This window comes from Rosa rugosa, chromosome 3 (assembly GCF_958449725.1).
Source record: "Rosa rugosa chromosome 3, drRosRugo1.1, whole genome shotgun sequence".
Classification (NCBI taxonomy): Eukaryota; Viridiplantae; Streptophyta; class Magnoliopsida; order Rosales; family Rosaceae; genus Rosa; species Rosa rugosa.
Window position 1 is genome coordinate 44,715,764 of NC_084822.1, and position 67,148 is coordinate 44,782,911.

The following is a 67,148-nucleotide window of genomic DNA, read 5'->3' on the forward strand; positions in this document are numbered from 1 at the left end:
CTACATAGCTTTATATCAAATTCTGTTTTTAGATTGCTCTAATTACTATGGGGATTGTGACCAGACTTGTAGTAAATTTATTTGGGGTTCATGACCTAACTTTGATGAATTGTTGTATTTAATTATGGAGTTTTGTTGGACTTTAAGTAATTGAAGTATTATTATTTGTGATTGTGTGATGGTTTGGAATATGGGAGCAGGGTGGCTCCAGGAGTTTACGGTGGGGTTATTAGAAGTGTTTTTGGATTCTTACAGGTTTGGATTGCCTACTTTTAGGAGAGGTTCTGTCGAATTTTTCGGTAAAATCTTCTTTAAAAGTGGGTCCCGCAGGGCCACTTCAGATTTCAGGGTGGAATTTGGGGCTGGCCCTGTCATGTAAAGTATGGCAAATCCATGCTGCAAATAAATTGATATTATTGATGATAGGTGGTAACGTTTCTCTCCCCGTCGGAACTCTTATGACCCCGTCGTCGTGCTTCGATGCGATCGACACGTACCGCAAGTTGCTGAAGCATCCTTTTGATTTCAACCATGTCATTGTTGATGTCACGACCCTCCATTTGGAAACCTCCCCTTCTTCACCCGACCTGAGACATGAAATCCACCAAGCTCTTGCCAAAGCTCTGATACCAAATTGATGGAGAAAAGGTATCGAACACAGACCTCCAACAGTCACTCAACAGACACCAGAAATAAGGAGTAGCAAGTTTGTAAAGTATGGCAAATCCATGCCGCAAATAAGTTGATATTATTCATAAACCATAAGCTATCTGACAACGATTACAATACCCATATTTATAGGGTTCACACTGATTGGATAATAAGTAGATTTAAACTAAATTAGAAAGATAATTAAAAGTAATAATCCTAAATTAGATGCCCTAAAAATGTCTAGACAATAATTATCAACGATTACAAATCTATAATTAAATGACAAATGATGCATTTGATATTGCCACATATGCTCTGCATCATATATATATATATATATATATATACTATTATTAAGAGAATGGAACTTGCTCTCCAAAACTAAATTTTTTTACCAATTTAACCTTTATATATTAAAATACTATGAAATATAATTAATCAGTTGGGATGATATAGTAAATTGTAAAATAAAAAATAAAATATTAAAAAAATTTATTAAAAAAAGCAGAAAATGTAGTAGTTGTACGAAAAGTTTTTGAGTAAAACCCACCACTAGGGTAAAAACTTTTCTCCACCGGACAAAATGATACCCAACTTTAAAAAGTGATCAAAATGATACCTAAATTTTTAAAAGTGATCAAAATGATACCTAAATTTTTAAAAATAAATCAACTTGATACCCAACTTTCAAAAGTGATCAAAATGATACCTAAAGTTTTAAAAACAAATCAATTTGATACCTCGGTTTAATTTTTTGTAACTTTTTGTTAAAATTGATCACGTGTAGTGCAGTATTTTATGGGGTTATAATAATATTTTACACAAAAAACTATTTTTCAATTATTTTTTATTTTACTTTGTTAATTCTCTTCTTCTTCTTCTATCTCTGCCTCTCTCTCTCTTCCCATTTTTCTTTGTTTCTTTAGAAGTTGGGAAACATTCGAACTTTATTTGTTTCTACGATCGATGGTAGAATTGAAATTGAATGGAAGATTTTTTTTTTTTTTTAATTCTATAGAAGAAGAAGATTGGGTTATAGATGATTGATGGCCCTCTAACCACAAATCACTTCAATTTTTGTGCTTGATTTTGCATTTGATTTAACAAAGAAGTTAAAAAAAAAAAGGGCTAAATACTGACTACTACGTAGTTTGGGTCCAAAATCAATTCAGTCCCTAAACTTCTAATTTCATCAAGAACACCCCTGCACTTTCAATTTTGATTGGTCCAATTTGTTAGTCTTCCGACAAATGAGTCATTTAACTTGTTGACGTGTCTCATATATGGCCTATGTTTTATGATGTGGTGTTGAGGTGGCCTACATAGTCAATTTTGGAGTGAGTCCCACTATTAGAAATCTATCAAATAAATAGTTTTTCAACAAATAATCCAACTATAACTTGAACCCATAACAGAATATTAATGAATTTGACCTATTAGATCAAAATTGAAAGTACAGTGGTGTTTTTGATGAAATTAGAAGTCCAGAGACTGAATTGATTTTAGACCTAAACCACAGAGTAGTAACCAGTATTTAGCCCTAAAAAAAATAAACTGAGGTATCAAATTGATTTGTTTTTAAAACTTTAGGTATCATTTTGATCACTTTTGAAAGTTGGGTATCATTTTGTCCGGTGGAGAAAAGTTTTGACCTTAGTGGTGGGTTTTACTCAAAGTTTTTCCACTACCTTTAACTTTTCTCCACAAACATAGTGGGTGGGCCCTGCTAGTATATATATACACTAGCTTTCTTCATACATGCTCCGCATGTATAATTTTTTTTTTTTAAGAAAATGAAAAAATATATTAAATAAAGAGTTAATTACATATAAGTGCATTTTAAGGTGTTATTTTAGCCTCAGGGCCACCCAATATTTTCTTCCTTCATAAGGCCACCAGATACAAAATAGGATTAAATTTTGAACATTAAAAATAAAAGAATTTACAATTCTGCCACTCTCTTAACAGACCCAAGTGTATCGATCTAGGTCGATTTCATTTTCAGAAACGCCTCTCTCTCTCTCTCTCTCTCTCTCTCGCGTCACTAGCGCGCACATTCTCTCGTCGTCGGCGCTCTCGATCTCTCGTAGGCGGGTCACTCTCTCATCGCGGCTGATGGTTTTGAATTGAAAACCACCTTTCGATCTCGACCTCGTCACCGGTGCACGCTCTCTCTCGTCGCAACGACACGACCTTCCATCATGGTCCGGCGTCACTGAGTTGTAAGCCATTCCGATTTTGCTTTCGAGTAGCTTTGTTTGGAGTAGCTTTTCTTCACCATTCCGATTTTTATTTTGATTATGGAGAGTGTTCGATTTTGATTCTGGAGTAGCTTTCTCTTTCGATTTGCTTTGGAGTAGCTTTGTTTGGAGTAACTTTCTCTTTCAATTTCGAGAAGAATTATTTTGTTGATGAATGTAGCTTTCTTTGATTACTGTTGTTGTAGTTGTTGTTTTGATGGTTAGAAGTAGATTCTGTATTGGTTGATAGTAGAAATCTCTCTGGTTGAGAGTAGGTTTTGGGTTGGTTGGCAGTTGCTTTCTCTCTAGTTGACAGTATGTATTTCTCTGGTTGGTAGTAGCTTTTGTTTTCTTTGTCAGTAATTTTCATATTCATTCGCAATAGCTTTTAAACAGATTAGCAGTAACTTTTGTGTTTCTTGGCAGTAACATTCACAATTTATGGTAGTAGATTTTGTGTTGGTTGCTAGTAGGTTTGAAGTCTTTCGCAGTAGCGATTGTTTTGCTTTGAAGTATCTTTTAGAATGTTTGGTAGTATGTTTGATGATGCTTGACAGTAGCTTATCTTTAACAGAAACTTGGCTTACCAGCTTGCATGTTTAGCAAGAGCTTTCTAGTTCTATCTCAATAGCTTTATGGTTCTTTGACAGTAGCTTTACATATCTATTACAATAGCTTCTTGTTATTTGACAGTTGCTTTCCTATTCATTAGATGTAGCTTTGAAATACCTCATTATTGGCTTTTGTTTTCTTTGGTGGTACGTTTTGTATCTTGGCAAGTTGAAGTAGCTTTAGTAGTCTTCCACTGTAGCTTGTTTGATCCTTTATAGTCGTTTTTTTGTTGTTTTTGTAAGTATCTTTTGTAGCCTTCCATGGTAGCTTTCATATTCAATAGTAGCTTTGTTTGTTATCTTTTGCTTTCCTAGTTTTTGAAAGTAGCTTTACTGATCCTTGGCAATAGATTTTTTCTTTTTTCTTATCAGTATCATTCCTAGTCTCTGGGAGCAGTTTTTATGCTGTTTGTTAGTAGCTTTTTTTATTATTGCGAGTAGCATTGCTAATCTCTTGAATAGCTTTTGTGTTTCTTGGTACTAACTTCTTACTCTTTGGGAGTAGCTTTTGTGTTGCTTGGTAATAACTTTTCAAGTTTTCAATAGCTGCTCTCGTGATCCTTGGCAATAGTTTTTGTGTTGCTTGGTACTAGCTTTTGTATCCTGGCAATAACTTTCCGAGTTTTCAATAGTAGCTTTTGTGTTCCTTAACAATAGCTTTTGTGTTGCTTGACAGTAGCTTTTCTAGTTTTTGATAGTAGCTTTTGTGATTATTGTGTTGCTTGATAGTGACAATTCTAATTTGTTGGAGTAGCTTCCATATATAGTCTTTAACAATAACTTCTGTGTTGCTTGACAATAGTATCATGCACTGAGCTATCGTTATTGATAATCCGAAGGTTTGATCAAATGAGTTTGCGATAAATAAAATCAATATACAAGATAAAACTCATAGATCAAAGTTATTGGTCAAAGCAATAGAGTTGCACCATTAACTCCATGGATCATCATAGAGTTAAATAAAAACAAAATAGAGCAAAGCGTGCTGATAACGTGTTATAAAGTAGAGAAAAGATAAAGAGAGAATAGTTGGGAGGAAGTAGAAGTATATCATTCAGTGTCTCATTAGCCTCCTTTATATAGAGGTAGGGTTTACATCAAAGTACATAACTAATGAGTATTTACATGGACATCCACATAGATAATAATATTTACAACACTCCCCCTTGGATGTCCACCAATGAATGATGGTATTAGACGCGCTTATTGTTGCCTCGTTAAAAACCTTGCCAGGTAACAAAAACCCAGTGGGACAAAAATAACTCTGGTCGAAGGACAAAAAGAGCACAACACGCATATGTCCTAGGTAGCATGCTTCTGGATGCTCCCCCTGATGAGAATCTCCCCCTGATTGTTGCAAGCCTCATTTATGTATGCGATAAGCTACATGTACCATGTATAGTAGTTTGATGTGTCTATCACCGAAGTGAGACCACATGTGCTTTGCATATAAGGGCTCATCACAAATTTTCATACCTGCAAAGTTTAAGCAATAGCAACAAAACTAGACGATTTTCAATAAGCCTTACCTCATATGATAAGGTTAGAAACAATCTCATATGCTCAAATTCATACACAAAGTAATAGCTAAACAATATAAAGAAATTGACACATTTAACTTTGTATAGTTTAAAACATTGAAAAATCATCGTGGCATACCTAGCCATACACATCAATATCTTTGTGTATTAATATGTCTCATATAAGCTCTTCAAGAGCTCTAAATAATTCATAACTTTGCGAAAGTTAGAATATGTTGCAACATTATAATCATAATTCGAATTCGATAGTAGTCTCGTCATAGTACTCATTAAGGCAATTTAGATCTCGTTGACTAGAACAAAATGAGTACATATGAGCTAGCTTTAGACTCTTTGATTCCATGAGTAAGCTTCAGGCTCTTTCAACCTTTCATGGACTTGCATTTGAATCATTCATGTATTTGAATCCCTTGAGGATTAGATAAGCAATGCGCTTATAATGACACTTTGCTTTTAGCAATGTGTCTTTAAGATCTTCATAATATACGATGACAAGGTGCCATAAATCTCTCGTCAATATAATAGCTATATGTAACACTGTACTTATAGAAAATTGTCATTCATATAAGAGAAGATATTCATAATCTCAATTCTCTATAAATAGACATTGTGTCATAGTGATTTATCTTCACTTTTGATAAATACCCTTTTGTAACTTGTAGGGTTAAAAATCCAAGTATTTCATCACGTTTCAAATATTCAATTTTATTGGAATTGCCTCTTTCCAATTTGGCTAATAATATACTTTGTCGACATTCATAATGAAACGTGGTATAGCATCAATACAGCCCTTAATGATTTTTGGTAGCTACCAAATGTAAATTATCATCGATGATCAACAATCATAGATCCCACACATTCTTATATGCATGCATTAACTATAATAAGCTTATTGATATTGGGTACCCATGCCACTTCTGGGGCATACATTGTCACTTCTAGGACAATCATCTCTCATAGATGAATTATGTAGAATATGGATCTTTTTACGTATAATCTCATGTCGAGCACTATAGGGCTTGTATGATCTTCCCTTTTTGGGAGTTTAAAACTTTAGACCTGGTGGATATAATCCACACAAATTCACGCCGTTATTCAAATGACAGTAGTCTTTCCTCCCCCTAACGGCGGGAAGACTGTCTTATTTTGACCATGCTCAAAAGATGTGTTCAGAAATCTATCACTTTCTTTGGAGTGAAGATGCTCATTGGTTGGTGGCAAACCCAAACCAAGATTTAGGTCAAAACATGCTTTGTTTATTAGCATCAACCATGTTGATTTATTATTGTATCTCCAAGATATCATTTCCTATTGGCGTACCTACACCCTTTGTATGTATAGCCATATTAGGAGCTGTGATATTGTTTAATGACATTCTCTTCAGGAGAACCATGTCAATTGGATACACTTGCGTCCCACAAATCAAATGGAGTCTACATTGTTTGTATTAATATGGTTGGTCTCAAGGACTTTAACCCAAGCAGATGACTTTGCATTTAGCATATAAATTTGTCACTTTCTTTTATCAAATCACTAGCTTAGATATTTATCAAAATCAAAATGAGACAGTGGATAAATATTTCACACTAATTCATGTCGTTCTTCAGGAACAATCTTTCTCCTCTCCATGGCAAGAGGATAGTCTCATTAAAGTGACAACTCACAAATATGCGGTAAATAAACAATTTGCATGTGAGTAAGATTAATAGTCATCAAAACTTGTAAGTGATTCTACGCAACATGGTAGACAAAAGATGACGTAATCAATCATGCCAAATAGTGTATTTGGTTCAATGAACTTCTGGTTCATAACATTATATGGCTCAATTTACTGTAGAAATTTGACACAGTATATATGAGATAGTAAAAAGTCTTCTCCAACTATATAGAAGGTACTTAATACGTCAATATTTCAAATTTGGTACCATGATAGTAGCTCATTTGGAGCGATAAATCAAGATCTACAACTCTTGATATAAATGTTACCTTACCTTTAGTAAACATCAATTGTGAAATATTGATAATTGCAATGGACCAAATTCATTTTGAACTGCTGGCCAAAATGATGTACTCGATCGAAATTTCGAGTTAAAGACTACAATCCATAAAAAGTAATTTTATCACGTGGAGAACCTCAAGTTATGTGTCACATATAAATGTGTAGTCATAAAGAGGAGGGACTTCAGACCCTCATATAATTGGAGGTCCAAGAAACTTGAGATTTCGATTTTTTTTCATTTATAACAACCTCTTAAGGGACATCAGGTTCCTCGATATATAATCGGATTAAGAAACATTTAGTTTCAATGGGAACTCAAGAGGTTACAATAAATCTGAGGAATAACTTAATAGTGCTTTCAACTTTGCTTATTGCAAGCAAAAGACATTAGGGATGTGTGATAATCTCAATGTTCTTATTAGTCAATGCTTTAATTTGACTAATGCCATTTTGAAAATGGTGTGATAACATCTATCATATAGTGTACCATAGGTGACACACGCCCAATTTAAAATTTCCTCACATGTGTGGATGGTAGGGCAATATTTACATTGACTCCTGATTTCTCTCTTACCATGATCCACTTCTGGTGACATTTCACGGTATAGCCATGTCAATCAACTTGCTTACTTTTAAATTGGTGTCAAAATAATCCCCTCAAAGCTTCAGGTTTGAGGTTGAACCAGATTAAAACTTTATGATAAACTGTCTATATATTCACTCGAGACTTATGGCTCGAGTCTGCACAATTAGAACTTCAGGTTCTAAGGTGGAATGCTTTAAGCATGCATAAAGAAGAATGTATCAATCGACATATGAAAATTTACTCAAAACTTCTAGTTCGAGTTGACATAAAGTCAAATAAAGTATGAATGAAATATATGTGTAATCGAAGCTTCAGGTTCAAATTTTTTTTCTATGAACTGCAAGTTCTAAGATTTCGTAATTTGAACTTCGGGTTCAAATAAATTTGGTGCTCGAAACTTCAGGCTCGAGGTGACTAAAGTGAATCTTCAAGTTCACTTTTAACTAATTTATATTTTATACTCAAAGCTTCGGGTTTGAGTTTTACTGTTAGAACTTCAGGTTCTATTATGAAATTTTGAACTTCTGGTTCAAAAATATTACATTCGAAATTCATATGTTCGAGGTATAGGACTGCTGGTCCATATGAGTAACAAAAAAAATTAATTTGAAAGATAAGTACTGTAATTAAAGTACATAACAAAATAGAAAAATTGCAGGGAAGAAAAATAAATAGATAAACTATGCATTAAAATTAACTATGGAAACTTCTGGTTCCATTAATGAAGAAATTACACAGAAATTCTGGTTTGCTTAACTTCACAAAATGATCATCTTTTTTCTCTCCTCTAATCACACAAGAACATAATTTTATCTTGTGGAGAACATGGCTTCTAGTTTTAGCCAAGTGTTCAAAATTGAACTTCAAAATCACATTGTCATACGGAGGAGGGAACCCCAATACCAAAAAAAAAAAAAATTAAAGGAACTTCAGGCCCTCTGATAATTGGGGATTAAGAAACATTTGAGTTCATATACTTGATTATATAGCTCTTAGGATCTTCTGGCCCTCATAATTGCATAAGTTCTGAAGAGCTTCAATAATTTTCCAATTTACATTTCATGACCCTTGAGGAACTTCAGGCCCCCATATGATTAGAGTTCAAGTAACATGTGATTTCGATCATTCTATAGTTCTGAGGAACTTCTGGCCCTCATTAAGCTTTGAGAAAATTTCATGTTGTAATTTGATTATGTAACTCTCGAGGAACTTCAGGCCCTCTGCAATCGAATCAAGAGACTTCAGGTCTCGATCTATTTTGATTACAAAATTACAACTAGAAATAGGTGTGAGTACACCATTTATCAAATGAAAGAATAAAGTGAATCAAATGGTCAACATAGATAAATACATACCTGAAGTTCTTCCAATTAAAATACTTATATATGCCCAGATCATATATATGCATAGAATTGTGTAACTGGATAAGTTTTTCCCTTAAAATTATACAAACTTGAGTATGCCAAATTGTTATAGCCTACAAGACAATAATTAATCATAGTAATGACATCCTGAGGACTAACAGTGCTATAAAGCCAGTAATTTATATATTGAATAATACAAATCTTATTAATTTGCTGTAAAACAAATTGAAAAACATGACCCAGTGGCCTTTCGTTATGAAAAATTTGGCATAGAAAGAAAGGAAACACATAGGCATGCCAAAATATATGAATGATTATCAAGGTTTAGCAAAATTGTGCAGCATATGAATTCAAAATATAAGAATAAAAAGCAACTGAATAGTCAAAGTAACTTAATAAATGGAGACGACCCATTCCGTCACAAGTCAGAAACCAAGACCCCCATGAATCTTTAACAAACTGATCTAATATTGGTCTCTCAACCATACTGATCAGTTTACTATTTATTAGGGATAGACATCTTGTCTACTATAACGAACCCAGTACACTAATAGAATTGTCCCTTCATACTCAACATCTGTGACATGCTCTAAAAACACAGATTCACATCAGCACATGAACAATTAATCTGATATTAAATTTGAAGGCATAAAACCCATGAAAGCAAGAGTTAGAGATCAGTTTTTAATCATGGACAAAATCGAATATTGTAAAATTATAAAGATACAACAACATTCGTTAAAGCATTGAGAAAGCTTTATATATATAGTCTGCATACCAACAATAATATTAGCAAATAAAAAAAACAATTGTAATGGGCATAATTAAGTATAAGAAACAGTAGCCATCGATGCCCATGATTAATAGCTAGTGATGGTATGTAAAGGAAACATAGGTAATTATGAAAACCTAATGAGGTATGGCGGAACCTTAGTAATCAAGGACGTTTCATTGAACATGAACTCTAACGGGTCATCATGGTATCATGTATATCCAAGCAATTCGATAGACACACATATATAAAAGATCTACGGGTATACTCATATACTAGATAAAGAAGAACATGTAGATGATAAACCCAATAAAACAAATCATATGTATCATGCACTGAGCTATCGTTATTGATAATCCGAAGGTTTGATCAAACGAGTTTGCGATAAATAAAATCAATATACAAGATAAAACTCATAGATCAAAGTTATTGGTCAAAGCAATAGAGTTGCACCATTAACTCCATGGATCATCATAGAGTTAAATAAAAACAAAATAGAGCAAAGCGTGCTGATAACGTGTTATAAAGTAGAGAAAAGATAAAGAGAGAATAGTTGGGAGGAAGTAGAAGTATATCATTCAGTGTCTCATTAGCCTCCTTTATATAGAGGTAGGGTTTACATCAAAGTACATAACTAATGAGTATTTACATGGACATCAACATAGATAATAATATTTACAACATTTCTTAGTTTGACAATAGCTTTAATGGTTAGTTTTTCTCACTGTTTTCACTTATTATGTGGTGTAGGTCTCTTCACAACACATAGCTGCTGCTCAAGAAGAAAAGGTTGCAGAGAGAAATAAGAAGAGCAAACCAACAACGAAAAGAAGCAAAATGGTATAGCTCATTCCTAGTGCTAAAGAAGAACCAGTTGTAGAGAAGGAGTTCAATGGTCAATCAGATCAAATAGCACAAAAGGAAGGCAGTCTAAGACAAGGTTCGTGTATGGCCTGATAAATGGAAAAAATACTCCAAAAAGAGGAAAGAAAGGAACAAGGGGAAAGCAGGGATAATATGGTTTTATTCTTTCTAAGTATTGCCAATAGCTTTTTAAAGTTTAGACAATAGTTTTTTGTAATGTAGACAATACCTTTCTTAAGTATTGGCAGTAGTCTTTAATATTGTTGGTAATAGATATCATGTTGTTGGTTATTGGATACATTTGCAAATGACATTACAATGAATGTTCTATTTCAATTTCAGCCATAAAATGGATAGTGATGTCTATTTTCATTGTTATATTGAGAATGCTATTATCCAGGTTATTGTCAATATTATATCAATTTTAAGTATCAAGAATGATATGATCCAAGTTCATATTGATAAATGATAGTTATGTCGACGTTATATTGTTAATTTTATTGAAGTTATAGTGACAAAGAGTAAGTATTGAGAGTGTTATTGATGTTATATTGTTCATGAGTAACCATACATACAAAAAATGAATGCACGGAAAGACAATGCATAATGTCTTGAAAGTCAATCATTTCAAGATGTAAAGGACAAAGCTAAGATCAAAGTGCTACTACAGAACAAGAAAACTACAACATCCAATATAATTCTCATTATTTGGAAACTGCATTAAACATCATTGAAATTATCACGAAGTTTCATAACAATCTAGAAAGCTATTGCTAATGTTGTAAAATGCTACTACCAACGGTATACAAGAATACTTCAACTGTTGTACTAATATACTCCAACTCTGAAGTGTGCTACTGCCAGTTTTCATATAGTTGCAGTACATGGTTTCTTATTGTGGCGCTCCACCACACCACATCGACACACTTGATAGATCTTGCCTTTCCACTTTCTACAACATACTTCATTCGAACAGATTTTGGCCAACTAAATGACCTCCTGGTCAATGAAGGCTTCACAACAGAAATCAAGCTTAATGGATCCTTATAAACCACAACAAACTGAACTTTTTGCATTATGTCAGTTATCCACAAAAATTCATATCAGTAACATTCTATATGTATATCATGAATAAAACAAAGTGAAACAAAAAATATACTGTGAAACAAAGTGAAACAGAAAATATACTGACAACAGTTCAAAAAACTACGGACATACATGTAAAAAGCTTATATCACAGTTATCTACTGGAATAGTTATAGAAAGGTATTGAACAAAACTACTGATTGTGAAAAGTAAAAGAATTCCGTAAGAACAAATGTATGACAAAATATTTTAATGAAAACTGAAGGCAATAGTGTGTTGTTGCACTGCTAACCTACTACTCTACCAACTAGATAGTCAGAAACAAAATTCAAAATTCAAAAACAAAGAAACACAAAAACTACTGAACACAAGCTACCGACAACAACTTGAAAAAACTACTGACATAAGTAAAAAAAGCTATTCTCATAGTTATAAAAGACTGCTGGAATAGTTATATATAAAAGCTACTACCATTCATCCTGATGTGATAAAAAATAAGAGAATTTTGTAATACAAAAAATATGAACAAGCAAGTATTTTAATGAAAACAAAAGACATCAGTATGTGTTGTACCACGAACCTAGCACTCTTTCAACTAGATAATCAGCTTCTAGTTTTAATTTGAACAAAAGCACAAAAAGAAAACTACATAGAGTAGCTCACAAACAATCCACAGTATATAGGTTTGTTTAACTATTACAGCAACCTTTCTGTAGTGTATTAGTAACAATTCGCAATTATATCAGGGACTTTTTCAACAATATGTCAATTGTCCACAGAACACAATCAGTTATTTCAATAGTCAAAATTGAAAAAGAAATATATCCACCAAAGCAACATAACCGAAATGAAATAAAAAGAAACAGAGAACTTGAATTGGAATTGAATTGAAATTTTCAAAAACATGCTACTCAGTTCATCACTTCAAACATTGATCACTTAGATTAACAATCACAAAAGATTGATAACAATTATAGAAGCAAAATCAGGAATCGAAGATGGAGATAAGAGACAGAATCGATCTTCAAACCCTAGATGATGAATTAAAAGCCTCAAACTCAAAGAAAGAAATGGCTTACATGCCTTCAAATTCTTGTTTTTGGATCCTACTGCGTGCGAGAGAGAGAGAGAGCTTCATCTTCGTTTGCGAGCTAGAGAGAGAGCTTCGTCTTCATTAGCGAGCTAGAGAGAGAGAGAGTTTCATCGTGGTAGAGAGAGAGAGAGATCGAGATAACTGAAACATAAATTTTAATGATAGACAGCTGAGGCTAAAATAGGTATAGCATAAAAAGGAGCTGATGGTTTTGGGCCCCAAAGTGGCCTTATGTGTACAAAACAATTTAGGTGGCCCCAAAATGACACTTATATGTAATTTTCTATTAAATAAAACAGAGAAAATAGTGGGAGAGAAAAGTGGGGGTTGTAAGATAATTTTTTTTTAATTTTCTTCATAAAAATCTATTTTGTAATTATCATATTTACCCTTGTTAATTTATTCTCAAAGTTTTTTAATATTTCAGGGTTAAATCTGTCAAAATTTTTATTTTTGCTAACAAAACCTCTTCTTTTAATAATAGTATAGATATATTAAACTCATCTACCTTCTTGCAAACGTCCACCATGTTACAATTCGAATCAAATAAATTGTTTTTTCCGACATAACCTCACAACCCAGACATATTTTGATTTATAAAATGCTAGGACCTATCCTTTCCACTGCACCTAGGCCTGATCCTGATGCAACTGTATATTTCTTCTTGTTGTACATTGTTCTTTTTTATTAGAATGAGCATTGGACTCGATAATCTTCAGTCGTTTTTGCGAATCCAGTTTTGCTTCTTGGATCAGTTTTCTAGGTTGATAGCAACTGCGCTGTATATACTTCTAAGATTCTCATATATGTCTCAGTATTGTTACTGATGAGAACTTCTTTTGGCAGTGATAAGGCGAAGAGACTTCTATGGACCAAGGTCCACCTGCACCAAGCCATTAGGGGGCGTTTGAAGGACACGCGCGGTTACCTAACCGCGGCTGGTTATGCAGAGGGTACAGTTCCTTTCCATGTTCGAAGCCTCTGGAGTCTGGACCACCTGCAAAACAGAGACAAACTGCAATGGAGCAAGCAGGACTCCAGGTACATGGCCACCATCGTCCTCGACATCAGCTTCCCTGTTCATGGACAGCTCTTGCCACATCTGCACTGCCGGGGACGACTCGCAGGCCCTCACCGACCTCTCCTCCATGGGCCAACCCGTCGAGGGTGGCCTCGATCCCATTCTGGCCTACACTTCCGTCTGCCGGGGCAGAGATTGAGCAGCTGCAGTGGTGTTCTTCTCAGCCCGATTGCGGCCAAGCCGAAGCAAACTTTGCCTTCGGAAACAACGACGTTAGCGGTGGTGCTGTTGAAGACAGCGATCGCAGGGACAATCGGAGATCGCAGGGACGTAGGCGACGGCGAGACGAAGCTTTTTCCGGTGGTCCGCATCGGAGAGATGGCCGGAGGAGAGATTTCCGGTCGGGTCACGTCGTCGGGTCGCGGGGTTGCAGTTCGAGTCAGAGAGCCTCTCGGGTGTTCTAGATCGTCCATCTAATCCCAGGCCTATTGATAGGCTCTTTCAATTGTTTTTGAACGGCTGTGATCAAGAGTTGGAGACAGTGGATGGCTAGGATCGCTCCACCCATTTTTTATTTCCTTAATTAATTTCCAAAATCTCAAAACTTCGGAAAATCATAACAATTAGGTCGGGTATCCGAAAAATTCCCCGAAAATTTTCACGAACTCGTCAGGTCGTGTACTTTATTATCCAACTCCTAGATTGAGGATTTCAATTTATGAAAATTTCTAAAAATTTCCTCAAGCATCATGACATTTATCGATATCGTTGAATAATTTAGCGTACGATCTCCATTAAGCTCAATACATTTTTTCGGAGCTCACATATTATTATAAACGGTTCAGATCAAAATATGCAAAGTATACAGTCCAGATCGCACCTCTTCAAAATTATTTTATAATAAATAATTGATATGTTTTTGAGAATATTTGTATTATAACTTTTAAAATTCTAAAACTTCTAAAAATTGTAATAAATAGCTTTTGAGTGGGCAAAAATTCTCAAAAATTCTCACAAACTCGGCGTGACGTGTAATTTAATAACGAACTTGCCCTTGAAAGGTTGTGTAACAAAATTTAGGGTTATTAAGCCCTAGTCGTTTGACATACCCGATAGACCAACTATCGACGACGGATTTTGCCAAATTTTTTACTGGAATCATAAAATATTGTACTTGGGACATCTGACGGAATGATTCTCAAGTGGACGAACCGGTGATGACATTTCCCTTTGAAAGTTGTATAGAGAAAAAAGAGGGTTATTTAGCCCTAATCGTTTGACCTAGCCGATCAACACCCTATCGATGATGGATTTTTCCGAATTTTGTACAAGAATCATAAAATAGTGTACTTGGGACATCTGACGGAAGGATTCCCAGGTGGACAATCCAGTGATGACCTTTCCCTTTGAAGGTTGTATAGATAAAAAATAGGGTTATTAAGTCTTAGTCGTTTGACCTACCCGATCGACATCCTATTGATGACGGATTTTTCTGAATTTTGAAAGCGAAGTCTAAAATAATGTACGTGCCACATCTGATAGAAGGATTCTCAAGTGTATGATACAATGACGCCCTTTCCCTTTGAAGCTTGTAGTGAAAAAAAAAATAGGGTTATTAATCCCTAATCTTTTGACCAGGCCGATCGACATGCTATGGATGAAGGATATTACCGAATTTTTGACTTGAAGCTTAAAAGAATGTACTTGCCACATCTGACGAAAGGATTCTCATGTGGACGATCCGATTACGACCTTGCCCTTGAAAGGTTGTGTAGCAAAATTTAGGGTTATTAAGCCCTAGTCGTTTGACATAGCCGATAGACCAACTATCGACGACGGATTTTTCCAAATTTTTCACTGGAATCATAAAATATTGTACTTGGGACATCTGACGGAAGGATTCTCAAGTGGCCGAACCGGTGATGACATTTCACTTTGAAAGTTGTATAGAGAAAAAAGAGGGTTATTTAGCCCTAATCGTTTGACCTAGCCGATCAACACCCTATCGATGATGGATTTTGCCGAATTTTGTACTAGAATCCTAAAATATTGTATTTGGGACATCTGACGGAAGGATTCTCAGGTGGACAATCCAGTGATGACCTTGCCCTTTGAAGGTTGTATAGATAAAAAATAGGGTTATTAAGTCTTAGTCGTTTGACGTACCCGATCGAAATCCTATTGATGACGGATTGTTCTGAATTTTGAAAGCGAAGTCTAAAATAATGTACGTGCCACATCTGACGGAAGGATTCTCAAGTGTATGATCCAATGATGCCCTTTCCCTTTGAAGCTTGTAGTGAAAAAAAATAAGGTCATTAATCCCTAATCTTTTGACCAGGCCGATTGACATGCTATGGACGAAGGATATTGCCGAAGTTTTGACTTGAAGCTTAAAACAATGTACTTGCCACATCTGACGAAAGGATTCTCATGTGGACGATCCGACTACGACCTTGCCCTTGAAAGGTTGTGTAGCAAAATTTAGGGTTATTAAGCCCTAGTCGTTTGACATAGCCGATAGACCAACTATCGACGACGGATTTTACCAAATTTTTTACTGGAATCATAAAATATTGTACTTGGGACATCTGACGGAAGGATTCTCAAGTGGACGAACCGGTGATGACATTTCCCTTTGAAAGTTGTATAGAGAAAAAAGAGGGTTATTTAGCCCTAATCGTTTGACCTAGCCGATCAACACCCTATCGATGATGGATTTTTCCGACTTTTGTACAAGAATCATAAAATAGTGTACTTGGGACATCTGACGGAAGGATTCCCAGGTGGACAATCCAGTGATGACCTTGCCCTTTGAAGGTTGTATAGATAAAAAATAGGGTTATTAAGTCTTAGTCGTTTGACCTACCCGATCGACATCCTATTGATGACGGATTTTTCTGAATTTTGAAAGCGAAGTCTAAAATAATGTACGTGCCACATCTGACGGAAGTATTCTCAAGTGTATGATCCAATGACGCCCTTGCCCTTTGAAACTTGTAGTGAAAAAAAATAGGGTCATTAATCCCTAATCTTTTGACCAGGCCGATCGACATGCTATGGATGAAGGATATTACCAAATTTTTGACTTGAAGCTTAAAAGAATGTACTTGCCACATCTGACAAAAGGATTCTCATGTGGACGATCCGACTACGACCTTGCCCTTGAAAGGTTGTGTAGCAAAATTTAGGGTTATTAAGCCCTAGTCGTTTGACATAGCCGATAAACCAACTATCGACGACGGATTTTGCAAAATTTTTTACTAGAATCATAAAATATTGTACTTGGGACATCTGACGGAAGGATTCTCAAGTGGACGAACCGGTGATGACATTTCCCTTTGAAAGTTGTATAGAGAAAAAAGAGGGTTATTTAGCCCTAATCGTTTGACCTAGCCGATCAACACTCTATCGATGATGGATTTTGCCGAATTTTGTACTAGAATCCTAAAATATTGTATTTGGGACATCTGACTGAAGGATTCTCAGGTGGACAATCCAGTGATGACCTTGCCCTTTGAAGGTTGTATAGGTAAAAAATAGGGTTATTAAGTCTTAGTCGTTTGACGCACCCGATCGACACACTATTGATGACAGATTTTTATGAATTTTCAAAACGAAGTCTAAAATAATATACGTGTCACATATGACGGAATGATTCTCAAGTGCACAATCCGATCAAATCCTTGCCCTTGGAAGGTTGTATAGGGAAACAATAGGGCTATTAAACCGTAGTCGCTTGACCGGACCAATCGATACCCTATCGATGACGGATTTTGCCGAATTTTTGACTGGAATCCTAAAAGATTGTACTTGGGACATATGACGGAAGGATTCTCAAGTGCATGATTCGATCAAATCCTTGCCCTTGGAAGGTTGCATAGGGAAAAAATATGGTTATTAAACCCTAGTCGTTTGATCTACTCGATCGACATCCTATCGATGACGAATTTTTCTAAATTTATGACTCGAATCCTAAAATAATGCACTTGGGACATATGACGGAAGGATTTTCAAGTGCACGATCCGATCACGACCTTGCTAATGTTGTGTAGCAAAAAATAGGGTTATTAAACCGTAGTCGCTTGACCCAACCGATCGACACCCTATCGATGACTGATTTTGCCGAATTTTTGACTAGAATCCTAAAATAATGCACTTGGGACATCTGACAGAAGGATTCTCAAGTGGACGATCTGATGACGACCTTGCCCTTGGAAGGTTGTGTAGGAAAAAAATTGGGTTTTTAACCCCTAGTTGTTTGACCTAGCCCATCGACATCCTATCGATGATGGATTTTTCCGAATTTTTAACCTGAAGCCTCTGACGGAAGGATTCTCAAGTGTACGATCTGATGACGACCTTGCCCATGGAATGTTGTATAGAGAAAATAGGGTTATTAAGCATTAGTCGTTTGACCGAGCCGATCGACATCCTATTGATGACGGATTTTTCTGAATTTTGAAACCAAAGTATAAAATAATGTGCGTGCCACATCTGACGGAAGGATTCTCAAGTGTATGATAAAATGATGCCCTTGCCCTTTGAAGCTTGTAGTGAAAAAAAAAAAAAAAAAAAGGTTATTAACCCCTAATCCTTTGACCAGGTTGATCGACATGCTATTGATGAAGTATATTGCCGAATTTTTGACTTTAAACTTAAAAGAATGTACTTGCCACATCTGACGAAAGGATTCTTAAGTGGACAATTCGATTACGACCTTGCCCTTGAAAGGTTGTGTAGCAAAATTTGGGGTTATTAAGCCCTAGTCGTTTGACCGAACTGATGGACCAACTATAGATGACGGATTTTGCCAAATTTTTTATCGGAATCCTAAAATATTGTACTTGGGACATCTGACGGAAGGATTCTCAATCTTGAATAAATCCGTCATCGGATTGTACACTTGAGAATCCTTCCGTCAGAGGCTTCTGGTTAAAAATTCGGAAAAATCCATCATCGATAGGATGTCGATAGGCTAGGTCAAACAACTAGGGGTTAATAACTCTATTTTTTGTATATACAACCTTCCAAGAGCAAGGCCGTCATCGGATCATACACATGAGAATCATTCCATCTGATGTGCCAAGCACATTATTTTAGGCTCTGGATCCAAAATTCGAAAAAATCAGTCATCATTAGGATGTCGATCGGCTCTGTCAAACGACAGAGGCCTAATAACTATTTTTTCCATATACAACCTTCCAAGGGCAAGGTCGTCATCGGATCATACACTTGAGAATCCTTCCGTCTGATGTGCCAAGAACATTATTTTAGGCTTTTGATCCAAAATTCGGAAAAATCAGTCATCGTTAGGATGTCGATCGGCTTGGTCAAATGACTAAGGCTTAAAAATCCTATTTTTTTTCTATACTACCTTCCAAGGGCAAGGCCGTCATCGGTTAGTACACTTGAGAATCCTTCCGTCTGATGTGTCAAGTAAATTATTTTAGGCCTTGGATCCAAAATTCGAAAAAATCAGTCATTGTTAGGATGTCGATCGGCTAGGTCAAACGACTAAGGCTTAAAAATCCTATTTTTTTTTTCTATACTACCTTCCAAGGGCAAGGCCGTCATCGGTTAGTACACTTGAGAATCCTTCCGTCTGATGTGTCAAGTAAATTATTTTAGGCCTTGGATCCAAAATTCGAAAAAATCAGTCATTGTTAGGATGTCGATTGGCTAGGTCAAACGACTAAGGCTTAAAAATCCTATTTTTTTTCTATACTACCTTCCAAGGGCAAGGCTGTCATCGGTTAGTACACTTGAGAATCCTTCCGTCTGATGTGTCAAGTACATTATTTTAGGCCTTGGATCCAAAATTCGAAAAAATCAGTCATTGTTAGGCCTTAAAAACCCTATTTTTTATCTATACAACCTTCAAAGGGCAAGGGCGTCATTGGATCGTACGATTGAGAATCCTTCCGTCAGAAGTGGCACGTACATTATTATAGAGTCTGGTTTCAAAATTCAGAAAAATCCGTTGTCAATAGGATGTCGATCGGCTCAGTCAAACGACTAAGACTTAATAACCCTATTTTTTATCTATACAACCTTCAATGGGCAAGATCATCACCGGATTGTCCACTTGAGAATCCTTCCGTCTGATATCTTAAGTACAATATTTTAGGATTCTAGTACAAAATTCGGTAAAATCAATCATCGATAGAATTTTGATCGGCTAGGTCAAACGACTATGGCTAAATAACCCTCTTTTTTATCTATACAACCTTCAAAGGGCAAGGGCATCACCGGTTCGTCCACTTGATAATCCTTCCGTCAGATGTCCCAAGTACAATATTTTAGGATTCCAGTCCAAAATTCAGAAAAATCCATCATCGATAGGATGTCGATCAGTTAGGTCAAACGACTAAGACTTAATAACCCTCTTTTTTTATCTATACAACCTTCAAAGGGCAAGGGCGTCATTGGATCGTACGATTGAGAATCCTTCCGTCAGATGTCCTAAGTACAATATTTTAGAGTCTGGTTTCAAAATTCAGAAAAATCCGTCTTTAATAGGATGTCGATCGGTTGGGTCAAACGACTAAGACTTAATAACCCTATTTTTTATCTATACAACCTTCAAAGGGCAAGGGCGTCATTGGATAGTACGATTGAGAATCCTTCCATCAGATGTCCTAAGTACAATATTTTAGAGTCTCATTTCAAAAGTCAGCAAAATCCTTCATCGATAGGATGTCGATCGGCTGGGTCAAACGACTAAGACTTAATAACCCTATTTTTTATCTATACAACCTTCAAAGGGCAAGGCCGTCACCGGATAGTACGATTGAGAATCCTTCCGTCAGATGTCCCAACTGCATTATTTTAGAGTCTTGTTTCAAAATTCAGAAAAATCCGTCTTCAATGGATGTCGATCGGCTCGGTCAAACGACTATGACTTAATAACCCTATTTTTTATCTATACAACCTTCAAAGGGCAAGGGCATTATTGGATCGTACGATTGAGAATCCTTCCGTCAGATGTCCCAATTGCATTATTTTAGAGTCTGGTTTCAAAATTCAGAAAAATCCATCTTCAATAGGATGTCGATCGGCTGGGTCAAACGACTAAGACTTAATAACCCAATTTTTTATCTATACAACCTTCAAATGGCAAGGGCGTCATTGGATCGTACGATTGAGAATCCTTCCGTCAGAAGTGGCACGTACATTATTATAGAGTCTGGTTTCAAAATTCAGAAAAATCCGTTTTCAATAGGATGTCGATTGGCTCAGTCAAACGACTAAGACCTAATAACCCTATTTTTTATCTATACAACCTTCAATGGGCAAGATCATCACCGGATTGTCCACTTGAGAATCCTTCTGTCCGATATCTTAAGTACAATATTTTAGGATTCCAGTACAAAATTCGGTAAAATCAATCATCGATAGAATTTTGATCGCTAGGTCAAACGACTATGGCTAAATAACCCTCTTTTTTATCTATACAACCTTCAAAGGGCAAGGGCATCACCGGTTCGTCCACTTGATAATCCTTCCGTCAGACGTCCCAAGTACAATATTTTAGGATCCCAGTCAAAAAATCGGCAAAATCCTTTATCGGTAGGATGTCGATCGGCTGGGTCAAACGACTAGGGTTTAATAACCCTATTTTTTCCCTATACAACCTTCCAAGGGCATGGATTTAATCAGATTGTGCACTTGAGAATCCTCCCGTCTGACGTCCCAAGTCCAATATTTTAGGATTGCATAGAAAAATTCGGCAAAATCCGTCATCTGTAGGATGTCGATCGGCTGGGTCAAACGATTAGGGGTTAATAACCGTATTTTTTGCCTACACAACCTTCCAAGGGCAAGGATTTGATAGGATTGTGCACTTGAGAATCCTTTCGTCAGACGTCCCAAGTCAAATATTTTAGGATTGCATGGAAAAATTCGGCAAAATTCGTCATCTGTAGGATGTCGATCGGCTGGGTCAAACGATTAGGGGTTAATAACCGTATTTTTTTCCTACACAACCTTCCAAGGGCAAGGATTTGATAGGATTGTGCACTTGAGAATCCTTCCGTCAGACGTCCCAAGTCCAATATTTTAGGATTGCATAGAAAAATTCGGCAAAATCCGTCATATGTAGGATGTCGATCGGCTGGGTCAAACGATTAGGGGTTAATAACCGTATTTTTTTCCTACACAACCTTCCAAGGGAAAGGATTTGATAGGATTGTGCACTTGAGAATCCTTCCGTTAGACGTCCCAAGTCCAATATTTTAGGAGTTCATGGAAAAATTCGGCAAAATCCGTCAACGGTAGGATGTCCATCGGATGGGTCAAACGACTAGGGGTTAATAACCCTATTTTTTGCCTACACAACCTTCCACAAGCGAGGAGTTGATAGGATCGTGCACTTGAGAATCCTTCCGTCAGACGTCCCAAGTACAATATTTTAGGATTCCATTTGAAAATTCACCAAAATCCGTCATCGATAGGATATCGATCGGCTGGGTCAAACGATTAGGGGTTAATAACCCTATTTTTTTTCCTATAAAACCTTCCAAGGGCAGGGATTTCATCGGATCATGCACTTGAGAATCGTTCCGTCTGACGTCCCAAGTATAATATTTTAGGATTCCTGTCAAAATTTCGGATAAATCCGTCATCGGTAGGATGTCGATCGGATGGGTCACCTTCCAAGGGCAAGGATATGATAGGGGTTAATAACCCTATTTTTTCCCTACACGACCTTCCAAGGGCAAGGAGTTGATCGGACCGTGTACTTCAGAATCCTTCCGTCAGACGTCCCAAGTACAATATTTTAGGATAACAGTCGAAAATTTGGCAAAATCCTTCATCGGTAGGATGTCGATCGGATGGGTCAAACGACTAGGGTTTAATAACCCTATTTTTTCCCTACAGGACCTTCCAAGGGCAAGGAGTTCATAGGATCGTGCACTTGAGAATCCTTCCGTCAGTCGTCCCAAGTACAATATTTTAGGATCACAGTCGAAAATTCGGCAAAATCTGTCATCGGTAGGATGTCGATCGGCTGGGTCAAACGACTAGGGGTTAATAACCCTATTTTTTCCTTACACGACCTTCCAAGGGCAAGGAGTTGATAGGATCGTGCACTTGAGAATCCTTCTGTCAGTCGTCCCAAGTACAATATTTTAGGATCACAGTCGAAAATTCACCAAAATCCTTCATCGATAGTATGTCGATCGGATGGGTCAAATGACTAGGGGTTAATAACCCTATTTTTTCCCTACACGACCTTCCAAGGGAAAGGAGTTGATCGGATCGTGTACTTGAGAATCCTTCCGTCAGTCGTCCCAAGTACAATATTTTAGGTTCACAGTCGAAAATTCGGCAAAATCCGTCATCGGTAGGATGTCGATTGGCTGGGTCAAACGAGTAGGGGTTAATAACCCTATTTTTTCCCTACACGACCTTCCAAGGGCAAGGAGTTGATCGGATCGTGTACTTGAGAATCCTTCCGTCAGTCGTCCCAAGTACAATATTTTAGGTTCACAGTCGAAAATTCGGCAAAATCCGTCATCGGTAGGATGTCGATTGGCTGGGTCAAACGAGTAGGGGTTAATAACCCTATTTTTTCCCTACACGACCTTCCAAGGGCAAGGAGTTGATAGGATCGTGCAATTGAGAATCCTTCCGTCAGACATCCCAAGTACAATATTTTAGGATCGCATGGAAAAATTCGGCAAAATCCGTCATCGGTAGGATGTCGATCGGCTGGGTCAAACGATTAGGGGTTAATAGCCGTATTTTTTGCCTACACAACCTTCCAAGGGCAAGGATTTGATAGGATTGTGCACTTGAGAATCCTTTCGTCAGACGTCCCAAGTCCAATATTTTAGGATCGCATGGCAAAATTTGGCAAAATCCGTCAACGGTAGGATGTCGATCGGATGGGTCAAACGACTAGGGGTTAATAACCCTTTTTTTTTCCTACACAACCTTCCACGGGCAAGGAGTTGATAGGATCGTGCAGTTGAGAATCCTTCCGTCAGACATCCCAAGTACAATATTTTAGGATCGCATGGAAAAATTCGGCAAAATCCGTTATCTGTAGGATGTCGATCGGATGGGTCAAACGATTAGGGGTTAATAACCCTATTTTCTGCCTACACAACCTTCCATGGTCAAGGATTTGATAGGATTGTGCACTTGAGAATCCTTCCGTCAGACATCCCAAGTCCAATATTTTAGGATTGCATGGAAAAATTTGGCAAAATCCGTCCTCGGTAGGATGTCGATCGGCTGGGTCAAACGATTAGGGGTTAATAACCTTTTTTTTTGCCTACACAACCTTCCAAGGGCAAGGATTTGATAGGATTGGCACTTGAGAATCCTTCCGTCAGACGTCCCAAGTCCAATATTTTAGGATCGCATGGAAAAATTCGGCAAAATCTGTCAACGGTAGGATGTCGATCGGATGGGTCAAACGACTAGGGGTTAATAACCCTGTTTTTTCCCTACACAACCTTCCACGAGCAAGGAGTTGATAGGATAGTGCACTTGAGAATCCTTCCGTCAGACGTCCCAAGTCCAATATTTTAGGATTGCATGGAAAAATTTGGCAAAATCTGTCATCGGTAGGATGTCGATCGGCTGGGTCAAACGAATAGGGGTTAATAACCCTTTTTTTTGCCTACACAACCTTCCATGGGCAAGGATTTGATAGGATTGTGCACTTGAGAATCCTTCTGTCAGACGTCCCAAGTCCAATATTTTAGGATTGCATGGAAAAATTCGGCAAAATCCGTCCTCGGTAGGATGTCGATCGGCTGGGTCAAACGATTAGGGGTTAATAACCGTATTTTTTGCCTACACAACCTTCCAAGGGCAAGGATTTGATAGGATTGTGCACTTGAGAATCCTTCCGTCAGACATCCCAAGTCAAATATTTTAGGATTGCATGGAAAAATTCTGCAAAATCCGTCATCTGTAGGATGTCGATCGGCTGGGTCAAACGATTAGGGGTTAATAACCGTATTTTTTTCCTACACAACCTTCCAAGGGCAAGGATTTGATAGGATTGTGCACTTGAGAATCCTTCCGTCAGACGTCCCAAGTCCAATATTTTAGGATTGCATGGAAAAATTCGGCAAAATCCGTCATCTGTAGGATGTCGATCGGCTGGGTCAAACGATTAGGGGTTAATAACCGTATTTTTTTCCTACACAACCTTCCAAGGGCAAGGATTTGATAGGATTGTGCACTTGAGAATCCTTCCGTTAGACGTCCCAAGTCCAATATTTTAGGAGTTCATGGAAAAATTCGGCAAAATCTGTCAACGGTAGGATGTCCATCGGATGGGTCAAACGACTAGGGGTTAATAACCCTATTTTTTGCCTACACAACCTTCCACAAGCGAGGAGTTGATAGGATCGTGCACTTGAGAATCCTTCCGTCAGACGTCCCAAGTACAATATTTTAGGATCGCATGGAAAAATTCGGCAAAATCCGTCATCGGTACGATGTCGATCGGCTGGGTCAAACGACTAGGGGTTAATAACCCTATTTTTTTCCAATATATGCTTCAAAGAGCAAGGTTAAAGTTGGATCTTCAGATTAAGATACCATCCGTTAGATGTGCCAAGTACATCATTTTAGGCTTTAGGTAAAAAATTTGGAAAATTCCATAATAGTTATTACGTCGATCCGCTTGGTCAACCGACCAAGTTTTTGTTTCTTATTTCTATCAACTAGCACTTTGAATGGCTAGACCTTTGACGAGTAAAAGTTTTGTGACACAATATTAAAGTTTAGGTCACGTCGAGTTTCTCCGAATTTTTATGAATTTTTCCCGACCCCAGAGTTATTTATTACAATTTTTTGAAGTTTTAGAATAAAAAAAATTATTTCTGTATTATATTATTAAAAACATATCAGTTATTTATTAGAATTTTTTTTTCGGAGGTTCGATCTGGACCGTAGGCTCTGTAGCTTTTGATCTACACCGTTAATAGAAATTATATATATATATATATATATATATATATATATATATATATATATATATATATGTCGACGTCGCCTCCAAATACCCAGAACTTCGCCGTCTACAACAGCACCACCGCCAACGTCGACGTTGCAGCATAGGATTTTGGGGTGCTGCTTGTGGAGCCCGAACGCCGCCGTCGCAGATGACCTTCACGGTGGCAGAGCAGTTCTCGTTGAAGCCCATCGGGGGTTTCGGGGTTGGCTTGTTCAAATCGCCGAGTATGGAATCGATCAACGGTTCGCCCTAATGGGGCTCCGGTTCGGTCGTGGATCGGTTGTCCGGTTGACCTTTGGATGTCATCTCCTGCGCGTCGGTGGTCTCCGATGTGCAGGTGGTTTGGGGTTTAATGGAGGGAGGACGGAAGGAAACCAGTCGACGACGAACTCGGGGAACAGTCAAAAACCCGACAGTTGCAGATCAGTGGGTCCCACGCCGTCAGCTTTCTTCTTCAATCGCCTGAAAACCGCGCGTCCTATACACGCGCCGGATTTAACCGTGGTCCACCTGGACCCTGGTCCATATTAGAATTTTTGGTGATAAGGGGTGCTTTGTTGATCTTTTGGTGAGAGCATCTAATACACCAGATATAAAGATAAATGAAAAGGTGATAGATCTTAAAATTGCCTTTGACACTTATCCAGTTTCTGTTTGAATAAAAGAAACGTACTTTTGGAATCTGTTGCTATGTTTCTGTTTATCCTTTTTATGAACTGAATGTAACATTTCTCTTGTAACTTTTTCTGGATTGTATGTTTGAGAATTGATGGGCATCTTGTTCATCTTTTACAGCTGTCCTGTTTTGGAATGTAATAACATGTTTTCTTCCTTGACCAATTCTGTACTATGTTTTGACCTGTATTTGTCTGCAATTCTGATGATTCTATGTGCAAAAACTAGCTTTTTGTGCCACATGATAGAATTTGTTTGATAACTCTAACTTTTGGCATCATTAATTTTGGACCATGAGGTCTTAATGGCAGTTTCTGTTTATAATTATGAGGAAGTGTTCTTTTTTTTTTTTTTTTTTTGAGAAGAATTATGAGGAAGTGTTCGAAATGGAGAGTTGTGCAAGACATTTCAAGTACTTCAATCAGACATTATTTGGATTCACTCAATTTTGAGATATTTTTTTTGGCAAAGCAACATTGAGATAATTGAAGTTAGTGAGTGTATTTCATGCACCGTCAGTGCATGGGTACTTGCAATATAAATGGATGTAATTTAGAAGTTCATGCACTATCAGCGCTACAGTGTCATCCACTTATTAATCACCTCATGTTTTAGAAGTTCGTTCGCCACCCTTTCTTTTTAGTGTCCAACCAAGTTGTCAATGCGTACTGCTCTGATGGAATGGTCCACAGGAAATGGCGACCTTTCTCTGTCAGGCTGTCACCATACTAAAAAGTAAGGGGTGTCGCTGAAATTTCTGGAGCCGTGAGAGAGCCACTGAATCAATCTTCGTATCACCTAATGAAAATTTGTTATTTTTCAACTGTTACTACTTTTGCTTGTGGTGGTGCTGGCCCACCATTTGAGGAGGGTTGTGGGCAACATGGTCACTTCTTAAACCACCAAGAAGCAGTGCAGTTGCCTCACGTGCCCTCGTCGTGATCTAGGAACTGAACCAAACATCAAAATCACAAAAGCAGTGATATGAAGATTGGGGGGATCTCCCTTTGCCAAAATTGGTTTCTATCCAAAACACAGTCATTTGCTTTCTTTCTTCTGTCCTGACACTCCAAAATCTTCATGTCTGGTACTCTGCTTTTTCATTCAAAGCCCATCTCCTTGTCTTTATTTTCCACTTTGTCATGGAATATGTGAAATCAGAGTATCACACTTCCACTTCCAAATCTCATAATATCGTCAAGTGCTTTTTTGGCAGACCCTTTACATGATTTAGTTTACCCTGCAGAGAATGCAGAGAGATCATGATGCCTGCCCAACCATGTATATATGTGCTTTGCTTTCTAGCTCTCTTCCTTTTGCCTTGCTTTGGTAGACCCTAGCATGCGCAGCTAAAAGCAATTTCTTATTTATAGTTCTTGACTTCTTGCTGCCTATATCTAAAGGTAATAATTGTTAGCTCATTTTAGCTACAAGTCTTTGGCTTACAACGCTAGTGTAATATTTTGTAGACTTATTTGCCGGAAAATGTCTTGGATTTGAATCCTCAGTGTCTTTCGTTTCAGTATATATTACTCTTCATGTGCAAGATAAGGTTGCACATGAGTGACGGTGTTAGCTTGATATATGTACACACCATGCTTGATATATATACACACTATTCATTTCGGGCAAGTGGTTGTCCAACAATACCAAATATCAGGATGTGGGATTTGATGAATTTCCACTTGAGGTTGAAGACCACAAACTGGTTCATCATGTCTTTGTATGCAACGCTGTCTGCCATTGTTAACTTGCTTACACCTAGGAGGAAACCATTACACCAACACGTTTAAAAGAGCACCAACTTCCGTACAAAACAAGTCTATGTGGGTTCGCCATCTGTATTTGTCTGCTAACTACATTTGTTCAAACCATCCTACATGTAATCTGATTGTCATTGAATTGGGATATTTTTAAAGTTGGGGGTAAAATTGTGTTGGGTCCTTTGGAATACCTGTTTCAAGTTTTTTCAATTTTGTGCCGTGTTTGATATGTTGTAAATATAATCGTTCAGAGCGATCAGTGCTGCTTCTGCATCTTGCAAATGCTTAACTATAAGTATCCTTCTCCCTTACGAGTTTTTCATTTGGTTTGCCACGGGTATGATTTTCAGAAAAGGATGGTTCACTCATTCGATATGTCAATCATCAGCTTCTGTGTTTTGTGCCTCTATATTTTTAGCTTAAATATTTCGCATAACTTATAATCATTAGGGGTGTGTGTGTTTTGTGCCTCTGTCTTGAAGCTTAAATATTTTTTGTACAACTTACAATCATTTGGGCTGTGTACATAATAATGCAAAAGTTTATAGGCCTCCAAGCCTCCCTAATTAAAACTAATTAAAAGTCTATAAGCCTCCATCAAATATTATCTGAGAGTACTTAATTAAGACTCTAATTCTGTGGACTACATAGAAACTTCAGACTATTTAATTTTATTCAAACTGTGGTTCAGAATAACATTGATCCTAGAGAGAAACTGAGAGAAAGGAGGAGGCGGGAGGGGAGAAAGAGATCTAGAACATCTACAATGACCTAATGAGACAAATTTTACATTCTGAACATTCATCAAATTGCTCTCTCGAAGAGTACTTTGTCAATGTGGTGGCTAATAATTTTAGGGTCACAGTAGGTCGAATAATAAAAGCTCCTTGCTACTAAGAAAAAGCTTTGCTTGATTAAGGATTCTACGCCATCCGAAGATTTTAGCACCAATTCCACAAGCTGCTGCATGTCTGATTCTATTGCTTTGGCAGTCATGTTCATTTTTGTTCCGCAGCTGCCATTATTGTTCATCTTAAACAATAAAAAGAAAATATGTCAAGTACTAGCCAATTCATTCAATCCAACAGACAGTCCGAGACCAAAAACAAAAAAAACGAAATAACATAGATAGTCTCTATCAATGATATCTAACCTTGTGCTTTTGGTTTTGGCAAAAACGAAGTTGATTGCAAACTTTGTTAGTCAGGCTAAAAAGCTGCTCATGTTCTGGATTATTGGACAACAACCCATCAGTTAGTGAAAGGCCAGCGGTTTGATTTATCGTTTCTACTAGTAGCTCAGCTTCATCTCGGTGCCTTCCCCCTATCTCTAGCCACTTCAGTAGCCACTTCTCCCACTATATTTAATCAAAAAAATAATATCGAAAACAGAAAACAATAGTATTAGTGGAACTATGATACATAGACGTGATATTTATCTGAATCATATTCTAGAGGTTGATTGGCACTGTGTTACTAGAATAACAATTCTGAACTCACAGATTGACGTAGAGATTGGGTAATGTCTTGGCCATGTAGCACCATTGTGCCCAATGAGAGTTGGCTTAGCGTCGCCAACAAAGCCCCAACAATTCCTTGCCCGGCAGTCCTGTTCCTATTCGACCTCCTATAACACAAAACAAAAGTAAATAATAGAAGCCTTCTCAATATTCTTTAAGGGGGTTCACATTCATACTTGCATATGCATTGAATTTGTACTAGTTTATTATTACCTTGCAACTTCATACTCTCGCATATTTGAAAGGTCTTTGAACTCATCAACAAATGCCTTCTTATCTTCACGAGAAGTTTCTCTCTTAAAATAAGCCTCAATCGTGTCAACTAAGCAGGCCGTCTTAGCCCATGCGAGTCGCTCATTTGCTCTTTCAGGTTCAAAAATACTTGCTGCGGCAACAAAATAAGCCATGAGGAGACTTTTTTTGCTTAGTCCATAGTCTCCAATTTTCCATTGTCCGTACCACCTGCATTACGTATGATCGATATGACATTTAATTTCATTATTCACTGGATTCCAAACAATGGTTGAACCGTTGAAGTAGTTCAAAAAGAAAAGGAAAAATGACCACTAAGGAATTAGGTTTTGTTTGATTACTTTTGAAGGTTGTCCCATTCACTGAGATGTAGTGCTTGGCAATTGTTGAAGTCTAGCTTTGCCAGCTCAAGATACACATTATTGTTAACGTAGGGCATACTAAAAGTGAACAAACAAAGAACCAAGTAAACATTCGTTAGAATCAAAGTTTTCAAAAATAAGAATAAATTGCAAGATTAAATCACAAAGAAGCTGCCCCAAAGGACGAGAGCAAGAATTTAGTAGTACGTGTGAAATTATTTGATTACCTAAATACAGTACTCGATCCAAAACATAGGACGAGAGCAAGAATTTAATAGTGTGAAATTATTGAAGAAATGAAGAAAAATAATACCTGTAGAGAGTCTTGCCAATCCATACGTCATCTTCACCACCATATTGTTCGATATAGAATTTAGTCTCTAGTCGAGGTAAGCTGGCATACCATGGAACATCAAGGGCATATCCCACCTGTTTTTTCAATATTACCCGTCTCAGTTTAGAATCTTATATAAAGCGTTTGTAGGATAATCACTATATTTAATTCACTAATTGTAACTGTCTTATAATAATCTCTCTAGCTAGATGACCTCATAAATTGTCCTTATAAGCACTAAAAACATGCAATTTTGATATACCTCTCCGGGCAAGTCCTTCATTATGATCCACTTGTCTAGAAGCTCGTTTGAAGCTTGCTTCTCCCTAAGGAACTTTGTCGAGAACTCCTTGGCTTCATAGAGGATCTTCTCTCCCGGTAACGCCACCTGACTTGCCCTATACAAGTTGTACATTCCGGTCACAGCCTGGTTCGATTGTCCCGCAAAGCAGAAAAACTCGTCCCCTTTCTTAAAATGCTTAAACACATCTGCACCACCCATATTACCAAATTAAATTAACTAAAACACAAATCTAATTAATTAGTCTGTTCACTAAAAAAACAAAATACAAAAAATGGATAAAGTTTTAACGTATTTATACTTGTAACCTGTCCTAAAACAAACTCACCAGCTGACACTTTGTGCCCATGCAACCGGAGCAGTCTGAACCCCATCGCTGTGTCATCGATGTCTTGAACCTCTGAGTTTCTCGCCCAGCAAATCCCTTTCTCAGTCCAGTACCTTCATGATATTATTGCCCAAATTTAATTAGAAAACTAGCTAATACATACGTTAGTTAACAAACTTGTCATTAATTACTGCATATCGGGATCCGTACTTGGCGACGTACTTCATACACTCCTTAATCTCCGGCTCGAAGTATCTGCACAATCCTAACCTCTGCAACCGATCCACAGCCCACATGTGTTCGAACAAGTCGACTGGGTAAACATTAGGGACTGAAAAGCAAGACAAAACGAACATCAAGTCCTTTGCTGCAAATACTGGAAAAGTGACAGTTTGGCTTGGACAATTGGCTTGCATGCAGTAAATCGAGTCAGTAAAACCTACATACCTCCTCCATTGAACTTGCGGACTGCTCTGGACAGATACGACATGCATTTTCCGTCCTTGGTCTGCTGAGCCGCGTAGGCAGTGGACGCCGGAGAGAACAAAAACGAGCCGTCTTGGGACTGGAGTTTCAGAAGCTTTTCCCAGTCGAGACCTGCCATCCCTTCCACGCTATGAAGAAGCGTTGTGGCCACTTTGTGCAGTATGTCCTTGGGTATCCTACTCCAATACCCACAAGCATTAATCATTACACGCGTATATAAAGACGGGGAACCACATTATACTATACTTGCATGGATAAGGTTTACTTTTCAGAAAACCCAAAAAAAAGAAAAGAAAAAAAAAAGAATAAAAGTAAAAACTTACTTGGTTAGTTTTAAGTTTCTGCAGGCATAGATCTTATGCAACACAGGTGAGTCATCAGGCACTTCAAGGTTTAAGCTCCGAGCTATTTCCAGAACAGAGGGAAACGCAACTTCGAACCCAATAGGCATGTGTTCGATATTCTCTTCTTCCAGCTTGTTTAGGTTTTCCTTGAAAAACTTCATTCCTGTATAAGAGCAATGACCAAATTGATTAATATTATCGTCGGCCTAAAAAAGATGGCAAACAACTGAGAGTGTTAATATTTGCATCGATCCCTTACCTTTGTCGCATTTGTCGGGGTGGAGATTCCACGACTTCAAAGCGACGACGCAGGCGAGGGTGCTGATGATCCGATCGTGGGCGGAGTAGATGTCCTCGTAGCCCCAAGAACCATCTTCGAGTTGGTTGTTGGCAATCCATTCGAGGCTGGAAGGGAATTGAGGTGAATCAGTTTCATTTACATTTTCAACCAAAGCAACCCAGGCGGTGTCGTAAGCTGATACGCTGATCTCTCCATCCTCCATAGAAGACAGCATGGACTTGATGGAGTCCACATGTTCCTTGATGATCTCGGTTGTTGCAGAGTCGTCGTCCTAAATTTTTTTTTTTAAAAAATAATAATAATAATAATAATAAATGGACCAGAAAATATTTTCTTAATCTTTATAGATTAATAAATGCATGGAGACAGAAAGAGATAGTATATTGGGGACAGCTGATTTCATCCTTTCTTAATTGGGCCACATTTAAAGATTGTTAAGTATGTAAGTATGTATTAGAGTAATCAATTAAGGACCTTGGTAGGAGGAGCCTCTTCATCTTGTTGTGTGTCATCCCCCGCGATCGTATGATTCTTACGCCACTTTATCACTGGTTGCAACACGTCTGCATAATCTGGACAAAGAATGGAGTGTGTAATTTTATTTGATATATGGTAGAAAATTTTTAAGAAAAAAAGTAAAGAGGTACTTTAAATTTTAGCTTATCTTTTGAAAAGGTGGAAATGGAAAAGAATCGAATACTTACCTTTGGTGCGAGGTTTGGAAACCGCATTGCAGATTGAGGGAAGAACCCTTTTGTCTTTAACCCCGAACAACCAAAGACCACCTGTAAACGATGGTACAGATTGGTAAATGACAATTCACTTCTAACCTGTAGTTAACTAAGAAAATTAAAAGGGTGGTGATTGTGAATGGAAAAGACAAGAGTGGAAATATAAATGATTAATGATGCCCGAGGTGGCAGTTACTGATAGAGAAATACACAAGGTTGCCAATATTAAGGAGACTAGACTTAGAGAGAGAATCAAGATTCAACAGCAGAAGCACATGATGTTTCAGGCCTCTCTCTGATAAAGAAACACAGACAAAACTCTAACGGCCGGAATTACAGATAAACAACAAAGAGAAGAAAAACCAAGCCGGCCGGAGTTCATAAGGGAAATTAAATACACAGCTGAGAGAAGAGAAAGAGATAGAGAAAACAGAGGTACATGACTATGAAAGATTCAATTAATTAAATGGGCAAAGACTTACCCGGTAAATGTTTAGGTTGATTGTGGTTGGAGAAAGGAGATGAAGAGAGCGAAAGAGAAGGTGGGAGAGAGAGAGAGAGGTGGTGGGTGGAATGAGAAGACATGATGATGATGTTGGGTGTGGGTGAGTGTGTTGTTTGGGTGTAGAGAGTAGAGGAAGCAGGTTAAGGTAGGCTGGGTGCATGCGGTGGAGGGATTAGGCGAGAGATTTAAAGAGAGACTAATTAAATGAAATTAAAAGAAAAGAGAGATTGAGAGATGGGAAATGTTGCAAGGCTTTTAGGAGTAGAGGAGGAAGCAAACAGACAGAAGGGACTTCCCAAGAGATTCTCGCTAATAGGTGCATGGCATCATATATCTTCAACACACTCGCACTTCCTCCATATATCGAAGTGAGGGCACTCCTGTCCTTTTCTTTATTTGGGGGGTTCCCTCTAGCCTCTCATTATATTTTCAAATTCCTAATTGCTTGTCTATTTGTTGCTTCATGTTTGTGTTTGTATGGAAAGACAATTCAGAGATGCATGGACTTCGCAACGATGTAATAGGAAATTAAATTCCAATATGGTTGAATAGAACTAATACATATATATTTGGTTTGTGAATCAAATAATTATCCAAGTACATGGAATTTAACCTCATAGAACCTTTTAACAAGGTATTGAAAAAACTCATAGCATAAAACAACTTATATCATAGCCATGACATTAAATAAGATATATTTAGAATAGGTAACCAATAAATAACATAGGTATGAGACATCTAAGACTTTACACCTTTTGACAAAATATTAAAGAAAAACTCATGACATAAAACAACCTACTTCATAGCCATGAACACAGCTAAATGCAAGGACTAAAATATCGGATATCGAGGAAATATCGATAGTCCAAAAAATAAAAATTTCAATGGAAATTTCGATCTCAGTAAATTTAAAAAAAAATGATGGAAATTTAGAAGAAAACATGAAAATCATTAATGAATTTTCATGACATTTTTACACAATTAGTTATCTACAATAGTATTTCAAAAAAAAAAAAAACCGTTTAATGAACTTTATTGTATAATGAGTTGTAGTAATTTAGAGTATAGTAAGATACACATACATAACAAATATATGAAATTTTGCATGACAAGTCTCAAAAATAACTTAATATTGGAGACTAGGAGAGTTAATTATTTTGTTGATAATAATATTTTACAATTATATAGATATGTTAAAATAAACATTGGAATTCAAACAAACAGAGCAAGCAAAAAATGGTTCATAGAAATACATAGGAAAATTTCTAACTAGTTAGGAAAATAGATAATTAGAATTGTTTGGCTCCAATTTTGCTGCAGCTGGTCAACAGTCTCTTTTCTGCGCGGGCGTGCCAGCACCCGTTCGGGTGCTGTCGTTAGGGGTGTCCCTTGACCTGACTTCTTTTGAGCGATTGTAGACGAGGAGAGCACCAACCTCGTCGCAAGATTCTTTGTGCCTCGTGCTGGAGGACTTTGTCTTGTGTCACCAAGTCGATACTCAACGTTGTAGGTTAAGCAGAGTGAAATCACCGAGAAGTAGAGAGAACTTGCTAAAGCGTGACTTTAGCTTGGTTGGTTTGCGAGGGCGTTACCCTTGCTTGGCTGGTTCCGTAACCGTTGTGGTCGCGGTACTATAGTCGGCTCCTGAGGAGACTAGGACCGAAGCACGTTGACAGAGGGTTTGGTGGCACTGACAGTCGGCTCTTGAGAAGACTAGGACTGGAGTGTGATCACCGGTAAGAGAAAGAGAGGAGTTGCTCTTAGAGAGGGGTTTCTCTAGAGAGGCTTGGATAATCTTAGAGATTGTTGTTGTGAATTGTGTGTTTTGAAGTGTTTCATTGTAACCTCTATTTATAGGCTACCATGCCAAAGTAGTTGGCCTTAAACAAATGATAGTGGAGCATTAATTGGAGATAAGAAATGATGAATTTTGGAGATAAGAAATGATGAATTTTGGAGATAAGGAAGCATGGGTAAAGCTATGGTATGTTAACATTTCTCATACATCAACTATTTTTACCACTTTAAGGACTCATGTTACCACTTTGAGGACTAATATTACTATTTTGAGGACTCAAATGGTAAACTAAGAAAATTTACCACTTTAAAGACTCATGTTATCACTTTGAGGACTAATATTACTATTTTGAGGACTCATGTGGTAACTAAGAAAATTTACCACTTTAAGGACTCATGTTACCACTTTGAGGACTAATATTACTATTTTGAGGACTCATTTTACAACTTTTAAGGCAATTGTATGCATGTCATACGTTAACACATTGTAGAATTTTCCAAGGAAGCATAATTGGAGATAAAGAATGATGAATTTCGGAGATAAGGAGATAAGGAAGCATAATTGGAGATAAGGAATGATGAATTTTGGAGATAAGGAAGCACTTTCGGCTCCTTTATTCCTTCAATTATATCTCCATCAAGAATTTAGATTTTGACCATGACTTCTTCATAACAAATGTTCCACTATGAGTGTAGATCATCCTGTAAAATTTCAGAGCTTTTGATATAGTGGTTGGGCCGGAAACGCTGCTGGACCTCTTATAGGTCCAGTTTTCCAGTTTTGCTTCTGCAAAAGATTGGACTGATTGTTTGAAGGCTTTCCACTCAAAACTAGCTCTGGCACTCTTCATAAAAAATGATCCTTGGGATGTCTAGACTAGAATTAATCTGGACAGTTTTAGCTCATTTAGATTTCATTTGGTTAGTCTTCCGCCCCTCCTTCCTTGTTTAGCTAGGTTTCTCCTAGCCGAAATAGGAAAATGTGCTAAAGTTGACTTTTCATGCTTCCATGCTTCCATAGTAGGCTTTATTTAGCCTCTAAATATATATTTCGAACTTGTCGACAATATATAGCTTGAGCCACTGACATTGGCTCAATTTCTCCAAGACACGCCTTGTCAGGCCAAAATGCTCATTTTGGGTCCAAACTAGAATATTTATAAACATAGAGGGAAGATACAATAAATATAAAAAAAAATTGCTGCTTATAAGTTATAATGTTGTCCAGTCGGATTGGATAAGGACGTGGGCCTATTTTACAGGTTCGAACCCTGACCTCGTCAAAATTTGGCTTCTATTTTGGTCAAAATATTTTCTAACTAACCCACATATCGCGACAAATGGCGATAATTTCGTCGGATTTCGTGAAATTTTGCGAAATTGGCTATATTTTCGCGATATTGCAAAATATTGAACGAAACTAACTTGGTAAGTAATATAAATACCGCCGTGTCAAAAAACGATATTTTTGCCGAAATATCGGCGATATTTTCATTTTCGATATTTAAATCCTTAGCTAAATGTCATACATTTGGAACAAGTAACCAATGAAACTCATAGCATAAAAAAAAAATCAATAGGCATTAAAGTTTAGAACTTGAAAGCCATACCTACTACATTTTTTTTAATCATCACACTATGCCAAAAAAACTTATCAGACGATAGACAAAAACTATTGTGTGATTTGGAGTGCCACCCGCTGTAGAGCGAGCCGTTGTCTGTTGAAAATTCAGACAGCGGTGGAAAACAGTTGTCTGAGAAACATACAGACAACAAGTATGTGTTAAACCTGTTGTGTGATACTCGGCAGGTGGCTCGGCAGATGCCAGGCGCAGCTGCGTAACAGATGCAGCGCTGCCTTCAGACAACAGTGCTAGTTTTGAAGCTGTTGTATGTTGAGCTTTTCAAACAACAAACTTTTATTCTGTGTGTTGTCTGACTGATATTCAAACTTCAGTTCTTGAACTATATCTGTTGTCTGATTAACTTTGGGACAACATAATTGAATTTCTTCTGTTGTCTAATTAACTTTGAGACAACAGTGTTTAATTGCTTCTGTTGCGTGAGTGTAGATTAGAAGACAATGATTTTGTAAAAACCGATGTGTGATATGAATGATTGCGGTGTGATTTGTCCGCATTTTTTGGCCATTCAGACAACGGGCAGTTATCCTTGTATGTATCATGTTGTCTGATTATTTGAACATATCCTATTCCTGAATTAAATTGTGCATTTGATCCATTTACATACCAAATATAAACATTGCAAACCATCAAATATAAACATTGCAAAAAAACTAATCATTGAACCCAACATTTTAAACAAGAAAAGCATTCTAGTGCATGCCCATCTACTTGGGACATCAAAATGCTGATACATATATATCTATTGTTCCAAAACATGCAACACATGGTGCATGACAATGTACCAGCAGCAGAGAAGCACAAAAAAGATGTTTTCCTTAGCAAAAATGGACCAGCAACATGCGTGCTACTTCATGGTTCATGCACATATGTGTTGACAACAAACTTCCCCCACTCATTTCGCACTTGATTTCCTTAGCAAAAATGGACCAGCAACATGCGTGCTACTTCATGGCTCATGCACATATGTGTTGACAACAAACTTCCCCCACTCATTTCGCACTTGATCAATATCCGCTTGGATTGGCTGCTGCCTCTCTTCTCCCACTGAAATTGATTTAATATGTCAAAGGGTTTACTTAATCATTTTGATGAATGAGGCATGAACATAATGACAAAGTTATGAGAAATTGGCATATCTTACAGGAGTAGTAAATCAGGGTGCTGAAGATAAAGCCATTATACTCTGATCAACAGCTAAACCAATATACATTTTAAGATACATGTGCTCTGCACATTAGCATATCTTACAGGAATAGTGTTGAACATACAGTTGATAGCCACTTCCACACAATGATGATTAAATCTCACAGATTAAAAATAACAAGGTAGCCCAAATGCAATCATGATAACACTGCTATTTAGAGTAACCAGCTTCAGATTAAGCATGTATCGTATGGCTAAAGAACCAAACACTACAAAAAAAATTCAATTTGCCACGGCGCAAGGCCGTCGCCGAAAGCCAAATTGCCGTCGCAAAAGACCAACGGCGACGGCAATGTCGCCGATGTCGTTGGTGGCGTCGCCATTGCTATTTGCGACGGTAATTACGCTGTCACATGAATTTTGGCGACGGTATTTATGCCGTCGCAAAGAGCAATGGCTACACCATCTACAATTTTGTAGTCAGGTCTTTGGCAACGGCAACAGTGTCGTCGCAAAGTGCATATCATTGATAAAAAAAAAACCTGGCATGCAATTTTGCATACCAGATTTTTATCTTTGGAGCAGAAGAAGCCAAATAATAAATTTTATGCACCAAAACATGAATACCAGATTCAAATACATATATAGCTGATAAACATGTTTGATCAATTGAACAACACTTATCATCAACCAAAGAACAAAAGAAAACTAGAAAGCGTGCCCGCACTTTGCTGCGGATAGACTATCCGATAGTGGAAGTTGACATGGATCACAATATGTTCTCAAGCTGCTTGACATTCACAGATTCGTCAAACCTAGATAATCAACCAGAGAATTAGACTTGTAGAAAATGTGAATCAGAAGAGTATGATGAACTGTAAATGTATATTTATTTTGCCAATTGAAATGTAAACTGTTGCCAAGAAATAAAATAAAGTGAGATGTGTTTGCTGCCTAGCTAAGGCGATAATTTAACTGCTGAAATTTGCACTTTAGAATTGAAAATTGGTTTTTGTCAGCAGGAAACACAATACTTACATATATGAATGGATCTTCTCTGAAAAGTCTGTATGCAAAGAAAGAGAGACTGATCAAGAAGGTTACAGGAGAAAGATAGAATGGCATGAACTCGATGCTCCTTGTCTTGATCACTAATTTCTGAAATAATGGATATATGTTAAATCACATGTGTGGTAAATGTGAAATTAAAGCAACCCAGAAATTGCAGTGTCTGAAAGCAAGTTAAAAGTGATCTGTTAGCGGTGAAGTAAACATTGAGATAAGTGAAAAAACACTTGAATATCTGATAAATGTTTGCCTTCCATCATAGTGTAAAACTCTTAAGCTCACAAAGACTATTTATTTGTTTTGAAAATTCTGGTATTAGTTTTGCCTAACAGTAACTAAAGCAAGGCAGAGAAATGCCTATCTCGGGAAAGAGCTAACATGAGAAATGAAGCAGATGCCTTTGATCAGTCATACCTGCTTTCTAACATGCTTATGGTAGTCTGGATTGCGAAAAACTGATCAGCTATTGCTCGAAACTGCAGCATGTTAACTCAGTATATTACAAATCATAGGTGCAGTATGTTTGACTTTTGTGTGCAAATTATTTTGTATTACTCTGCCTATGGCTATAGTCGCTATACCTGGCAATTTGCATCACCCTCAATTTGCAGCTCAGATAGATCATAGGTAGACAACCTGAATAAATAAACAAACATTACTATCTAGTATATTCCAAATTTATGTTTATTTTTCTGCTATACTATCAGCTAGTATGAACCCAAGTATTAGACCAGTTGCAACAACCAGAGATCCCTCATATGCTTCTTTCCAGTAGACCAAAAAACAGTGATTGCATTTTATTACAATAAGGCATGACATTCTTGCTTAAAGCTATTAGCTGACATAGATAGATATGGTGTAAACTCTTCTATAGAAAGGATTCAAATTAAGTACTATCACTTATACAAATCAAATCACGTTTCATATCACTACTATTCTTCAATTAGGAACTGAAAGTTTACCAATTAAAAGCGAAAAAATATATTAGTATCATCATATACAATACCTTTTCAGACTAATCTCAGTAAAAAAAAAATAGCAAAGACCCTTTTAGCAATTATATGAGAAGTCAACCCATCCAATAACAAAGAACAAATGAATGAACAGCAAAATATATTATCACAGGGAACAAAGTTTTCGACATCAATTGATTAATCTACGTAGAAAGATGAAGGTAGATAATTTTGTAATTGAAATCAATTGATTGTATGAATGGAAAATTTTACCCAGTCTTCGGTGATGTTGATTGTGATGGATAAGCCTGATATTGCGTAACAGTAGATGGTGACTTTGATGGAGGCATCTCTTATTGGAAAGCAGCTGGAGATGTCGGTTTTATACATAGGGATTCAGAGCAAAAATGTAATCCGAGAGTGAATCCCTTTTCAACACTGTATGTCTCTACTCCAAATTTTTGAAAGGGAATACTCATTATCATCCTGCAAACTAAAATACTTTTTTAGGATCTTAAGGTTGAAGATCAAAAACGAAAGCCTGCAAAAAGAGTTTCAATAAAATTCAAGTCTAAACTTTTCTACTATGTTACAGAGAATGTCCAAACTTAAAGTCTCAAACTTTCAATCACAAAGCTTGATACTTGATTCTAGTCTGTGATTTTATATAGCCAATAAAATCAGTAAACCAAATTTGTTTGATTAAGGACCTTGAAGATTGTAGAACCTACTATTATGCTAGACCTATTCAACAAAAACAGAACAGGAACACCAAAAGCTTATTACTATCATTCAAAAACAAAACAATGAGCTACTGAGTAGTGACACAACCAATGCAACCAAAAGCACAGTATACATTTAAGCAATTTCAGCAAAACTGAGGAGTGAAATTTATATAACTTCCGTATTTTCCTTAAGGGACTAAGCACCAAAATGAGCCCAGAGCAAGCAGCAAAGGATAAAGTAATATGCGTATAAATCCCTAAATCAAAAACTACAAATTTAGATCCAATACATATCCCACATCAAAAATGAAAGAGTTGAGGTTGTCACCATCTACCCTGCTAAAATATTGTCTTTATCTCTGTTTGCAAACACCATTGATGCCAAATCCAAGCAATTTAACAGCATTGGGGTGGCTAATGTGAGCTTCTGCTTGCCCACCTTTCCCAATTAAGTTCTCTGCCAAGTATTATACAAAGACAACACAATTAATTAACCAAGATACCAAGAGATGAAATCAATCCCGCACCTAACTGCAGTGAAAAAAAGAATTTTGCTAAGACTGTTTATATACATTAACATTTCCGAACACATAAAATACACCTACTGTTTTCGATTTCTTTGATTTAGCTGCATTATACTGATGTCCACCAAAAAAAATACAATTAGATTGTTGGCGAAATTACAATAAAATATTATAATTTCTCTTGAGAAACTCGTTGACAAAAGGCTGAGGCGCGGGTATCTCGCTCTCTTTAAGGAGATTCAAGCCCTCTGCGGAACAATGCCGGTGCACCAGAAATCTCTTGACTTGTCCCCTCCAGGATACAACAGCCCAACAACAAGTTGTATGGCTCAAACCAATCTGCACAAATTGGAGGAACCCAAAGCTCCACCAAAAGAACACCTTTCTCTGGCAAAAAAACACACAAGACTCTTTTGGGGGATTTTGGAAAGAAGGTTGATGGGTGAATAGTTGAGTAAAAGTTTGATATATTTTAGCATGCAACAAATGGTGCTATTTATAGGCTCTTAGGACACTCCCTACAATTAATAGGGTAGTAACCAAATGCCATAGGTTACAAAAATTAAAACCCAAAATAAATCAAAATAAAACACCATGAGTTACAAAATAAAATTCAAAATAAATTCAGAATTTAAACACACAAATAAATTCAGAATTTAAACACAAAATAAATTCACCCAAATTTAATTTCAATAATAAATAAAATATTAAAATGTTACAACATTCCCCCACTCATTTTAATATTTTAAAAACAAATATAAACCAAAATTACCGGCCAAAGACGAACCATTATGCGTCATGAAGGTGTGCTCTGCATTGAACCTTCACTTAGTGAAACAGTAATTCCTACTCCAGAGTTGATAGTGGTCTCAAACTTGAACTACAACTGCTTAAAGGGAAATAAGAACTATTGCTCATAAATAATAATTCAGGTGCTAATATGAGCTTTATTAGCCAGCACGTTACGGCCTTGTGCTTATCCCGGTTTTCATGAGTATATTTCAAGAATAAGCCCAATTCTTATAGAGAGCGGCCCCACTCTCACACTCATATAGGTAAAATCCATCAAGGATGCTCTTGTAACTATGACATCCCACTCATATGAGCTACAGATTTTATTAAGAGTTTTAATGAACTCAACCTTCATATGCGTTACAAGATTAATGCACTTACATCATAGGGATGAGTAAGAAAATATAGTGCATTTTTCTTACGGCCACCTTATGATTCGTTTTTCCCATTGAACCCAGGTTTTAGGATCTCTAATCACCAGGTTGGGTGTCCTCATATATGGCTCATGACGATATGGGCTTCAATTCCATCCCCCTCGATGTACTCCAGACCTTTTCTCTTGCCAAGCCCTTAGTTAAAGGATCTGCAAGATTATCACATGATTTAACATAATTCACATTAATAATTCCATCACTCAAATATGATCTCACAGTACTGTGCTTTCTTCTTATAAGTCTGGATTTACCGTTATAATAACGGTTATTTACTCTACCAATAGCTGCAGTGCTATCACAATGAATCAATATAGGTGGTATAGGTTTTTCCCACAAGGGAATTTCATGCAATAAATCTCTCAACCAATTTGCTTCTTCACTTGCTGAAGCTAGAGCAATAAGTTCAGCTTCCATGGTTGAATTAGAGATTATTGTTTGCTTCTTTGATTTCCAATAAATAGCACATCCACCTAATGTAAAAATATAACTAGTGGTAGAGAGAGAATAACCTGACAGAGTATTCCAATCGGCATCACAAAAGCCTTCAAGTACAGCAGGATATTTTTTATAAAATAATCCATAATTTTTAGTACCAAGCAAGTATTTTATAACACGCTCAATTGCATGCCAATGTTCTTTACCTGGTTTACTTGTGAACCTGCTAAGTACTCCAACTGCATATGCAATGTCAGGTCTAGTGCAGTCAGTTGCATAGCGCAAACTGCCAATTATGCTAGCATATTCCTTTTGATTAATCACATCATTTTCACTTTCAACAGGAAATAAGTGAACACTTGAATCAAAAGGAGTAGACACATGCTTGTGGCCAACATAATCATATTTTTTCAAAATTTTCTCAATATAATGTGACTGATCAAGAAAAATACCATCACACGTTTTTGTTATTTTCATGCCCAAAATAACATTAGCCTCACCAAGATCTTTCATATCAAAATTGCTCTTAAGCATAGTTTTTGTCTCATCAATTACATGCAAATTTGAGCAAAAAATTAACAGATCATCCACATAGAGGCTAATAATAACATGTGAATTTTTTCAAGATTTATAATATATGCATTTGTCACATTCATTTGATTTATAACCATTTTCAATCATGCAGGAATCAAATTTTTCATGCCACTGTTTAGGAGCCTGCTTTAAACCATAAAGGGATTTAGATAACTTACATACCTTGTGCTCTTGACCAGGTTCTATAAAACCTTCTGGTTGGTTTATATAGATCTCTTCATCTAAATCACCATTTAGAAAAGCTGTTTTCACATCCATTTGATGAATAATCAAATCATAAATTGCAGCAATAGCAATCAATAATCTAATTGATGTAATCCTTGTAACCGGAGAAAAAGTATAGATCAGCTTTTTGCTTAAAACCTTTAGTAACAAGTCTAGCTTTATATTTATCTATACTTCCATCTGGTTTGAGCTTTTTCCTAAGGACCCATTTACACCCAATGGTTTTAAACCATGTTGGTAAATCTACTAATTTCCAAGTATTATTAGAAATTAGAGACTCCGTTTCATCATTCACAGCCTCTTTCCAGAAAATTGCATCTGGTAATGATAAAGCTTCATGTAAAGAAATAGGATTTTCCTCAATATTATAAACATAATAGTCAGGGCCAAAATCTTTTTCAACTCTAGCTCTCTTACTTCTTCTAGGTTCATTGTCATAAGTTTCTTGTATATGTAAATTAGAAGAAGAAGAACTAGGTTGGATAAAATGAAATTTTTCTTCATGAAAAATTACATCACCAGATTCAATCACAACATGATTTTCAACATCAAGAAATCTATAGGCTGTACTATTTAAAGCATATCCAACGAAAACACAAGTAGTAGCTCTAGCACCCAATTTTGGTCTTTTAGGGTCAGTTAACCTCACAAAGGCTAGACAACCCCAAACTCTAAGATAACCCAAATTTGGTTTATGCCCCTTCCACACCTCAAAATGTGTAATTTTTGTATTTTTATGTGGCACTCTATTCAACACATAACAAGCAGTTAAAACTGCTTCACCCCAAAGATTAGAGGGAGCACATGAATCAATCAACATGACATTTGTTAACTTCAAAGCTGAACCATTATTTCTCAACAATTGTTGGCGAAATTACAATAAAATATTATAATTTCTCTTGAGAAACTCGTTGACAAAAGGCTGAGGCGCGGGTATCTCGCTCTCTTTAAGGAGATTCAAACCCTCTGCGGAACAATGCCGGTGCACCAGAAATCTCTTGACTTGTCCCTTCCAGGATACAACAGCCCAACAACAAGTTGTATGGCTCACACCAATCTGCACAAATTGGAGGAACCCAAAGCTCCACCAAAAGAACACCTTTCTCTGGCCAAAAAACACACAAGACTCTTTTGGGGGATTTTGGAAAGAAGGTTGATGGGTGAATAGTTGAGTAAAAGTTTGATATATTTTAGCATGCAACAAATGGTGCTATTTATAGGCTCTTAGGACACTCCCTACAATTAATAGGGTAGTAACCAAATGCCATAAGTTACAAAAATTAAAACCCAAAATAAATCAAAATAAAACACCATGAGTTACAAAATAAAATTCAAAATAAATTCAGAATTTAAACACACAAATAAATTCAGAATTTAAACACACAAATAAATTCACCCAAATTTAATTTCAATAATAAATAAAATATTAAAATGTTACAACATAGATTTATTTCTTCTTTGCCCAATTGCCTGTTCACTTGTACTCCTCTTTGTTCCTCTCAACATTGGTTTTGGTCCCATCACTGCACTCAAACACATATAATCTGGTTAAAATTTGGGATGACTATCTTTCATAATTATAATTTGTAAACCAATTTCATGTGAAGCACATAGGATGATTTGCGCAATATATGAAGAACAACAATACAACCTAATACTGCAACAATGTCAATCTCTGTATAAATCAGCTATAAAATGAGATAATTAAAACAGGGAAAACCAAATCTCCTTCCAAAAACTGAGTTCATATCTTCCAAGGTTCAACAGAAAATTATTTCTATATCAAAATCGGTCTCTTCAAAGAAACCATTTGATTCACCTAAGACAACATTCCCTACTCAAAAAGAAGACCCTCCATGTCCTGATCATTCAAAAGGAACTTATGCCAACAACTGCCTGCCATTTTCAGCAGAAAGAAGAAGGAAAAAAAGAGAAAACTTTCACCCATTTTGAATACAATTAAACAATTCTCTGAATTTATTCATCTATCTGATGAAACAAAAACTGAATACAACTTTTAAATATGGAAGAATAGCATGGCAAAAATTTAATCAGAAAATCAAACCTAAAAGATGATCTAATAAGAATTTTAAATGAAATTTTAGCTAAAAGTCTGTCTTTAAGACCTACAGCCCTTTATTCTCTCTCTCTCTCTCTGTATCTCTCTATCGCTCTGAATTGATAAAGAAAAACCAGAACAACCGATCTATCATATCTGTATCTCTCTATCATGTTTTGAAAAGAAAAACCGAATTCCTCTATTTGATGTCGATTCATCCACAATTCCATTCTTTGTAGAGGAAGGCTAACTGCTTGACATCAGCAGTTGACATATCAAACAAACAAACAATAATAAACAAACAAACACCCTTATCACCGAAACCATGAACAATCAAGCAAAAACCATACCCTCATTTCAATTTCCACAATCGACGATCAAACAAACCAAACCCAAAACCCAATTTCACAAAAAAACAAAACAATGGAAAACCCACAAATCTAAAACCCCCAATATCCATCGAAAGACCACAACTTTAAACAAAACCCATAATAATCGAGACCATATTCACATCCAAATACAACCAGACCTGAGAATTAAGGGAGACAATTACCGGACCCAAAAGAAAAACCTAAATCTCTTAAGCGGAACTACAAAGGGAGCTCGCAGCTCTTTCGATCTTCAAAATAGACTAAAACCCTAACGTATCCTATCAGATTTTGATATTAGATTCGGTGAAAGTTCACATAATATGAAAACCCAATCTAATTAACAGATTTTAAAAGGAACTCTTGACATACAGATGTACATAGTACTGACCTTTTCCTTTTGTTTCTCACCCAGAGGAAGGATCTTGAGAGGAACGATTGGTTTGTAGATAGCCTGGTAAACTTGACAGGTTCGAAATCAAAGCAATTAGTCGGTGGTTACATTCTGCTACAAATTTGGCAGATCTAGAGAGGAAATCTGAAAGTAATCATCAGTGTCGGATCGAGATGGAGTCATGGGGTCAAAGAAGAAAGAGAGCAGCGCAGAGAAAGAAAAGAAGTTTTCTTTTAATCAAAGAGATAGAATCGTTCAGATAACCACCCTAAAGCGACGGCAAGTGTTTTGCAGTAGCAAACTGTTAAAAACTTGTGACGGCTAATGCTTGCCGAAGTAAATTCATAGTGGTTGGCGACCACTAGGGGCGACGGCAGTTAATACGGTCGCAAAATCTCTATACAATTGCGACGGTCAAATTTTTTTGTCGCGAAAGAGTAAGCTTTAGCAATGGCAATTAAACGCCGATGCAAATTAGTGAAGCGAATTGAATTCTTTTTTGTAGTGAAATATTACTTGAAATAGCATCTCCCTAATCAGAAACAAGCAAGCAATTTCCTTGTTAACCACTAATAACAATTCACCATGACAACTTTTCCGCAATAACAGGATACAGAAAACTACAATAACAAGCACAGAAAGCATGCCGAAAGTTGTTCATCTAGCCATCAAGCAAAACTCAAGCTATAACTCACATTCCAACAACTACATTTTTCATCTAAAACATAAACTATATACCTGAAGCAAAATCTTCCCAAGTGACATCCTCATCTGCCAACCACTACTAAATGAAGCCACCCACCTATCCCCATCCTCAGGCGCAAACCCAAGTTCCGGCATCAACTTACTAATGTTGGCGTCCACCATACTCAAGTCACACTCTTGCGCCTGATTCTGAAGCTTACCAAGCTCATCCAAAAGCCTCATCATCAAGTCCATATCCTCCACAGCATTCTCCAATGCCTTTTGCACCCTCTCCAGCCTCTCTGACACCTCCATCTCCTCCTTAAAAGCAGTCCATATTAGCTCTTCCTGAGAGTCCCTTTCAGCTTCCCTCCACAGTGTACACCTTGTAGCTAGCAACCCTCTTCTTCCTCTGACCTGATTCCAAACCCAGCAAGGATACTAAAAATAAGAACAAGTAGCTTAATAAGACAGATAGTATGATGACAAATTAGGCAAACTTTTGCAGATAGACATGGAGAAGTTTACACAACCAGTTTCATTCTCATACTAATCTATCTCTAAAAAAGATTAGTTGTTCTACTCTCAAACATTACAAGGTATACATTAGAAAACAAACTGCAATTTCATCTCATGATAAAAGAATAATCCTTGACCCAACAAAACACACCTGAAGTTCAACAAAACAGTAACAATGAGCCTAAAATGTAATTTGGACCAACCGTACCTGAAGTTCAACAAAACTAGCATGTTAAGGTGTTAATGAAAAGTGTATCACACATAATATTTACATCAAAGTCATACAAGATTGGCTAGGGCTTTCAACCCTAGCCTCAACAAACTAACTACTCACTCATAATCAAATACATAAGCTTCAACATGTTTATAAACATCAAACTAAAAAGTAGGGATAGAGAAGTGACTAGTGATGATCAACTTGAGGATGGTGTAGATGAACTCATGAAAGCATTGACATGATGCTAATGGTGATTGTGATGATGATTCCTCAAGTAATGCTAGACTCCTCTCCTTCTTCTTCAAAGCTTGATGATGGAATATGTGATATAGAGATGATCTAGTGGTGAAATGGTGGAGTGGTGAAGCTTTATGTATATGAAATAAAATGGGTTAATAGAATGATGAATTTGGTGGTGGTGGTAATGGAGGTTATGGATTGAAGGTGGTGGTGATGGAGGTTTGTGGAGGAGATGCTAGTGGATTGTGTAGAGAATAGAGAGAGAAGAAGATGTACGTAATGGCTAAGTGTGGGTGATGTGTCTTCCTTATGAAGAATAGGTGCCTAAATAGATGGCAAGGGATGTGAAAATGGTGTTGTGAAGTCAAGATAGCAGCTAGGTTTTTGAATTGAGCAAAAAAGTTGAGTATAAGAGTAGTAATAGATCTCAAAAAAAAAAAGGAAAAGAGTATGGGAGTGATGGTGTAGGCTAGAGTAGGAAATGATGAGTGAGGGATGGTGATTAAGCCTAACACATGATAGATATTGAAGTGATGATGATGGTGGACTTTTGGGTAATAGGGAGTGTTTGGTTGAATTGGAAACAAAAGGTTTGGAATTTGGCTAAGATAGAATGATGGTGAATGGATGTAATGGAATAGATGCTATGGTACTCATCCTCCTTGCTCCTCCATGAATATGGCCGAAAAATACATGGCATCACCGAGAGTGGTGGTGCGCCGCCACTTGTGCCACCAAAAGTGGTGGTGCACGGAAAATTTGCCGAAATTTCACTTTCTTCTCCTCTTGTCAAGATTTTCTACAAAACATATAATTGGATTAGTCAACATTAAATTGGACTTTAGAACAAGTAATTTCCATATTTTAGGGCACAAATATGTATATGAATTGTGATCCAACACATACCTACTACATACTTTTTTTTAATCGTCACCTGAAAGTTAGTTTTACCCAACTCCTCAAGTTAGCATAGGTATAATAGGTATGTTATAGACGCATTGTTAGGACCATAATTACTTAGTAATTATTCACATAATCTTGCACTTTTGCTTAACTTTTGTGTTTACTTATATTTATTTATTATGTTTTCCTTATTATGCTAGAAAATGATGGAGAAGCTTGGAAATGCACTAAAAATCAACTTTAGCACATTTTCCTACTCCAGTAAGGAGAAACCGAGCTAAGTAAGGAGGGAGGAGCGGCAGCCTGACCAAATGAACTCCAAATGAGCTGAAATTTTACAGAGACATTCTAGACGTCCTGAATATTATTTCTTATGAAGAGTGAAAGAGTTGGTTCGGAGTGGAAAGAAATAAATGAGTAATTCATATATGACAACTGATAGTTAATTTCAACATTTACTCATTGAACAAGTAACCAATAAATGACATAGGTATGAGGTATCTAAAACTATATACCTTTTAACAAGGTATTGAAAAAACTCATAGCATAAATCAACTTATATCATAGCCATGATATTAAATAAGATACATTTAGAATATGTAACCAATAAATGACATAGGTATGAGATATCTAAGACTTTATACCTTTTGACAAGATATTAAAGAAAAACTCATGGCATAAAACAACCTACTCATAGCCATGAACATCGCTAAATGTCATACATTTGGAACAAGTATCCAATGAAACTCATACCATAAAAAAGAAATCAATAGACATTAAAGTTTTAGAACTTCAAAGTCATACCTACTACATTTTTTTTAATCGTCACCTGAAAGTCAGGTACCAAACTCCTAAAGTTAGCATGGGTATAATAGGTATGGTATAGACGTATAGTCGAACAAACCTATATGGTAGGTATGCAACTAATAAACCATTATACGAACTAAATTCTTAATAATATTTCATTGCATACATTGAGTGCACCGCACAAAAAATAAAATAAAAAAATAGAAAACATAAAGTAGGTAACTAATGAGTTCATAGCATAAAAAAAAAAATAGTAAGCATTAAAATTTTAGAACTTGAAAGTCATACCTACTACATACCTTTTTTTAATCGTCACCTGAAAGTCAGGTGTTTTACCCAACTCCTCCAGTTAGCATAGGTATAATAGGTACGGTATGGACGCATTGTTAGGTCCATAATTACCTAGTAATTATTCCCCTAATCTTGCACTTTTTCTTAACTTTTGTATTTATTTTTAGGGCTAAAGTCTGTTTAGTCCCTGTACTATGCCTCTCTCATCGTTTCAGTCCCTGACATTCCAATTTAATCTGAAAAGTCCCTGAGGTCTCAATTTCCGTCTAATAGGTCATTTCCGCGGGAAATTAGAAATTGGCATAAAATGTCCAATATACCCCTTAGTTATTTCTTTTTTCTTTTTTTTCCTTTTTAATTTCTTTTTTTTCTTTTTTCTTTTTCCTTTTTAATTTCATTTTTCCTTTTTTTATTTTTATTTTTTTTCCTTTTTCCATTTTAATTTCTTTTTTCTTTTTCCTTTTTAATTTCTTTTTTTTTTCCTTTTTAATTTCTTTTTTGCTATTTCTTCTTTTTTTCTTGTTCATTTTTAATTTTTTTTCCTTTTTAAGTTCTTTTTTCTTTTTCGTTTTGCCTACTTTCTACTTCCTCAACCCACCAATCCCATTCCGATCAAACTCCACAACCCATCTGTTTCCCAATCAGCTCGGAAATTCGCAGCTAAACCACTCCCTTATTGTTTTCACAGCCTACTTCTCTCTCTCCCACTCAAATCCCACTCTCTCTCTCCACATCAAGCCTCAATTTGGAAACTTTACACTGAAAATTACCATTTTTTAACTTCTCACTGAAAACTACCATTTTTTCAAATTCTGAGGTTTTTGGGTCTTGCTCAAAATGGTGATCTGGATTTTGGGTTTGGTTGAAATGGTGGTTTTTGATGGCCAAGTTGACAAAAACCAGAAGTGAAGAAGAAGAATAGTGATGGAAAAGAAAAATGGCCGCTGGCGTGGAGAACAAGAATTGGGGTTTCGGGTCGATCTGCATTGGTTTGCCGACGTGGCGCTACTGATGCAGCAGAATACGATGGTCATTAAAAAGAAAAAAGAAAAAAGAAAAAAGAAAAAAGAAAAAAGAAATTAAAAAGGAAAAAAGAAAAATAAAAAAAGGAATAAAGAAATTAAAATGGAAAAAGGAAAAAAAGAAAAATAAAAGGAAAAAGGAAAAAAAGAAATTAAAAAGGAAAAAGAAAAAAGAAATTAAAAAGGAAAAAAAGAAAAATAAAAGGAAAAAGAAAAAAAGAAATTAAAAAGGAAAAAGAAAAAAAAAAAATTAAAATGGAAAAAGGAAAAAAATAAAAATAAAAAAAGGAAAAATGAAATTAAAAAGGAAAAACAAAAAAGAAAAAAAAGAAATTAAAAAGGAAAAAGAAAAAAAGGAAAAAAATAAATTAAAAAGGAAAAAAAAAAGAAAAAAGAAATAACTGAGGGGTATATTGGACATTTCACCCAAGGCCAATTCCTAATTTCCCGCGGAAAGGACCTATTAGACGGAAATTGAGACCTCAGAGACTTTTCAGATTAAATTGGAATGTCAGGGACTGAAACGATGAGAGAGGCATAGTACAGGGACTAAACAGACTTTAGCCCTTATTTTTATATTTATTTATTATGTTTTCCTTATCATGCTAGGAAATGATAGAGAACCTTGGAAATGCAGTAAAAATTCAACTTTAGCACATTTTCCTACTCCGATAAGAAGAAACCGGCAAGGAGAGAGGAGCAGCAGCCTGACCAAATGCGCTGAAATTTTACAGAGACATTATAGACATCCTGAAGATTATTTCATATGAATAGTAAAAGAGCTTTTTCGGAGTGGAAGGCCTTTAAAAGATCAGTGCAAGTTTCTGCACTAGAAGACAAAAACTGCAAAACCGGACCTGTATAGATTCCGGCAGAATTTCCTGCCAAACCACCGTGAACTAATCCCTAAAATTTTATCAGGATGATCTACACTCATGGAGAAACATTTTTTATGAATAAAGAAAAGGCCAATTTTGAAGTCTTGGTGGAGATTGAATTGAAGGAAGAAAAGAGAAGAAAGTGCGCAAAGGGATGAAAAAGGGGGTAAACGCAGGTCAACGCCGGATTCCGACCATTTCCGGCCAAGTTGGCCGGCCAAGAATGTGTGTGGAGGACAAGGAAGAGTTGTTGACTAGGGTTAGAGACTTTAGGTGGGAAGATGTGGTGTAGGTTGTTTCTAAATTCAAAATTTTAAAGATGACAAGTAGCTCCCCTCTTACATCTTACACATTTGTCTCCCATTTATTGTCTTGTTTCCTTGCACAATGACTCTCCTACCCTTACTTTATCCCCTCTACCATAATATCTACGGGCTTATAAGTCATTTTTATGTGGAATTAAAGACTAGATCCACATTTTATGCTTACACATTTGTCCATTACATCTAACCATTGATTCCTTTTGATCTCCACCCTTGATTTGAATTATCTTGGCCTTTAAATAGCACATTCTCTCTCTCCAAAACCGTTCACCCTCCTACTCTCTCATTTTTCCAACATCAAAAGCTCCCATTTCTCTAGTTCTAGCATAGTTTTTCTCTAGTTTTGAGGTCTAGTTCATAGTTTTTTAAGTTTGTGTGAGAAATAGGTGTGTAGGCACTTGGGTTTCACCAAAACCAAAGTTAATACACACTCTAGATCAATCACAACACGTGCTTTCACATACTCAAGCATTTGTTCTTGCTTGTTCTTGAGTTTTGTGGATGTACGTGTATGGTGTTTTGGGTTGTAAAAACTGAAAATCTCATACCTTGATTCTCTCATCATTTTACATCTAGAGAGCTAGGTGGGATCTTTGACATCTTGATTTGACTCCACCAAGAGTCAAACCCGTGGGTAGTTCTTCCCTTTTCTCTTTCTTCTCTCTTAATTTGATGTTTATAACTTGTATTTGTAATAACATGTGTTGTGAGTAGTTGGATACTTATGTGCAAATAATGTAAATTTCCATGTGTTTTGAGGTTTATGCATGTTTTGAATTTATGGGCTTCTAAACTTGAGTGCTTACTAAATGTGTTTGCTAGCTTAGTCACCTAGAAAGCATGTTTAGGAAACTAATGAATCAGAAACTTGAACTTGACCACTTCTTGAATCCGTAAGCATGAGAAGACTTTAAGTGGTGGCTTAATGATTCCTACGGAAATTGTTAAATTGCTTGAATTTCTTACTTTAAACTTAATGCATGAACCGTGAGTTTAATTGCTCTAATGAAATCTTCGACGACTTCTTTGGGGACCTCCGGCGAGGTTTTCAGAAAAGTTCGGTCGGCGGCGGCTGGTGACCGGATTCCGGCGAAAGTTGTCCAGATTCCGGTGACTGGATTCCAATGAAAGTTGGCCGGAATCCAGCGACCGGTGACGGGGCTCCAGCGAAGTCTCCTATGGTTTCTCTCTCTTCCATTTTCTCTCTCTCTCTCTAAGTAACACATGGGTGAGGGTAAAATGGTATTAAAACAAAAAAACAAAAAAAAAACTTTATGGGGTATTAGGGAAGACTCTCTTAGAGTGTTTTGGGTAAAGGGAAATTTAAAAAACTTAATGGGGTAGGTGGGAAAAAAATCTGTAGAAATGAGGTAAATGGACAAAAACCCAATCTTAGAGACGTTTCAAATATATATAGTTTTTGTTCTTTTGGTCTGATTAGCAGATTAGATAGTTAGTTGCATCTAATTAACACTAATTGGAACCTAAGAAAGGTTAACGAACACTAATTGAAACATAAGAAAGATTAACCCTCCCTCGTACTCTTACACTCTTTTGTACGAGTGCAATACATGCATATTCCCCTAATTAATACTGTCATTGTGATTGTATAATCTGTTATTTGCCATTATCAAAACATTAATCTTAATTCATATAAACATAAATTATAGAAAAATATGTAATTCACAAGGATGGTTTAGCTATGTAATAATTAGGAAAAATTTCAGTTTACTATCCTGTGGTTTACACTCAACATCATGTTAGTCCCTACTCTTTCAATTTCAATCAGCCGTGCCCAAATATTTCCGAGACATCCAAGTCAGACATTAAGTGGTGATCTGGCAGCGACAAAGTCAGCGAGTGGGCCCACAGAAAGGGGTAAACTCGACATTCCACTTAATTTCCACCCAAACTCAACAAAACAAAAAAAACAAAACAAAAAAATCCAAATTTCCACCCAAACTCATAACATCAGGAAATTTCCAGTTTTCCACTCAAACCAAATAAAAAAAATTACAATTAACAACTATAAATTTAAGCTTGCTAATCATCTCAGACCAAACAAAAAAGCTATTGTTAGATCAATTATGCAACATAGTTGGAACAAGAAGAGATAGAGAGAAATGGGTGGGATTGCTATGATATATATGGGCTTTGGCAGAAAGACTCAGAGCCAAGAAGGTGCAGAAGAACAGATGGTAAAAAGTGGAGGTGTTCAAATGAGCATACCCAGATTTCAAGTACTGTGAGAGGCATATACACCAAGCGAATTGCCTAATAGTAGACTTCTTCCCATCTTCTCCAATTGATGAGTTCTGAAACAAGACCTGTAACTTTCTTTTGAAAGAAATACCCAGATTTCAAGTACTGTGAGAGGCATATACACCAAGCAATTCTCATGAACCAACCAGGAACAAATTGAGTTTCAAAAATTTGAATTGAGGTATACGGTGAAGAACCCATATTAGATGTAGAAGATCGCTATATCTGACAAAATTCAAACAACTCAAATCCAAATGAACAGCACAGAGCATAAAAGTGTTCAATTTCCTTTCGATTGAAGGACACACATCGACAGAAATCCTTGAACTCAATAGCAATTCACGACCAACAAAAATAACCCAATAACAATTACCCAAATCAAGCAATTACCTCCATGAAAAACCAGAAACAAAATGATCCAAGTGGAAGTCGGAGTCGCTCGAACCTGAGTTTCTCGGTTCCGTCATCTTCATCGGAGTCGGAGTCGGCGAATGAACGGTAGAGAAATCAAAGACACAATCTTTGCTGACCCAAATCAACGACAATTGACAATAAATAAGGCTTTGGAACGTCTCACCAAGTTGAAAGAGTCGACTCTTCTGGAGGTAGAAAGGATATTGCGAAATGCACTAGAAAGAGCTCTAATAGATTAGAAACATACCCAAATAGAATGGAGGAGGTCTTCTTCTTCAAATCCGAGCGTGCAAGCCGAGCCGACGCCGGCGGCGAAAAAGTTCGGCGAGATTGAAGAGGTGGAACAACTAGATGACGAGGCGGCGATCGGAGCTCAATAGATCTGGGTCGGAAGTCCGAGCTGCAGTTCGGTCTGGGTCGAAGATAGATGCAGGGCAGGGCTTGTCGCTGAGGAGCCAAGATAAATTTGGGTTTTTTTGCTCTTTTTTTTTTTTTTGAGTTTGGATGGAAATTAAGTGAAATGTCGAGTTTACCCCTTTATGTGGGCCCACTCGCTGACTTTGTCGCTGCCAGCTCACCACTTAACGTCTGATTTGGATGTCTCAGAAAAATTTGGGCACGGCTGATTGAAATTGAAAGCATGGGGGTGTTGCTGATCAAATTGAAAGAGCAGGGACTAACATGATGTTGAGTGCAAACTAGGGGTGGGCGCGGTGCGGTTCGGTTCGGTTTAAGGCCCAAACCGCTTTTTTCGGTTGGCCTATATATCAAACCGCAACCGCATTACAAAAGGGATGAACCGATTATTTCGGTTACACCATTTTTCGGTGCGGTGCGGGTCGGTTTCGGTTTGGACCGATTTATTAATTTCAACTAGAAAGAGAGGGCCAAAATCATGCTTATTTTTACCTACCAATTTCAATAAGGCATAAATAAATTTTGAATGCATTTAGAGTCCACACAAATTGGAGAATGTCACCCAAATATCAAGCAACTTGTAGAAAGACCATATTTGAACACTTAACAAACCCATATATATATATATATATATATATATATATATATATATATATAATGATCAAGCAAACATAGCAACTTATTACAAACTGAAAACCTAAACAAAAATGGATTTGTTATATATTAAAAACCAACATTTCCATCAATAAAATGTAATTAAAACAAATTCGGTGCGGGTCGGTTTAAATCGGGCGGTATATGACCCGAAACCGTAACCGAACCGCTTTTCGGTGCAGTGTGACTATGAAACGACACCGTTTTAGTTTGGTGCGGTTACCGAACCGCTTTTTCGGTGCGATTCGGGTCGGTAACCGCATTTTCGGTACAAAGTGTCCACCCTTAGTGCAAACCACAGGGTAGTAAACTGAAATTTTTCCTAATAATTAAGTCAAATATAAAGTACTAGCTACTTCACCGGTTGTCTTCGGTCGAAATGGCATTTCGTTGGACACCATGACAATGCTTGATTTGAAGTTTCTTTTCCCGAATTACAAGTATAGTAATTAACTAGCTAGTTTTGGGTTGTAGACTTGTAGTGGTTTTTCGGTTACACTTGCGGACTAGTAATTTAAAGAAGAAGAAGAAGACAGAAATCGTTGCGATATGGATTTGAAAATGAAGAAGATGCATGCGGGAGGCCAGGATTGCACCCTGTCGTTTGCATGCTTTCAAATCAGTTGGATGATGTACAAGTGTTAATCAGTAAAAGCTGGCCTTTGCTTCCATGGGGAAACATGTAAAAACACCAACTTCATGCGTAACATGCATATGCTGCAAAAAGTAAGGTGTTTTCAAATCATCAAAATTATTAGGGTTCTTTTCAATCAATAATGGGATAGGGCGTGAGGGTGACATATATGTGTGTCAATTAAGTACTGTTACGTACGCTCACAGTAGTTCACATCCATCTGTATTTTTTTTTTTTTTTAAATAACACAAAACTTCTTTACAATCCAAACATAAACAGTTGAGAACTCGAAGGTACTTAGAATAGGAAAATGATTGAGTGGCCCAAAGCAGTAAATATAACAGCAACAAAATTTACCTCATGTAGACCGACGAAAGTGAATACTTTTATTGAAGGACAATGCAAGGGGGATCAAATAAGGTCTAATATTTGTGGGCTTACTATTAAGTGGCAAGTCAAGCAACTAAATGCAGTATAAATTTTAGGGCCAATCACATTTTTTTTTTTTTTTGAATAATGGAAATCCATTGATAATAATCTCATGCCAAGAAGGCCATTACATACCCATCCGCTGACACATAACAATGGCCAGACAAGAATTCGTGGAGGAGCCACAGTGGCACATAGGATAGACCAACTATATTTGAACTTATCGCTCACTTATTTAAAGTGAGCCTATAACTATGAACAAATCTCGCATAGTAATAGGCTAGTTTTAAAAAAAAAACTAATTAAAAAATGGGTATAAAACCCACTGCTCATTCTGGACCCAAGAGAGCCCGGCCCAGGATTTGATCGTAGTGCTGCAGTCACAGCCCGCGGCCCAAGGAGCCCAAGAAACCACCAGCATGCTATCCCTTGCCCCCAGAGTCGCCGACGGCCATTCACCCCCCCTTGATTTGCCCACTGCCATAATCAACGGTAAGTTCGCCGTCCTGCCCGTCAAAGCCAACGAGAGCTGAGTTCGGCTAGGAGTCAAATCACGGCACCCTTGCCTCACTAATCTGGGTGTCCAGATGCAGCTATGAACCTGATCCCATGATTTGCCGCCAATAGCCCGCTCTGCCGGCCGCATCAGTCCCACCGCAATAGCACGTAGTGGCGCGCCTCCATCCTTCATATTGACCTCCAGTCCGATCAGGTCAAAACTCAAGAACCCCAGATCCACACCTCCGCCATAACCAGTGGCATCGACAACTGCGTTGGCTCCACCACATACTAGCACACCGATCCCACCGATCCCAGCCATTGTAGGAGGCAACCCGGACAAGGAAATCGGGTCACCATCGTGAATGAATCGTTTCCCCTTTTCACCACCGTCCTGGCTTTCTCCAGCCCACAGTACCAGGGCCTTAGGACCACCTCCACAATAACCGATAGGGATGAGATGTTTCCAAAATAGATTAAGTGAAGGGCAAAGTCGCCCTGAGATTTGGAACCGGCTGGAGCCGCTATGCGCCTCACCGGCAAGAGGAGGCGGGGTTAGAGGCAACGCGAGAGGAGGCGCTGCTTGGGAGAATAGGGTTTGCATCTTTTTCAGTTGATAGGGTTTAGAACAGGGCCAATCACATATAAGGCCACTTTTACAAACTTTATTATTTTACAGGCCACCTACTTTTCTTATCCCTCATAAAATCACCAAAATAAAAGAAATATCAACGCTTACAAAAATGTCACTGCATTTTTATTTACTAGTTATTTACAAAAGTGTTGCTGTGTCAAAACAATTATTGTTAATAATTGAAAAGTCACTGCCAACAAACAAACAAGTTACTGTCAACGAACAAAATAGCTATTGCCAACAAAAAAAAAAAGTCATTGTTGAATAAGCAAAAAACTTCTATCAACGAATCGAAAAGCTACTGTCATTTCTCAAAAAAGTTATTGTCATTGTTTGATACTTAGTGATAAAAATATATAGTGGCTTAATTGATAATATAAATCTTAAAAAGACACTTGTGACTTGTAAGTAATTTGCTATAATTAACTCTATAGTTCGTCGATAGTAGCTTTTTGAAATGTGCCAATAATTTTTCAAAATATTGACGTGAATGATAATAGCTTTTTTGGAGAATGACAGTAACAATTTTATTGTTGGCAATAGTTTTTTGTTGTGAGGTAGTAGCTTTTTGAATGATGGTAGTGATTTTTCCAACAAATGACGGTAACTTTTCATGAAGAATATATTAGGGCTCGGCGTTTTCACCCGAGCGACCGAGAAACCGGATCGATCCGGATCGAAACTGACAATTCGGGTCGGTTTTGAAAGCAGATTTCCTCAGTTCGGGCTAAACCGAACCGATTACAAGGTTCCTCGGGTCGGTCTCAGTTTCCATATTTCCAGGCCCGATGAGGACCAATCCGGACTGATTATTTGTACATGTCTACGTGTCAAATGTTAATTGGTTCTCATATAAGCCTATAGAGCATACCATAAACTCACTTGCAGGCAATCACCCAATAATCCCAATTCATTTCGAGTCTTCGACAGTTCGACCTAATCACCTAAATACCAGTCCAAGTTGTCTTCTTCAGTTCGAGAAAACCTCAAAACCCCAGCCCTTATTTCCTTCTGTTCTTCACTTCTTCACCCATCGATTAGGGCTGGGCTCTGTGTCTTGATCAATCACTCATTCACCCATGGATTCCTCCACTGGAAACACAGAACAAACCCAATCCCAATCTCAAAGCCATTCTTAACCCAATTCAAATTCCGATTCGAGTCCAGCAAACTCCAATTCCAAGTCCGATCCCGACTCCAAGTCCAGCTTTGCTTCAATTTGGATAGTTTGGAATTTTAAATAGCAGTTTGCTCACTTGCTGCTTTGCTTCAGTTTGGACAGTTTGTTAACTTTGTTATTTGGAATTTTGGATAGCTTCATTTTGCAAGGATCAAGGATGTGTTTTTGCTTCAGTTTGCACTTTGTACTTTGTAGTTTGTAATTTGTATAGCTTCAGTTTGCAAGGATTTGCTTTTGCTTCAGTTTGTAGTTTGCAGTCTGTGAATCAATGAATCTGGAAAAACAAGTTTCTTGGCTCGGAAAACCGATAGTGTTCGGGTCGGTTTCTAATCGATTCTTACATGCAAAAAAACCGATCCGGACCGAACCGATAGTATCGGTTTCGGACTCGGTTTCCATCTTTTTCGGACCGAACCGATCCGAACCCAGCCCTAGAATATATGAAAGTAGCTTTTCAGTTCATTGACAATAAATTTTTTATTATTCAGTATTAGCATTTTTATTCATTGGTAATAGCTTTTCAATTAATGACAATAGATATTTGGATGCAGTGACATTTTCGTAAATGATGAAAAGTAAAAGCGCGGTGGCATTTTTGTAAATAGTGATATATATATATATATCAGGCTTGCTCTGCTAAGGAGGTCTGTTCCTTAGCTAAGGAACAGATTTCCATATTTTGACCATTTTTCGATCACATAAGAACCGTTCAAATTTTAGGTCCTAATGTATATATCACTTATACAATTTTTTCACCAAATTGATGATCTTTAAGATATCGAACTCAACTAAATCAATGAACGAACCGAATCTGTCCAACCTGAACCGTTCGTGTTCATAATTGTAAATTGCAGTTTTGGATGCTTTCACGATCATTAGTTTGGCTGAAAATTTGTAGAGATGATCTATATATATATATTAGGACCTAAAAAGCAAGCCTGATATATATATATATATATATATATATATATATATATATATATATATATATATATATATATATATATTTACAAAAATGCCACCGCGCTTTTACTTTTCATTTATGAAAATGTCACTGCATCCAAATATCTATTGTCATTAATTGAAAAAAAAAAAAAATATATATATATATATATATACATTCCGGCTACACTAAGGATGTCCTTAGTTTTTCTTAGGTACGAATTTCCGGTTTTCACCCACTTTCCGATCAAATTTTCACATCTTAACCGTTCAGTTTTTATGTCCTAATGTATAGATCACCTCGGCAAAATTTCAGCCAAATTGGTGATCATTAAGGCATCCAAAACTGCAAATTACAACAATGTAAACGAACGGTCCGGTTCGACAGATTCGGTTCGTTCGTGTAAATTGCAGTTTTGGACGCCTTAACGATCACCAAATTGGCTGAAATTTTGCAGAGGTGATCCATACATTAGGACCTAAAAACTGAACGGTTAAGATGTGAAAATGTGATCGGAAAGTGGGTGAAAACAGTAAATCCGTTCCATAAGAAAAACTAAGGACATCCTTACCTGAGAAAAATCCTATATATATATGCTCGTCCTAGAGAGGATCTCCTTACTTTAAGAATTTGAGGATTTTTATTATTTTACACTAGTATATGACATGTTCTCCGCTGGACTGCCGACACGAGCTCAGTGGTCATTGACCAGGACCAAGAGTCAATTCAGCCGATCTCTGACGCAGCCGCTCCACGTCACCGTCCTCCTTCTCAGCCATAACCAATTTGCTGTGAGCACCCCGATGTGACACACCCACGACCTGAATCGAGTAGTCGAACCGCCACCACAAGATCGCTCCTACTCCATCGTTACCAGCATCAATTCGGTGAAACTCGCATCACCCATCACAACCGCAATCATAAGCAAAATGGTCCAAACTGGATCCATGATTGACCTAGCTAAATCCTCACCGTCGCATTATTGGAGGCCTCTGCCGCTGTTAACAGGAGAAAACCAATATGCAATAGACCGCGAGTACTCCGCTTCAGAAAGCACGGCCAAATCCACCAACCAGATCAGAGTCGACCGCGAGTCATCATAATCAACTACAAAATCTCCAAACACCGAAAGAAATCGGAGGTTAAAAGCCAAAAGAAAGTCGTCGAAAGGTTTCGGAGTTTAATTTCCAGAGAAGTAATCCCGACCGGACCTGAATTTGACGCCCAACAGCGTTGCTGGATACCCAATCCTAGGTGGCTAGGGTTTGAGCGCGGGAGAGCTCTCACTACCATGCTCTACACAAGTACACATATGAAATTATGATCTTTTTTTGTGAGATATGGCTTTGAGCAAAGATAAAACTGAAAATAAAAATAAACACGTAGTTTAGTTTTCTACATAAAATTCTTTTAAAGTTTTTTATGGAATAATATTTTTTGTAGTCTCTTTATATACGATTACTATTCTCAAATTCAGTGGTCAACATTATTTAGATTCGCCATTAATTGTAGATGTAGGAATAAAAATTTAAGATTAGAGTTTGAATCCTACTCCATTATGATCCAATACATGTTTTTTTTTTTTTTTTTTTTGAGAATAATGTAAAATCTTTTATAATTCAACGAGAATTACACATAACGATTCACCCCAATGAAGCTGACAGAAGAATCATTACCTAAGTATTCTCATCTTTTCAAGCTGTTAAGCTCTCCACCTCTCGAGAGATGTTGTATCTAAAAGTTGAGTTAGAGTTTTTTTTTTCAATTACTGTACATGAGCTTTGTTTAATGACGCCTATAAACGACAAAAGGCGCTAATCGAGTCGAAGACTTTTCTCAAAAAGATGAGAACTGATGAATTGGTATATTCTCTGTGTTTGTTTTGTCCAGTATGGAATCTCATTGATCATTTACAACTATTATGCTTCCTTAATTTTAATTCTCAATGACAGAACGCCATACAATAACTTACAAAGAAAGTAAATACAGTCAAGCTTTTTCTGTGATGTTGATATCTTTACGTTTATTATAATAAAGTCAAGTCCCAAAAAATTAATTTTAGTTATACAAAAAATTAATTTGCAACACTTAGTATAATTTTTTTTTTATTTGGACTATACCTATACTTAGCAGCTTTTGGCCCAAAATTTGCCTTGGGCGGCCCTAGACACAGCTACGTGCCTGAGTACAGTTAAATCTTATCAAGTATTTCTAGTTTTCTACAACTTGTAAATATGAATATATAAAATTTAGGACTAAATTCTACTTACTACCCTATACTTTCAAGGGTTCATCAGTTCAGTCCCTGCACTTCTAATTTAATCAGAAAAGTCCTTGCACTCTCCAATTTCATCAAATCGATCCAATCAGTCACCACTCCGTCAATTTTCGGGGAAAATTTCCAAACTACCCATCTGCATTCACAACACTAACGCGTTGGCGGGCTGCCTAGCGATGGGTAGTTTAGGAATTTTCCCTGTGAGAAGGTCCCACGTCAGCATTTTAACAGCGAAAATTGACGGAATAGTAATGGACTAGATCGATTTGATGAAATTGGAGAGTGCAATGACTTTTTTGATTAAATTAGAAGTGTAGGGACTAAACTGATGAACCCTTGAAAGTACAAGGTAGTAAGCAGAATTTAATCCTAAAATTTACAAACGAAATATTGCTATCTAAAAAAAGGTCCATCCGTAAAATATCAGGTATTAAATTGTTAAAATTGTTAACCTATATCGTAAAGAATTTGACAAATTATATGGTACATGTCCTAACAAAACATCACCAGCAGCTAATAAGTACTAATTAAATAGTATTGAAATTTTGTCCAAGTGTGCAAATTGTAAACTAATTCCAAACTACTCTGTTGCGATGCTCATCATTTTCATAAGCACGTCATTCTTTTATATATAGAACTCGATCAATGTTTTGATTAGTTCATTTCCCCCTATGAATGGAGATCAAGAATCAAATGGAAAGCCACTTGGGCCTACTCTATAGTATTCTTTGAAAATTAAGATCGATACCAGATTAGAATTAATAAACAAGAACGAATTATTAATGGGATTGGGAGCCCTTTTGATTCCTAAACGAATCAAACTTCTAAAGTCTTTGCAATATGCCTTATTGTCCCAAGTCTAGTAAATGGCATCCAGTTTTTCGTTGTTTTCTAAACCCTAACTAAAATATTTAGCTATTCATATACGTACCATATGTTTTGCATGCTTAATACCAATATATTTGCATGTTGTTTGACTAGGCGCCAAGTGGCAGAGCCACGTTGCCCCACTTGGACTTTTAATATTTTTTAAAATCTCAGTACTTAAAAAAATATATAAATTGTAAGAGTTTCTTCATATTTCATACAGCTGGGCTCATGTTCGAATCTTCTTCACAACATTGATTGATTTGAGTTTTTTTTTTTTTTGGGATGGAACACTTGTGTTTGAAAAAACTTATATACTTTTTATTTATTTATTTTTAAATTATACTTCCTTGTAATTTTAAAAGTCAAAGATAATTTATATTATGAAAAGTTTTCTAAGATCTAAAAATATCTGATTAATAAAATATATTTTATCTTATTAGAACATTATTCTCAATATTTTAATTTTTATTAAAATCTTATATAGTATATCGATTAAGTTCCGGATATTTTTCCTAAAACATCCGAGCTCAAGTGAGGCAATTAAATTCTAGTTTCGCCACTGCTAATTATAAACTATATTTTTAGCTCTAAAACTGTGTCATCTTAGTTTCGTGTCTTCTTTTATGAGTAGCTATCATTAACAAGTAATTAAGGAGACACAGACTGTCAGACTGAACAATTTTTAAGCTAGCTTTTTAATATGATAAAAATACACCGAATAGACAATTAAAACTTATAAAACTCGGTCGCTCTTTCCCTGATTAGTATGATCAGTCCCACTTGAATTGATAGGTTGTTTTTATTGGAAAGCATAATTGTTGTTGTTGCAGCAACAGATGCAAACGTTATTTCATATATGATTAATCAAGTTAATTAACATATAATTATAATAGAAAATTACACACAACTGATCTTTTGAAACTTTAATTAGTCATAAGGCTACTTTATTTTTTTTGTATACATAAGGCCACTTGTAGCTTTAAATTATTTTCAACCTGACAATTTTACCCTCCCACTTAAGAAACTCAATTCCATCAACCTTACATCACAAATCTCTCTCTCTCTCTCTACCCGATCACAGTGTCTCTCTCTCCTCGACCATAGATTTTCACGTCTTTGGTCTCCGCCTCCAATTCCGGCGACCACCGGCACGGCGCTCTCTCTCTCCCTCTCTTTCCTCGATCACAGATCACGTTTTGATCTCCGCCTCCGATTCTGGAGACCACCGGCACGACGCTCTCTCTCTTTCCTTGATCACAGATCACCTCGTGATCTCCGCCTCCGATTCCGGCGAACACCGACACGGCGCCCTCCCCAATCTCGCTCGCTCTCTCAGCAAACCATATCTCCCTCTGCCAGGCTTCGTCGTCTCCGCGATGCTGAAATCGGATTCGATCAGTTCCTCCTGCAAAGCCTCAATGATGCCAACTCGGACTCTGTTCACTGAGAGCTGACTCAGGTAGAACCTCTCTCCTTCTCGCTTTTTCTTCAATTCCGGCTCTGTTTGCTTCCAATTCTCATTTCGGAGCCCTAGAATCCTCTGTTTTGGTTTCGGAGTATTCGGTTTCGATTTTGGACTTTTAGTGAGACTATTAGAACTCAAAACAAGGTTTTGTTTGTCGTTTTGGCTTGCTCAGTGAGCTTCTGAATTGCTTTCTCAGTGTAGATTCGAACGCCGTCAACGTTGCCTTGCTTTCTCAGTGTCGTTTTGGCTTGCTCAGTGAGCTTCTGAATCATTCGCGTTTTTCATTTGATTTGATTTGAGTTTGAATTTGAATTTGCAGGTGCAAATTATTTTAAAAATCTCGATTTTGATTGCGGAATTTTCACGCAGGGTCTGTTTGGATGATGGCGATGAGTCTTCGATGGTGAGATTAGGCGTAGGGAAGAGCGAGAGTACTAATTCCAGAGATCAAAGCTTTGTTACACGTTCAAAACCTGGAATTATGTATTGTTGCAGTTTTTGGATTAGGTAGAAACTCATTTGTTGATATTTGTCAATTTGATGGCTTTGGTTTAATTTTGGTAATTCCTATGGATTTTACGGCTTACTCTAGTGAATGATGCTCATGGATACAAGTTATGTTGATCGATTATGATATGTGCAATACATGCAAGATTGAGCATTGCAAGCTTTTGAGTTTTGACATTGTGAATTTATAGTTGTTTTAATGTTTCATAGTAGTTTTTGTGTAGGTTGGTAATAGTTTTCTCAGTTGATGATAGTACCTTTGTTAGTCTTTGGTAAGAGTAACTTTTGGTGGTGGTGATTGTAGCTTTTTGTGATGGCGATAGTAGTTTTTAACGTTGGTGAGAGTAGCTTTTGTCGGTGGTAAAAATAGTTTTTTACTGTGGTGATAGTAGTTTTCTGCGTTGGTGAGAGTAGCTTTTGTTGATGGTGAGAGTAGTTTTTTATACAAGAGTTGTCACGCCCCTGATTTTTAACAAAAATAAAAATCGATATATATAATCCCATAATTATACATGCGTGAACGTTCAGTCATCAATATAAATACCTGGAACATCTTTCCCTTAAAACAAGTATATACTGATGCCCTGAAACAATCCAAATTAATATACACTCGCTCCACAGAGTTATATATTACACAAATTTACGAATTAAATTGTCATCACAAAATAAAACGTAAATGCTCCTCAGAGCTTACTACATAGCGGAAGTCATACACTGGCAAAGCCAACAAAATTTGCTTCGTACCCGTTCTGCTGCCAACAAGCTACCTCAGCTTCAGCCACAATTTTCCTGACCTGCAGGATTAACCCCTACACCGTTTGAATGGTGCACCGGGGTTGCCAAACAACAAACCCGGTAAGCTTTTGCAAGCCTGTATGAGTAACTCATGAACATCAATCAACAACTCACATCAATCTACTTGAGGAACACATGCAACCATGATTCCTTCTAACATTCCATATCCTTTCCACAGAAAGGACAACATGAGTCACCGCCGTGACAATGTTCTATTTGCTAACTTAACAATCAAGTAGCAATTCAAGCCTCATCTAGACAATTAAAGAAGAATATCATCGGAACTCTCCTTTAAACTACATACCTATGAGTCTCCAGCAACCTCGACCGTTACTCCCATAAGCTATCATGACAGACAGACTAGAGCTCTATTGAAATCGTAATCACTCGTCCTACCAAGGACGTGATTACC

At 36.9% G+C, this 67,148-nt stretch overlaps 3 protein-coding genes across 25 annotated transcripts; all 3 read right to left on the minus strand.

Moving 5' to 3' along the window:
* Nucleotides 1–28,826: 28,826 nt before the first annotated feature.
* On the minus strand, nt 28,827–34,025 carry LOC133735263 ((-)-kolavenyl diphosphate synthase TPS28, chloroplastic-like). Of its 3 annotated transcripts, none has more exons than XM_062162665.1 (15): nt 33,693–34,025; nt 33,184–33,264; nt 32,954–33,051; nt 32,438–32,750; nt 32,158–32,341; nt 31,796–32,010; nt 31,571–31,679; nt 31,349–31,461; nt 30,982–31,208; nt 30,699–30,814; nt 30,365–30,463; nt 29,985–30,233; nt 29,752–29,878; nt 29,406–29,609; nt 28,827–29,284 (listed from the first exon to the last, which is right to left on the minus strand). In XM_062162665.1, the coding sequence occupies exons 1-15, from the start codon at nt 33,793–33,795 to the stop codon at nt 29,057–29,059; spliced, it is 2,466 nt and encodes an 821-aa protein (XP_062018649.1). In that variant the 5' UTR covers nt 33,796–34,025; the 3' UTR covers nt 28,827–29,056. The 3 variants fall into 3 exon arrangements, with proteins under 3 accessions (XP_062018649.1, XP_062018648.1, XP_062018650.1); XM_062162664.1 differs by having other exon boundaries at nt 28,829–29,284; nt 31,559–31,679; XM_062162666.1 differs by lacking the exons at nt 33,184–33,264; nt 33,693–34,025 and having other exon boundaries at nt 28,832–29,284; nt 31,559–31,679; nt 32,438–32,583; nt 32,954–33,043.
* A 4,894-nt stretch (nt 34,026–38,919) lies between these two features.
* On the minus strand, nt 38,920–41,559 carry LOC133740275 (bidirectional sugar transporter SWEET1-like). Of its 8 annotated transcripts, XR_009861097.1 has the most exons (6): nt 41,376–41,559; nt 40,596–40,808; nt 39,951–40,005; nt 39,784–39,845; nt 39,340–39,459; nt 38,920–39,116 (listed from the first exon to the last, which is right to left on the minus strand). XR_009861097.1 is itself a non-coding variant. In XM_062168206.1 (5 exons), exons 2-5 carry the CDS (start codon nt 40,670–40,672, stop codon nt 39,111–39,113), a joined length of 258 nt encoding a protein of 85 aa, XP_062024190.1. In that variant the 5' UTR covers nt 40,673–40,808; nt 41,376–41,559; the 3' UTR covers nt 38,920–39,110. The 8 variants fall into 8 exon arrangements, 6 of the variants coding, with proteins under 6 accessions (XP_062024190.1, XP_062024185.1, XP_062024189.1 ...); XR_009861096.1 differs by lacking the exon at nt 39,951–40,005; XM_062168206.1 differs by lacking the exon at nt 39,784–39,845.
* A 3,426-nt stretch (nt 41,560–44,985) lies between these two features.
* Nucleotides 44,986–49,233, minus strand: LOC133739860 (ABC transporter F family member 5-like). 14 transcript variants are annotated; one of them, XM_062167676.1, is made up of 5 exons: nt 48,494–49,227; nt 48,227–48,283; nt 47,611–47,973; nt 46,870–46,940; nt 44,987–45,574 (listed from the first exon to the last, which is right to left on the minus strand). In XM_062167676.1, the coding sequence occupies exons 3-5, from the start codon at nt 47,869–47,871 to the stop codon at nt 45,526–45,528; spliced, it is 381 nt and encodes a 126-aa protein (XP_062023660.1). In that variant the 5' UTR covers nt 47,872–47,973; nt 48,227–48,283; nt 48,494–49,227; the 3' UTR covers nt 44,987–45,525. The 14 variants fall into 14 exon arrangements, 12 of the variants coding, with proteins under 12 accessions (XP_062023662.1, XP_062023660.1, XP_062023657.1 ...); XM_062167673.1 differs by having other exon boundaries at nt 48,480–49,227; XM_062167670.1 differs by having other exon boundaries at nt 48,410–49,227.
* Nucleotides 49,234–67,148: the final 17,915 nt, after the last annotated feature.

Excerpts from the sequence above, each read along its gene's own strand:
- LOC133735263 (XM_062162664.1), bottom strand. The coding sequence starts at position 33,795 with ATGTCTTCTCATTCCACCCACCACCTCTCTCTCTCTCTCCCACCTTCT. Across the intron at positions 32,011-32,157 it reads AGAAACTTAAAACTAACCAA|GATACCCAAGGACATACTGC; the intron begins GTAAGTTTTTAC and ends GTATTGGAGTAG. Across the intron at positions 30,234-30,364 it reads GAATGGGACAACCTTCAAAA|GTGGTACGGACAATGGAAAA; the intron begins GTAATCAAACAA and ends TACGTAATGCAG.
- LOC133740275 (XM_062168201.1), bottom strand. The coding sequence starts at position 40,672 with ATGCCTCCATCAAAGTCACCATCTACTGTTACGCAATATCAGGCTTAT. Across the intron at positions 40,006-40,595 it reads TCAACATCACCGAAGACTGG|GTTGTCTACCTATGATCTAT; the intron begins GTAAAATTTTCC and ends TTATTTATTCAG. Across the intron at positions 39,460-39,950 it reads AGGGTGATGCAAATTGCCAG|AAATTAGTGATCAAGACAAG; the intron begins GTATAGCGACTA and ends CCATTATTTCAG.
- LOC133739860 (XM_062167677.1), bottom strand. The coding sequence starts at position 47,871 with ATGGAGGTGTCAGAGAGGCTGGAGAGGGTGCAAAAGGCATTGGAGAAT. Across the intron at positions 46,941-47,610 it reads TTGGGAAGATTTTGCTTCAG|TTTACCAGGCTATCTACAAA; the intron begins GTATATAGTTTA and ends GAACCTGTCAAG. Across the intron at positions 45,575-46,869 it reads GTGAGAAACAAAAGGAAAAG|TGATGGGACCAAAACCAATG; the intron begins GTCAGTACTATG and ends GTTTGAGTGCAG.